The sequence below is a fragment of the Homalodisca vitripennis genome, unplaced genomic scaffold (genome assembly GCF_021130785.1).
Source record: "Homalodisca vitripennis isolate AUS2020 unplaced genomic scaffold, UT_GWSS_2.1 ScUCBcl_949;HRSCAF=3940, whole genome shotgun sequence".
NCBI classification, from domain to species: domain Eukaryota; kingdom Metazoa; phylum Arthropoda; class Insecta; order Hemiptera; family Cicadellidae; genus Homalodisca; species Homalodisca vitripennis.
Genome location: NW_025777064.1, coordinates 1 through 55,000, shown reverse-complemented (window position 1 = coordinate 55,000; position 55,000 = coordinate 1). Strand labels below are relative to the sequence as shown.

Genomic DNA, 55,000 nt, shown 5'->3' with positions numbered 1-55,000 from the left:
AGCTAAGACTTAAAACCACTCCCTGACGGCTCACGACCTTGGCGGCAAGAACAAGCTAACAGATTCAGTCCTGCCATTATTCAGCTCCAAAAATACTACGGATTGGCAATTAGACGCAACACAAACTCTGTTGAAGACATGAAAAAAAGCCATTTGGGCAGAGTTTTTCCATTGTGATGTCTTCTTAATGAAAAGGCCTCAACATGGACTATGTCCAGATGATGAAGAAACCTGGTGTAAGTACCGCAAAGCCGTAAAATCCAATGAAAACTATGATCAATGGCAGCCCCATTTTCACTTGCCTGAAAACCTAATGACATTTTATTAAACCTATTTTTCAAGGATTCTAGCCAATCCAACTCTACTGGGCAAATGTACTAAGGGAAAAACTCAAAATCCCAATGAGTCCCTCAACAATGTCATTTGGACCTACATACCTAAAAGAACAATTTGTGGAGATTAAAACTTTGAAATTTGGCATATATGAAAGCTGTTACAGCTTTTAATGATGGCTACATTGGCAAATGCAAAGTATTTCAAGAAATAGGAGTGTCACCAGGGCAGCATTTTATTACAGCAAATGAAAAAGCTTGACCGGCGGCGAATTTGGAAGGCAGAGAAAGCTCAAGAAGATATAGAGAAAAAAAAAAATTAGACAGAAGAAAAACTTACTAAAAAGAAGTCTGGAGGATGAATATGAGGAGCAGGAAGGAGATCAGCCAGCCTATGCACCTGGAATGTACTGAAAAAGGTAATAAAGCAGTATTTTTTCCGTTTTTTGTGTTTTTTTTCCGAAAGTTGCGGTTTTCAATACAAAGTACATGTTTCTCAAAAAACTACAAATGGTAGGAATATGGAAATTTTTTTTGTATGTTTTGTTAGCACTGTTTTATACATATGTGGAAAACCACTAAAAAAACATCACATTTCACTGAGTTCAATATTTATATACATACATATACACATATTTATATAGGTTTTTGACAAGCGTTAAAACAAAAATATATTAACTTTTAGGGTATATGCCAAAAAAAAAATTTTTTTTTGGTTCCACGTGTTCCCCTAGAAGCCCTCTTTAAATGAAAAAAAGAATTATGAAGATACCTCAAGTAGTTTCTTGAGATAAGTGTACCTATGTTAACATTACGAAGATAGGGCGAAGTGCTCCCCTTAAGCAATACCAAGATAACAATCAGTTTCCTTTAAAATTAAATCATAGTGGCTCAGCTCAGGGTACAATATACTTATGTATATACTTTAAAATTTATAAGATGTAAGTAATAGGAAACAATAATTGTTTTAATGTAAAACACACATTTTGCCTCAAAAAGCGAGAAAAGCTAAATAAATATTATAAAGACATGCTCTATGTTTGTCATGTAAAAAATGAAATTGACAATTTACCCCAAGAAATACTTAATTCCCTAGTAGAAAAATTACTTAGTCTTTGGGTTAAGCTCAACTGTATTATATTAACCTTTTATGAAGAACAATAAATTAAAAACTGTTGTATTAACTCAGACGTAATATAAGTGAAAAATAACACAAAAATCAAAATAAAAAATCAAAATCTTTTTTATTGCAGCGACATTGTATATACATTGTATTGGCAAACGTTCAATACGGGGTTTCTAAAATTCCAGGCATTCATACACACAATACACATTCATGCTTAACAATTTTACAATCACCGCCTCTTTCATTCTTCGCCAATGCAGGCCCACTTAGCACAGCAGAGTCAGTCTTCTAATTGGCCGGTCTCTCCCAGTCAAATGCCAAAAACTCACCCGCATTATAGAATTCCTGAGACACCAAGAAGCGTTTGAGAGGCGAGTCTTTAACCCCTTAGGCGTTGGGGCATGTTTAGTTGAATTGGGCAGTCTGTTGAGGAACTGCACATCCGCTTGCGAGGCGTTCATAAACCACAGTTCACATAAATGTTTATAAAATACAAAAGTACATTTGGTATATAATAACAGCATTTCATTATTATAATTATAGTAGAATCATGTTATATTTTATGAAACGTTCAATTTTATAGTAATGTTATCCAATATAATATATATCTAAGAACTATGTTCTCATCAAAGATGTATTTGAATACTTTACTGCAGGAGTACTTTATGCATTTTGGTTCTCATAAATGTACAAACATTTGATTCCTAGCCTACTTTTCGTACCTGGCTATGTTTTAAGTGAAATTATTTTCACATTGATAATTAAAACTGATAACTGTTGGGAAGGTCATGAAGCACAAGTTTTTTCTATAATTTGATTGCACATTATTCCTGTAATTAAAAAGTAAACCGTTTTTCTAGAACTTTCAATGAAGTTCACAAACAAAATATGCAAACAGGTGATCTCAGAAACATTTACTTTCCATAAATTTGAGTTGAGAATCCCAAGGCTGGATTTGTTGAAATCTTTGACATAAATTTAAAATTATATCTTGCTGATTTTTGTCTTCAAACTCTATTTTAAACCATGGAATTTCCATTTCATTATCAATAAAAATGCTGATGCTGACTTTAGTTAACAAATGAAGGCCGATTGTCCATGTTTCATGATAAGAGTAAGTAGGCTGGTCTACTCTTGCTAGTCACTATGCCTGGCCATGATAAAACATTTCTTATCTAGCTAGGTCAATACATCAATAATTTAAACCACATAAGAGAGATATGGACTAAAAAATATTGAATTACAATTGTAATCTTTCTTTCATAACACTCAAAATAAACTCAATCTTTAACTATAATTGTAAATAAACATACTCAAATTTTAAACAAAATCTCTTTTTTTATCATCAGTATAAACAAGAGGGCTGAATTTATGGGAGAGTGTAATTGATTAGAGTTAGGGCACTGGTACACACATATTAATCAAACTTGTGTTTTATGTAGAGCAATCTGCAATACTTTGCTACCACTAGACATACATATACTAGCCATATACATGTAGACTAGCCAGATTTAGATGTAGACCATATGGAAACATTTTTGAGAGTGGCAATATTTTAGGGGGAAATAAATAATCTGCACAAAAAACTACTTTATATTGTTTTCAGAGTAATGTAATTTCATGACAACAGATTTTTAGAAGCAGTTTAAAAAACAACAGGTTATGAGATTATTAGTAACAATATTTTTCTGCATGTTACAAAGAGGGCGGCAGTTTGCAAGAAGTTTGCTGCTCACCAGCTACCTATTGCTTTATAATCTGTGACATCCTGATATCTGTATGGAGTGGGTGCAGTATTATATCTTTGTGATTCATTGAAGCTACTCAGGAAAGGACATCCGCGCATCAAGTAGAAGCACACAGACATGGCCAATATGATATTAACCCTTTGAATGCCACAAGGCAAAAAATTTAGTACAAAAGAAATGCACTAGCAACTATATTGCAAGTCATATGCGAAAAATGCCAGGGAATAATAAGAAGTATTACCGGGCTTCCGGAAAAAGAATATATTTTTATTATTTTTCATACTATTTTTATGAAACAGGTATCAAAATATTTGTAAAAAGTTGTATTACAATAAAATGTTACAAAACAAATGAAACAACATAAAATAATATTAGTTTTGGCATGTCAAAACCAAAAAATGTATAAAGCAATTTTTATTTTTTAGTTTTTATTTTTTTTGACAAATTAATAAGAAACAATTTTACTATGGGAAGAATTTTTTTAATATTCTTTATAACATTGTTAATGTGAAAAAAAATAATGGTTAACTTTTTTATATAATTACTATAGTTACATAACAATGCTTGAAATTTATGTACATAATGAAAAAATCATTTTTCAGTACCGGTAACACAACATTAAAACAAAAATAATTAATGCATTACTTACATTTATCCTTTGGTTCTAAAGTATATCTAATATATGGTCTTCATATTTTCCCAAAAAATATGTACACACACACACGCGCGCGCGCACACACACACACACGCGCGCGCGCGCACGCACGTACGCACGGGAGATATCAATTTAACAAAATCATTTTAGAGATCCTAACCTCAAAACGATGTAAACACAACCATGTAACCGAACGTATTATTTTAGATATTACGCATACTATAAGTAGCGAGTTGTTTACGCGCCAACGATGTTACGCGCCCGGTTAATCACCGCCCGCTGTTGTTGCTTCTATTATTCTGTGTTTTTTTTTATCTTCACTAATATAAAGTACTATGTGAACTATTATTTATCTATTGCAGGATAGTTAAGAAATAAAACAATATTGGTTGTGAACAGAATTCATGAAAAATAAAGCGTTAAAAATTACGATAACAGACGGCGACGACGGATCGTCGCCTGGCACTTTTCGCACAGTAAGTCGGCGACGATAGATCGTCGCCGTGGCACTTTTCGCAAGGGTTTTTTGGCGACGATGTATCGTCGCCGTGGCACGCAAAGGGTTAAGATATCGATTTATATTGTTTACATCGGTCACTGATAATACTGTTGAATAGGATGTCGAGCTGGAATTTACATCGTCTTTAATGAAGTGTAATGATATTTTTCAATTCCCGTTATTCTATTCCTAGTACTTTTGTGATTGTGTTTAGGGAAAAATATGTATTAAAGGTCCACATTTTTATGAAATTAATTGAATAAAACATATTCTGCATCATAGTTCTTTCTCTTGGTTGTGTTTTATTTGAAAATAATCTTTATATGTAGATTGTATAATAGTTTGAACAAATATGGCGGACAGATATGCATAGAGGCTGAAAAAAAGGAAAGAAATTCAACATTTTAACTGGGATGATTGTTATCAATAAAGCGCATAACTGGGCTTGGGAATAGGCTTGTAAGCCTACATACCCATAATATTCTCATTGTAAGAAGCATATTTTGGTTCTTAGTGCAATATTCTTATAAGTTTAAGGCTTCTAACTTAATGAAACTGTCTATTCTCTTACCAGTAGTTCTTATGACAAAATATTGATAAAGACAAACTTTGTTTGTTTTTGTTTCTATAAGCTGCTATTTGTACTGTCTGTAATATCTTATTACCATCTTTCTACTAACCATAGTTTTTTATTTCTGTAAATGAACAATCAGAGTGTACAGTGGCAATATTTAGTTTTATTTATCTGGAACATTCAAGCTGTGGGGGAGCCATAATTTTCTGATTATCTGCATGATGTGATAATTCAAGAAATCTTTGCAATGGACCGTTTCCCATGTCTTAGGTTGAAAAAGCTTTTAGGTTATCAATGGCCGATAAAAATATTGCGGGAATGTCACATTGCTATATCCAATAAACAAACAACAAATGAAACAAATAGTCATTGTCATAGTCATAGCCATCAAAATTTATTCACATGTTCGTTAAGAACAATAATTTTGACATGCACAATATTAGTAGAAACATTGTTATTTATCTATCTATATATATATATATATATATATATATATATATATATATATATATATATACGTTAAATAGTATAAATGGCAATAGCCTTATTTAATTTCAATAAACATTGAATCGCAAAAAGTACTCCCGGCGGAGCAAGTACTTTTTGGGATTCAATGTTTATTGAAATTATATATATATATATATATTATAGAATAGCTTATACAGTTAAAAAGTTATTAATAAATGAAAAAAGTATTATTATCTAATTCTTCTGTAACACTGAAGAGACTTTGTTTACTTTTACTATTATAAACAATATAAAACTGTTTTAAATCAAGGTTTATAAAGTATTTTAGAAATCCTTGAGCTGAACCAAAATATACATGCTGTATAAAAATATATAAAAAACATTTATAATTTTGCTGTGGCACAGGGTGGTCTGCAAGCCGGTCTCTTAGTTTTCTTTTTCAGCTTTTTGCCGTCGAAACATTGAAGTGACTGTGGAAGAGCATTGTGGAGTTTGTGTACAATGTAGGATGGTTTTCTTTTCATACAGTGCTGTGTGATGAAGGGTTAGGACGTATTGTAATGCATGTCTGGTGTTGTGTGTATGTACACTACTTCCTGTTGGTTGGTTCATCTTGTTAATATGTAGAACAGCATTTATTATACAGAGTGCAATGACTGTTAGTATCCTGAGAGATTTAAACGATTCTCCGCAGCTGACCATTAGACCAAGATCTGCCAGCACCGTTATGGCTCTCTTTTGAAGGACAAGAATTCACTTTAGGTTATCTTCCATTTGTTCCTCCCCGGACTACTAGCCATATCTAAGATGAGTTATACTCTACAAGTGATTAATAGACTGTCTTCGCTGCATTTAGATAATTTAATTCTTCTCATAACGTGAATCCCAGTACTTATTTTATTGATCCATGTGACACACCTATTGTTACTGGTAGTGAATTTGATTGATGGGTTAGGAAAGTTTCGATTGCTTTTTTCTATTTCTACATTTTGTAAGCGGTTCTCTAAGTAGCTTTTTACCCATTCAATTACTTTTCCTCTCAATCCAAGAGATGCTAGTTTAGAAACTAGCAACACTGTTGATTTATGGTTAAGGCAGTAAAAGGCCTTGCTGTAGTGTAGAAGTAAGGCTGATACATATTTTAGGTATTTCAAATGGTCAATTACATAGTTTACAACATGGATCACCTTAAGTCTTGTAGGAGCTATGTTTTAAAATACTTTAGAAAGGCTGATAGCAATGATATTGGGCGATAGTTCTCAATTTTTACTGTGCTGCTTTTTTTGTGCTTTGGGTAAAACAAAAGCTCTAACAAAAATATATAAATAAACAATTGTACATGTGAAGAACACTTACATACTAATTAACAAAATAATTTTTGGGAGTAACTTTATAGAGATCTGGTTCATTAAAAGTAACAATAAACTAGTCTTAATTCTGGTATTTGGAATGATTAAATGTTAGAGATTAAGCAGACAGTTTGCAAATATATGAAATACTTTTTAATATTTCTTTCTTTGTCACTCTCTAGAGTTCCTGGGAAGCAACATAATTCCCTCCTCCTGTTTAAAGCTGGACACTCAATGGTAATATGCAGTACACACCATGTCTGTGCTGGTTTTATTTTGTGCCTGATAGTTTCAGGGGGAGCTGACCTTGGCTGACAATATTCCAGATGATGTGATGGTTGTAAGAACCTCAGCAATGGGCCCATATCCTATGTCGCTGCTGGCTGCAAGTTCACCTATGAATAAAAAGTATTTCGAGTTCTGCATCTGGTTCAATTTGTAGAATCTGCTTAGAAGGTGAGATGTAATAAATCAGCTATGCCAGTTTGCAATTACTCAATATTTTAGTCCTACAATCTATACACTGTTATTAATTATTGTAGTACATAAATTTGTCAATAATATCAATTTGATACTAACTTGTATTTTATTCAACAGTTTTTGAGCTTCAATTTTAATAGATTACATCTTTTATGTTTATAAATTCATAAGTTTACTATGCAAAATAGATGCATGTAAAACAAATAACGTGAAAATTGGTCAATATCACAGTAGTTATGTCATTTAAAATAGTCTGAAACAAATAAGTTTTCTGGGTAAAATCTGATATAATATGTTTTCATCATTATTTCTATAACTTCCTCCCATACCAACTGAAAACTAAACAACGATTAGGCAAAAATTTGTAATATGTAAACACAATTACTTATCGTCTCTGTTGTATGCATTATTAAGTTCCATATAACATATTATAATTAGATAGAAAAAAAACCTTTTTTTGTATCTATTAAAATTCACTAAAAAGTAAACTATTGGGGTAGATATACATTCTACACACACACACACACACACACGCACACGTGATGTATGTACAGTTATATCCACGCATGTTATCTATATTTTAAAACACTTATATAGATAATCAATAAATAATTGAGTAACTAAATAACAGTTTAACAAAATATGTTGGAATTTATTTCAGAAATACAATAATGAGCTCTGTAATCTAATGACAAAACTGTAATATGTTTATGCATATATTTATATAGATACTAGTGTTTTTATTAGTTATAAATGCATAATAAGTTAATGAAATTTAATTGTTTATAATAATTAGTTTTATATATATATATATATATATATATATATATATATATATATATATATATATATATATATATATAGGTATAAAAGAAAACAAAAACATGTTCCTTCTTCAACTTGAAATGATTAATATTTCGTTACTTTTCAGTAACATTATCAAAAGCATGTATACAATATTATATATATATATATATAATTATGTATGAGGGAACAATGGAAAATAATAATTTGATAGTACGGTGCACCTTGTCTACACAGATGATAAACTTTGTCTAAGGTCTACAAACAAGAAAAACTCCATCTAGGGTTTAACACAAGCTGTCTTTACTGATTATTTTGGGCTATTCCAAATGTATGCAATAATAGATAATTTCACCCCCTTTCCAGTTTAGGACTGGCTTCTGGTTAGTCTATTTTCGGCGCCAATCACTTATTTCTAATATCCAACATCAGTGTAACAACCATTAATTTTTGTACAATCATTTCATCCAACAATGTCAGTTCTAGAAAATGTTTTCTTTATTTCTCCCCTGGGCTACATTGATGGTTTTAATGTCTACTTCGGGTTTTTCTGTATCCTGCTTTTTCATCTTTAAAGTTTGCATTGCCATTGCTAATCTGGGTATCAAAAAACCCCCTCTCTCCTCGGTGTCTACAAGTGTGCATTCCGTTTTTCAGATCAATGAACTGCCTAGCTTGTGTTTGAAATGGCCACTTTCGCTGTTAAACGGCCATACATAAGCTCTAATCCTCGGCCCGCTCCACATTTCATTAATCATCCCAGTCAGCAACCCTCATGAAGACATTTGCACAGGTGAAAAACTTCCATTTGCACTTTAGCGTGTTTGGAAGTTAACATCACAGGTTACACATTAATGTTCAAGTGTTTTGTAAAACGTGCCAATCTCATAAAATAACTTTAGTTACTATACTGAATAATGGCGTATGAATATGATTAATATGCTTCACAGTACTACACTCTTTTTCTTCACTGTACACTCTTTACACAAAAATTAGATTTTTCTTAGTACAATGTGTAAGCCAATCAATTTATGAGGCCCAAGACCCTTATTCTAAAATTTCTAAAAAGACAAAACTCTTCTTCTTTACAACTCTGTTTATAAATGAGATGTGTTTTTAATTTCAATAGTAATACTGAATGTTTACTTGGCTGTATAGCTGCATTATGCATTAAATTGAGTGGGTAACATAGCACTAAGATAGCAAATCTTAGATTAGCTCTTTTATCTGGTTTCGGAGGTAAACAAATTAGCTATGTCAGGGATGCTACAGGTCAGGGAAGTCAGGGAAAAAAATACAGGACTGGAAATCAGGGAAAAGTCAGGGAATTTCGACGTTGGTCAGGGGAAAATATAAAATCCCTTTACACAAATAAACTCTGTAATTTCTATGTGCTACTAATTACTTATGGTGCAGTGTTCTTAAGTATTTTACTTCTGTGTTGTAAAAGATCATTTAAGTCACTTTTTGTACGTATTAAACTGTGTTCACTTTATTTTTTTACTTTTTTATATTTGCCACCCTGTTAGCCTCAACACCACTTTTTTCCACCCATTAATTGCCAAAAACCCTGGGGATTGCGTCGAAAAAAGTCAGGGAAAAATGAAAAATTTGGTCTGGAAATCAGGGAAAAGTCAGGGAATTTCATTATTGGACTCCTGTAGCAACCCTGTATGTGGTACTTGTGATGCCACACTTTATATTTTAGAGTTTTCACAGGTTCAATTGGTATGATGATGGATACTAGCCTAGATTAGTTTCGGAAATTGTAATAAAATTTAAACTCTCTCTTTGATTGACCGAAACAGAACATTATATTTGAAAAAGATAACAATGTAAAAATTATGTCACAACTTAATTATCCAAAAAATTTAGAAATTTAAAGCTGTAGGAAGAGAAAGAGAGAGAGGGGAGCAATAAGAACAATAATAATGCGTACAAAATTACTGACATGACTGCACCAAATAATGGCAATTACCTTTCTCACCCAGTAGTTTACTCCCATCAGGATGGAACAGTTTAAGTTGACTACCCTCAAAGTGCTATCGTCCCAGACACTAGATAAGCATATCTCAGCAAATTCTTGTGTGTTTCTACAACTTAACTGTGCACCTGTGCACATGGAAAATTTGCAAGCTTACTGATGACATAACTGGATAATATAGTTCATAAGCTGTACTAAATTATATTCCTGCATTACTTAACATAATACAACTGAATGCATTATATTTGCAGTGTATTATTACAAATAGACCACTATAGTAATACTATGTTCAATTAAAATAAAATATATTATTGACAATTGAATATTGTAAAGTTGGCCGATTGAGACCATATACAATGTTACCAGTCGGCCTTACAACTGTATGTTGAGGGTCATCACAGCTGCACTAACCTCTAAGGAATTGTAGAGTTCCTCAAGTTCAACAACACAAAATTAATCAGGAAGTCAATGTTTATGTTGCTGTTTCTGGCAATTAAACTACAGTAGACTGATAAATACAGTACTTCTTATCAGGCTTTGATAGCTCAGTCATCACTGTCAAGGTCTTCAGAGTTTGAGGTACTGTTATAACACTATGGCATTAATATGTTTACAAGTCAAATAAGTCCTGTTTTAATGTTATTTTCAGAGAAAATCGTTACTATTTAATGTGCTTTATTTAAATGATAACCAAATTGGTTATTGTACCATATTAATTCATTTAGTTATATTTTAGTACGAGTAATACAAGTTTGGTACAGGATTTTCGAAACAATTTATATTACCAAAAAATATCATGTGGTGGTTGAGAAAAAGATTAGACACCTGATATTTTATCTAATAGAATAGAATAGAATAATGTTTATTGTCATTTTACAAAATGCATTGACAAAGTCATAAATACACCTAAGTGGCATAGTCAAAAGAGATATTACTCTAATATATAAAAATATTGTACATATATTTTAGGTTTGATGTTAAATAAAACATAATTCCAGTATACAGATGAAAGCTTTAAACCACTAGATGAACAAATTGGAATATGCAATTGGACAATCTAGAAATATATATCATTAATACTAAAAAACTCTGAAAGTTCATAAAATGGGTTCTGTATTAACCAGTTATATAGCTTAGTTTTAAAAATATTTACAGAATACTTATTAACTAGACCTATTAATTTGTTGTAAATCTTTTGGGAAATTAAAATATGACTTTGTTGAGTTTTGCTTACCCTACAATGTTGCATTACAATATTATTTTTATTTCTGGTATTATGGCTATGTAGATCTCTGCTAAAAGTTTGAGATTGAATATATTTCATAATGTATAATACTGAGTCAAATATATATAGGTTAATAACAGTTTGCAATTCTAGTTTTATGAAAAGTGGTTTGCAATGGTCCAGTGGTTGTGCTTGTGCTATTACCCTAAACTGCTTTTTTTTGTAAGATAAGAATTTCATTGATTTTAGTGCTATTACCCCATATTACTAAACCATACCTTAATTGAAAAAATGCATAGTAAACACATTTTACATAGCTTTCAGGCACATATTTCATTATTCGTCTTAGTAAAAAAAATACACAGGATAATCTCTTGGAAATATATTCAATATGAGGATTCCATGTTAAATTTTTATCAATAAAAATACCTAGAAATTTTACACAAGAAGAGAAATAATTTATTATATCATATTGAGGAGTTCGTCTTAAGGTGAATAAAATATTTTGGGTTTTTAATTCATTTAATAAAATGCCATTTGACCTGAACCACAATGAAGCTTCTTCAACTGTTTCATTCACAAGGTCTTTTAATGCTGCAAAGTCTGTATGACTATTTAAGAAGGTTGTGTCATCTGCATATAACAGAGATTTGGCCTTAACAGCAGTAGGAAGATCATTTATGTGTAGTAGGAATAAAAGGGGGCCCAAGACTGAACCCTGGGGCACTCCACTCTCAACCACTAACTCATTGGACCAGCTTCCATTAATAAGAACTTTTTGTCTCCGATTTTTTAAATATTCTTGAAAAAAACTTAGCAGAAATACCAGTAATGCCATATAGTAGTAAGTTCTGCTCTTCATTTCTGTAAACTATGTACTTATAACAAAATTCAGAAATATTAGGTGAAAAGTTTCATAAAAAGTCTGTTTTACAAGCTTTGTGATGATTCAGCAACTGAACTGTCTATTGAAAATAAATTTATAACAACACCTGATAAATATAATACCATAAAAGAAAGTCTACTACAAAGCACAGTAGGAGAAAATCGGAAAGAGTTTGGACTATACAGTGTTATGGAAACAAACTCATAGCATTTTTATTTTATTTTTAGACATTTTTCAAATTTTTTTGGTAAATTTATTAAAAGGTTTCTTGTTATTAGGATAGCATCAACTAAATATCTCTAATCTCAAATCTTTAAAAACAGTGTAAATATTTACTGGATGTTATACTGCCGGGTAGCAACTAGTCCACCTTATTTAGTAGGCCACATGTTTGAATTTACATTTCTAAATTGAGTACCTTTTGTTGTTACAATGGTTATAAATTTTGTTAAGTGAATTCTTGTATGAAATGGTTTTTACCAACCTTTTACTTATTGATATAATTATCAACCCTACTCCGCTTATATTAATTCTCGCTGTACTGATAAAGAACGCATGACTTGCTGCACCTGCAACTCCCACCAGTTTTGCTATTGTTTTTATTAATTATTAATCCGTTAGTAATAATATAAATAAATACTTTTATATCAACTATAAAATGAACCAGATTGTTATTGAATAATATCCACTCATTTTTTTTATGATTATATGCAAAGAAGCACAGGTATTTACAGAACATAGTAGAGCACTGTTTGCAGGCCCAGTTGCTTCTTATTCCTGTGCAAGAATTGTTATCAACACAAATATTTCACTGTAGTAAAGCAGAATACTCGGCCCAGCCATGTTTTCCACAGAACTAACTAATATAAAAAACAATAAAAATTTTATTACATAGAAGAAGAATACAATAGTGGCCTCCTTACAGCAGAATAATAGTACAGTAATATTGTAATACAGTACAGTAATATTGTAATACAGTACAGTAATATTTAGAATATTGCCGTTATAGGGCAAGATTTGTCAAAAGGAGATAATAATGCAGTGTGAATCGATCCGAGTTATGGGGTCCACGGTGCCACTGTGTCATCGATTTAAGTCTTGCGTGCAGGAGAGGTTTTTTCTGGATTAGCAGTATTATTATTCATATGAAATTGATTTTTATATTAGGCATTGACTGTAAATAATTGATCATTTTAAAAATGTTATCCTGAATACTTTTGACTTTGAATTAAGCCCTGACTTTGCTAACATAAAAATGAAAAATTATTTAGAAATATATTGTAATCCTACCAATATTATAAATGTGGAAGTTACATAAACTTTGTATGTTTATTTTGCTTGAACCCGTAAACTATTCAACCAATTGTACTGAAATTGTACGTGGTCTTTAGTATGGTCCCTGGGATAGACTTATTCGTATTACGAAAATCCCTCTGGAGTGGTATTTAAAGTAGCGAAATATCCCATCTTGATCTCTGCACTTGTGAAATATTATTTGAAATAGCCTGTAAAATGTAATCAACTGTTCTCCGGTTTAGGGCAGCACAACCATATTTTGATTTAATTTAGCAATTATTTTAAATTTGTTTAAAATTATATTGTGTGTAAATTCTCTAAGAAGTAACCATTAGTTTTCAACCGTTTTTAGATTTCAGCAATTAGGTAATTAAGAAAGACTTCTTCTTTTGATAAGTCAAATGGCTTTTTTCTTCAGTTAAATTGCTAGGAATATTTATTGATGATAATTTATCATGGTACACCCAAATTGAATACATTTCCAAAAGATTATCTAGTTTTACTTAGATACATGTAATGAACTGTGTACCTGAGAACTATGTAAAATCTGAGTACCATGCCTTTTTTCAATTTATTATCAGGTATGGCCTAGTCATATGGGCAATAGCACTAAATGTAACAAATCTTCATCCTAATAGTGTATATAGTATATATATAGAAATGGTGTCACATACAGATACAAAACAAATAAAGAAACAAAGAAACAAAAAAAAAACAAAATTTAAAAACAAATGTATAACGTTTGTAAACAGCAACAACAATATTGTCAATAAATTACTATTATATTAATAACTTTTAATAATCTAAGAGAAAATATCTGTCGAATTTAAAAATTCTTTTATATTGTAAAAAAGCCTATTCATCAGATACTGATGCAGTTTCTTCTTCATCACTTTTATTGATTCTTCTTCATTTACTTCGTCTGGAAGACTGTTGAAGAATTTAGCCCCCACATATGATGGTTTTTTTCTCAAAATATGTCCTGTGGTGTTTGGGTAAAGTAAAGTTGTTACGACGCCTTGTGTTACAGTGATGAAGGTCCCTGTTCCGTTTAATCTTCCTTCCAAACTACGTTAAGAACTGTTTCTTGTATGTATAAACTTACAACGGTCAGTATTTTCCATTCTTTAAATACTTGTCTACAGCTATCAAGGGGTTTTAAACAAGCCATAATTCTTAGAGCTCTTTTTTGCAATAATAAGACCCATTCACGATTCTTTGCTGAGGAAGCACCCCAAACAAGAATTCTGTATCTAAGATGGGTTTCAAAAAGAGCCTGATATTCAATCTTGACAGTACCAGATGAGCTGATAGCCTTAGTTCTTCTAATTGCAAAAAGAGCTCTACTCAGTTTGTTGCACAGATCATCAATATATGTTGACCATGTTAAGTTATCATCGAAATTTACCCCCAGATGTTGAACTGTTGTGGTTGACTGTAGATCCGGAATGTAGGAGACTTTTTCTTTTTTGTTGCCAAAAGTTATTTGCATTGTTTTGATTTCATTAAAAACAAGATCATTTTTTTGACAATATTTCAGAGCTAAGTTATGGCTGATGTGTGAATCTATTTCCAAGGACTGGACTGATTTATTAGTTTTGAGAATTACAGTGTCATCAGCATACATAACTGAATGGCTATATATATATGGATATATATTATTTTTAATATAATTTTTTGTAAAACAGTTCTTTTTACATTGGAGAGTATTTTGCAAAATATTGTATTAGAACATTGTTTTGACTCTATCTTTTTCACGAAAAGTAAGGTAATTTTAACTTGTTGAAGTATTTTTAATGTAAACATTTTAAGTTATTTAACTAATTTAACATCTTAATTGTATTTAATTATTGTTATCTCTTTATTTCTCTTCAAATTGTATGAAACTTGTTATTTTTTAATTTTATTTAATTTTTAGTATGCTGTTTGCTAAACATATATAACTTGTTAAATTTTCTGTGAGCTGTATAATATTTAATTTCTTATGTTAAATTTTTACACAACTGTTAAAATGGGCCTACTCAAAATTCTAATATACTATGTTGTAACCCAAACTAGCCTTAATACTGGTTTTCGAAAAACATTGAATTGTGAATATAACTATACTTTAGGTAGCAATTTTGATGTTGTCACTGAATGTAGTTGCCTTACAACAACAAAGAGATTTGATTTGATTTAAAAAGAAATAGAAAACTCCAAATTTGTAAGTCTTTTGAAGTTGATCCATTGGAAGGAATAGAGAGATCTATGCACCTGGATGAGACAACCGAAGATTCATGAGGTGATCTCAAAACAAATGAGGGGAGATAGTGAGAGACAGTCATCAAGACCATGATGTGATACCACTGTAACAGTAACAGAAATCTTATCACAGCTATACCAAGAAAAATGATGATAGTACAAAAATAACAAAATATGCTCCTGTATACCTTAATTTACCTTTTCACGCTCAAACAAATGTTTAAAATCATTGAATGCAGTTGATTATTAATGGCCTAGAGGTCTTGCTGAACAGATTTTGAAAGTTTATAGTGAAAAATTAAAAATTAATGATGTTCTGGTTGATCTTGGTGTTAGGGACATTCAGCAGGTATTGACATTGCCCATAGTGCATAGAAACCCCTTTACTCAATTGGAAAACTGGATTTCTGGTCAAGACTAACACAGCAAAAAAATCTACACACAGCATAATATAGGAAAATCTTTCTGTATAAACTAAATGAGATGGTAATTGAAATTGAACCTGGAATCGCCTGTCATTGAAATAACCAAATTAATTATCATTACAGTGTAAAACAAGCTAAAATTATAAATATAGGTAACAAATACAGACTATAGCAAACTCCTACAATCATTAAAGAAGTCCTGAAAATATATTCCAATAGTTAGACGTAATTTTAACTATTCAGAAGTTACACATTGTGTCAGTCATGGACTCTTAGAAGGTGGCAGAATATTGAAAAGGTTTAATGAATTGTATATGTGTGGTATTGTACCCATTCTTGTGTACTTTCTTGTGTAACGTCGTTTTCTTCTACTAATCTTCACTTTATCCGACTACAGCTGCAATGTCGAGCCAAGATATTGACGCTCGCGCTGTTGAGTCGACATCAACGTGAAGGGAAGTCAATTTTAAAGTTTTAATAATTATTAAGTTCGTATTCAAAATTCCCAGAAAAACATTGGCACTATTAGGCCCACCCTTATGATATGATTTAGTTAATAATCACTCTATTTGGCAGCAACGTGGCAATATATTATTTTATTTTTTACATCTAGAAGTGGTGCTTTTATGTTTATTTGTCAGAATTAAACATATAAGTAAACTTTGCAAATCGAGTAATTATTACTCGTACTACGACCTCAGCGGTATCCAACCCTATGTGTTTCGTCCATTCGGTACACATCTGTTGTGATGAACTTCTATAGTGAACTTGATATTGAGATGTATGGAATTTAAACAGTCTTTACCATGAAGCCAACCTACATAGTAAACCCACAACTTGTGGCTTGGACATTGGTGACCCCATTGTTGTCTTCTTATGTTGCTTATATAAGTCACCATTAAAAGAAAAATTTGATATGAGGCCAATATGTTATTTAGTATTTAGTAGTGTATATTAGTATATATCTACCAATTTTATTATTTCCTGAGGTTTTTTTCTTAAGTATTTAAACTGTTTTTATGATAACAAGAAAATTATTTAATTACTATAAATCAATCTTTCCCAGGGAATCAGATAACAACTTAGACATACATTAAAATTTGGATACATCAAATGTAGGTGAGCCAATAGGTCTTATTAGAATAGCTCATGTGTGCATTTTAAACAACCCTTACAGTAATAGTGGTTTTGGCTCATAGTTAATTAATCTCTCTTCATTAGGTCTTTTATATCTGTGTTAAATCTGATTGCTCTATTTACTAATAAGATGATGCCCTTAGTAGGCTTTCTAACTGGCTTGTGAGGAGACTTTCTAACTCTTTTGTATTTTTTTCTTATAAGTTTTAATTCCGATAACTTCTGCTGCATTCTGTTTAGAATTATACTAGAATCATATTCTTGTATAGCACACAAGATATTTGCAAGTTCTTGTAAAATGTCTGACTAATAATACCATTGATCATGACAGGTGACTGTATTGAGGAACTGATATCACCATGTGACTGCATGGGTTCGATGAGTGTCGTCCACATCTGCTGCCTGGAGAAAATGGCTCTCCACTTCCAACCTGGACCGCTGTGAGGTCTGCAAGTTCCAGTTCAAAATCAAACGTACACCTCGACCCATCATTCAGGTATGTCCACTTGATTGATTGCCCAGCTGAAGTACACTAGAGAAACGATTACCTGAACCTGATGGGACAAACCCTATTTCTAATAAGGTTGACCACCATTAAAAACTCTCTCTGGTTATTATTACAATTTTTAGAATGAGCAGTGTCATAATACACACAAGTACACTCTACAATGTTGTATATTTATAGCTTTAAATGTAACGGAAAGCAAGCTAATACCTAATGTTCATATAAATAAACTGTCTGACAACACAATAATGTGTAAAGCAATTGTTAACAGTAATAGTTTAATAACTTTCTCTTTTAAAAAAGGATGTCAATAACAACTGGATAACGAAAAATATAATTCTTATGATGTACTTTGTAGGCTATAATTAACTCAGAACATCAAGGCAATGCAGTTTTTCAAGAGTTTTTTTATAAGGCTTGTAATCTTGATTGACAAAAACAAAATACTTTCTCCTTTACAGTTTGGATTTTACAAAGGTAAATCATCAATTTATTCTTTCGTTCAAGCGCTATACAAGCTCTGGACTCAAAATTACTAGTTGTAGGTTTGTTTATCGATTTCTGAAAGATATTCAATTTTCTGAATCACAAAATCCTGTTAAGAAAGCTTGAAAGGATAGACATAAGAGGATATTCTTAGATTATTAGATCTTTACAAGTAGAAAAATCTGTTTAAAAAACATAGTACGTTCATGAGATTGGATGTTTGAGATGAGCTAAATCGTTTAACTCTATTATAGGCCTTTCTCAGTGATCCATGTTCAATCCCATTTTATTCATTAACAACCTACATTCAACAATTACCAACAGCAGTACTTGTGATTTCCTGTTTTCAGATGGTTCTACAGTTTTGATTTCTCCTAATATTCGTTAAAAGAAATAGAGGCTAAAAAAAATTATGTGAAAAGATAAACATCTTACAATCTCTGATTGTGCTGAAAATATAATCCTGCTCACAAAAGATTTGTAATTTCTTGCAGGAATCATTTGGTTGCAAACCACGACAAAATATTTATGTTACAATATGAGATAACAATTCAGGACAAGCCAGACTTCTTATCTCTACTTGTTGTAAACATTTTGGCAAGCCTATCTGCCAATGTAAAACATTTACGGGTTTAAATCAACAAACATCTGAAGTTTACCTTAATGATTTTGTCTGTAAAAGGATTTGGTCACTAACATTTGTTTTGTAACAATTATAAATTTCTAATAGGACTATCTAAATTTCTGGACGCTAATATTCTTGTAGGGTCCTAAATGTGAGCTCTAGAATTGATATTTAAATGTTTTAAAATATATAAATAAAATTTTAAAAATCTAAGAGTGGTTTTAAAAAAAAATTCTATAATCTTCCCGCAAATCAGTCTTTAGACAAAATAAGATGTAAACTTTCCCTCAATGTACATCCTAAAATATTTATATTTGTTCTCAGGAAGGTAAGTCTTTTTCATAGAAGTAGTGTAGGTTTAGTTTTTGTAACTATCTTAAAGTATGTTATCCTTTAGTGACTACATGTATTGTGACACAACTATGCAACCTATATTGCTTAAACCCTTTTCAATCCATGTATGCACATGTTAGATTCCAAGTATAGGATACGCTAAATTAACACATTGACTGCAGTGGACACACACTGATAGTATCCCCACTGTTCTAAAAGCGGTACAAGACTAATGTCGCAGTGTTTATACCAGTTAAACTAGGTATAAAATAACGCAAATGTATGTGATTACTTACATTTAATTTTATCCAGTTCTGGCTGTTGCAGTAGTAAGTAACTGGATATGCTGTTACGGTTATATTTGCACTTGTACTCTTGTCCTTAACACAGAGTACCTAATACTGTACCTTTTTTCTGTATGATATTTTTTTAAGTAACTCCAGCGTGTAATCCAGTATTTTACTGCATATTTCATATAAATATGGAGTTTCTTTTCTTTCACTGACCATCACCCTGTCTACCCAATCATGGCAAATAGAAAATTGCAAATGATTCTCTAGTTTAAGCATTGATTAATTGACTGCAGGATTAGCATTAATGGGGAATTTGTAAAGGTTAGCTGAAAATAAATTTTCAGACCTATAATTAACAGGGTTTAAACACCTAAACCATCAGTGAAATTAAATTTATGCAGTTCTGGATCACTTACAGAATTTTGTTTAGATTCATTTTGGCAAGGCCTAATCTTGTCATTTTGTAGACATATTGCTTCATCATTTAAATATTAATCTTCATTGTCAGATAAATGTTCACTCTCTCTCCTTTCTTTGCTATAACTGAAGACTGAAATGTCTATTTATTACTGACGGCATCAACAAAACTCTCAATATCACGGTCAATCAATCAAATTTTATATCTCATTTGATAGAGAACAGTATATTGAGACTGGCCATTCTGTTAATACTTAAAATTACCTTATAACAATAACTGCCAATAATATTGAACCATTGCTATTTTTAGCTTATAATATAATTTAATAGAAACTTGAATATAATTTAAAAATATAAATGGTACCATGGTGGTAAATTAAAATAAATGTTTTCAACATCAGAGATTAGAGTTTTAGTCATTGTCTGAAAAAATTCATTTATACAATAATAGGTTTTGTACATTAATCTTTGTTTAATTGTCTTAAGACAAGCTTGGTTCATTTCAAGATTGTTGATAAGTTTCAAAGTTTAAGTACATTGTATAGTAATTTTGACAACATCTCTTCTTGTATTATAAGTGTCCATCAGTTTTGTTGAAAACCAATTATCATTCTTAAAAAAAAATTACAAATTTCTATTATATACTGTCACGGCAAGGTTAAATATTTGCAGACTTAAAAGAGGTTTGTCAAGTAACAGATTGTCAGTGCTTTCATCTCTTACATGTAATTCCGACAACATGTTTGCAAATTAATGTAAAAAGCAGTCAGACATTGTTGAAATTAATTACAACTAAACAACTTACAGCTGATGTAGTGTTGTACTTCTGGATATCCAAGTAAAAGTGAATGCCCACATATTCTATCAGAAAGTTAAGCACTATATCAACCTGGGGGTCCCAAAAGGCTACATCGGGAGTTACAGAAGGGTAGTGGAATAAACAAAGCTACATTTTTGTTCATGAAAACTTACTGGTGTATCCTTGAGTCCGGGATGTTTGGTTTCCAGATGACGTAATATTTTCAATGGTTTCATTCATTCAGCACACAATACTTCACCACACACCACACACAGCGGCTTAATTCCAAGGGAAGTAAACCCAAATTTCAAATAACACTTGTATCTCCTGCATTTCTTTAGTTTGATTAGCCTCATTACTCACGCAAGCACTTCTTTTTAAAAATGTACCATTTCACCTTCACTTTAGTGCGTGCGGGGATAGCCTACATTATGAAAATCAGCTGATCCACTAAACCATCCATTCAGATCCCCTGCCCAAACTTCCTTCTTCCTTCTTGAACCTCTCTTTGATCATTTTCCAGAAGAGTAGAGTCCTCATCAAAGTGGAAATGAAACCCCAGCGATTCCTTGCTCTCCAGCATTTCCTTATATCTGAAAGAACCTGTCAGGGCCTTGGGTTCATTAGCGTACTTTGTAATCTTTGAAAGATCAATGTTTTAAAGTCATGGAGATCGAGAGAGCATTTTGGGCTATGATTTTAAAGTTGGTTTGTGTAAAGAGCAATGTCTTTAAACTTTCTGAAGTACAAGAATCAAGAAGTTTTTCGGATCAAGAAGTTTTTTGAATCAAGAAGATTTTACCCTGTGCTACAGTTTTTAGGTGATATTCAGATTTTTAAAGGATTGTAATTCGCTTCTAGATGAAAGTTCTTCGGCTACATATTGCTGTTACTCAAGAATTCATGATCAGTTGTCTGCTGTAATCCGAAAGGAAAACACTGCATTTATTTAATAATTACGCTTCCCAAGGGACTGCATGAGCAGCAGAGCGAATTATTTGCAAAACAATTAAAATTCGGTTTTCCATAAACTTGCAAAGCTATAGTTTTTTTCCTTGATAATTTTAAGATAGACTATGAGTATAATGGTGTTACCTCTTTAGTTTTGGTAATTTTATGATAGGCTATGGATATAATGGGGTACACATGTAAGTAAACACACCATTTGTACCCCATACACATATTTTAATTATAAAAAAACAGATACTAGCCGCTAATCAGACTTTTAGTTCTGAAAATGATAGACTTACAATCAACAGCAAATTTAAGTTACATTTTTGTCCGTAATTAGTACTTTATGTCATTAATCCTGTTAGCTCGATATTGATTTTTGCAGTTTAGCATATTATATTTTGGAATCTTAGTATCATAACTTAAATTTCCTTTTCACGTCAGGAGAGAGAAAATAATTTGGGAAAGGAGGTTTGCTAGACAGCTACAATATAACTTTTAAGAGTTACAGTATTTAATAAACTGATTAAAACTGCATTTGTTCATTTTAAAGTTACTACAGTATTTACAATTTTAAAGAGCTACAGCAGTTAAACTCTATAAAGGAGATACAGTATTTAAACTCTTTATATAAATCAAACTGAAAAGTAATGCACTTTTAGTTTAAGATCTACTGTATGTAAAATGTACAACTGACAACAATAAAGAAATTTTTCATTCATTTATTCACTTAAGTTTACTGTTGCAGCTATGAATAGTGATTTTTGAGTAGATATATTATTGAATAATGGTTTGCTTCTTTCAGTTTTGATATGGTAATTCTGATGACAAAATGTTTTTGGAACTACTATCACAGTCGGAAATAACAGCTGAGGGTGGTGTAAAGTCACAGTCCACCTTGTTAGAAAGAGTAATCGTGTTTGTGACAAATTAGCTGAAAATTAAGTATGAGTAATGTGATAGCAGACATGTACGAATTGTAGCATTGCATAATGCCTTGTGTAAACGACCTTGTACAGTACGACTTGTATGTTATCTCAGTTTTCCGTGTATGACTAGTATTTATCTGTGACTGTTAAGCACCTCGTCTGTGTTGACTACATCTGTCGACAACAGCTGTTGAATGACGCAACCCAACCCATAACAATACGCTTCTATTACTATCATAATATCACCAGCTTTCCATCTCTCACCCTCAAGTTGTTACCTTAACCTTAACACTGACATGAACTTTTTCATTAATTACCTGAGAGGATTTTTTTAATACTTGAAAACATTATGTTACATTTCCTTTAAAAATATGTTGCAAAAATATGTTTTTTAACGTACTTCTATTATATTAACATTTAATGAGAGAGATTTTCTCTTGGAAGTGATTAATATTTCACCCTTTGTCTATCCTTAAACATCTAACAATATTAAAAAAAAACATTCTACATAGTTTTTATGTTTAACGGGAACATATTTTGTATTTAGCAATATAATAAAGTTTCAATCCAAAACCACATTGACTAAATATTCAGTTTTATAAGGATCTGTTCTGGATTCTCTTTAGAACTTTTACAACCTGAAAAGATTGCCGTACTGTTTTTTTTTTTTATTTATGCACGAAAAACAATTTTTGTTATGTACGCAAATTATATTTTATGGTGTATAGTGAAACAATTAAAACTTGCCAACCTCCCATATAGTAATTTACAATTCAAATGATCAGTTCTTCAAATTAAACTTATTACGTTATAAAAACTAATAGAGTTTTACTAATCCCTTTATTCTTTGTTTGAAGTTTATTTTTGACCATGGAAGAATTGTGAAGGAAACAGGATTTTTCCGGACATTTGCCATTGTTCAGTGAAACAAAAAATCAGTAACACTATATTTCGAGATCTGCAATCTGATCTCTTCTTCAGGCAAATAACTAACTTAACACATAATTACAAAATAGTTTAAAATAAACAAATCATACCAGAGGCTGTGACACGCCTCCAATCACAACCACCATGTTGTGTGTCAACTTCACTAACTCTAAAAACATGCACTTAATAAAAAAACTAAACACAACAATAATTATTAAAACAGAACTACAGAATACAGGTTACAATACGTCTGCATTCGTTGACCAACCACCTACAACTGACCTGAGGCCAATAACCTCTCACAGGAAAATAAAAAAATGCACACCATTGTTGGTCCGAAGACTGTCATATGAATTGTGATGAAGCCAACATAATACATCGGGAGCCACATTTCTAAAGGAAATTAATAGAGGCAATGTACATTAAATTGGCAAACCAACCATCTGTCGAGATTAGGCCACTGTAGTTGCCAGCTCTACAAAATGAACTAAAAAGAAAACCAAAATTATCAAACAGATTAGTTATTTGTAATAAACCAATGCGGATTCAAAGTATGGTTTTAAGAAGTTCATCTAGCATGAACCAATAATAAAAAAAGGACCCATTCCTTTCCCCCCTTCCTCAAAAATTCTAAAATTTTGTAAAAAATGAAGTAGCGGTACCGCTTTTTCATATCAAACAACTATCTCTTCTGCATGGTACTTTCCCCTCAAGCATGAAAATTTCCAAAGTTATCCCTCTTCTCAAAAAAATCCAGTGAACACCACATAGAAAATTTTAGGCCAATATCTTTGATTCCAACTGAGTCCAAAATTTTTGAGAAAATTGTACTCTCTAGACTTTTCAAGCATCTTCAAATAAACAACCTTTTGACAGAGAAACAGCATGGTTTTATGAAGGGACGATCCACCATGACTACAATAGTAGATCTGTTTGAGCACATTGTTGACAATATCGAGGCTGGAAATAATATAGTGGGAGTGCAACTTGACTTGAGTAAGGCATTTGATTGTCTAAGCCATGACTTGATTATAAGAAAACTTTTTCATCTAGGAATCCAAAGAACAGCACTTTCATGGTTCTCAGCATTTCTTGAAGGAAGACACCAGGTTGTAGAAGTGACTCAGACCATAAAAAGAGTTACTACAATTTCAAGATCTGTGGTCCTGTCAATGGACCGTGGTGTACCGCAAGGATCTGTGTTGGGGCCTGTACTTTTTATATTATTTACTAATGATTTTCCTAAGGTTTTACATTCATTCAGTAATTTAGTCATGTATGCTGACGATTCTATGCTATTAACTGCCAATAGCTCAGTGGAAAATCTAGAAATAAATTCATAGATTGCTGTTAACATTGCTATGGACTACTGTAGAAACAATAACCTGGTTTTCAATTAATCAAAGACGAAACAAATTTCATTTGGGAACAAGAAGGATGACATTTCAGATCTACCAAATCTTCAATCTGTCAGCTCAACTAATTATCTTGGAATCATTGTTAATGACAAACTCCCTTGGCTAAATCATATTGATAACTTATGCCTTAAGCTTAGCTCAGCAATTTATGCCATAAAAAGGACGAAAGCTATAATCACGACAAAAGCCATAATAACAGCCTATCATGCTCTGTTTAAAAGCCATATGAGATATGGCTTAGTGGTTTGGAGTGGTTCAACTGAAAGAAATCTCCAACGAATCCTCATTCTTCAAAAAAAGGCTCTAAGAATCATGGCCGGCTTGGGATTTCGAGAGAGCTGTAGAGGGGTATTCAAAGAATGGAGGTTATCAACAGTAGTCAGCCTTTATATTGTAGAGTGTATTGTGATAGCTACAACTCATAATGTCCAACAGCACCAAGACATTCACTCTTACAGTACTAGGCATGCCAATAACTTTACTTTGCCAATCCACAAGTTAACTCTCTCTGAAACAAAACCAACCTATGCCAGCAAAATTCTTCAATAATCTCCCTGATGAACTGAAGAAAATGGAAGGAAGGAAGTTGAAGAAAAGCCTGCACTCCTGGTTACAAGAAAGACCCTTTTACTCAGTAAAAGAATTCTTGAATTGGAGAGCCGACTCGCAGAGAATGTGAAGACCTAGGCAGCTAATGACAAACAAACTTGGGAAAAATTTTAAGATGATATGTATTTGACACCATTTCCTTCTTGATGAGTGTGAAAAATTAAGAATTGTCTTCTTGTCTTGTCTATTAACCATGGAATATCCAAAGCTACTAAATGGATTTAAATAAAATTTATTTAAAAGTTTTCATACTTTCTACATTCCTTTTAATAAATAAACAATACATTTTAAACGGAACAATGGAAATTCATGTTATAACCATATAAATGTTTTTTTAATCCATAGATTGAATGTTAATTAAAGACACTATACCAATTAAGGACATAGGATACAGGTACTTATTATTTAGACATTTTACAGTGTGTGAATATGGTGTTACTTTACAGTGGCTGTTCAGCAGACAGAGTCGTGATGGACCACACGGGTTCTGTGGTGATGCTCTCTGTCTAATCCTGCTCACTCCCATTTGCCTAACCTCCGTGTACCTATGTGGCATGGGCTCCCTGGCTTACTTGCAGCGAGGGGCATGGGAAGGTGTTGGTCTTGCATTCCTCAGCCTCATAGTTCTCTTCACCTTCTTCCTCTGGGGTTTTACTACCGTCAGGTACGTTGGTAGTGCAGTAGTTGTAATATACAATACCATATGTTCCAATGATTGGAGGAATACAAAACTAATAAATCTTTAACTTTTAAAAAACAATTGTATCGAAGCAACATTGAAAATGCTTGAGATTGATACATGTTTTAACCACTGAACTGTCATTTCTGGATATGAATGGGTTTGTGAATGACTGGGGCACATGTTTCCAAAACTGCGTGATTACGTTACGCCTGTCAGCATTAAAATATTGAACTAAAGACTCTAGCAATATTTACCTGAACTAAAAGAAGTGGACTATTGTAATTTAGTGTCAGTGTACCATAAAATAACAAAGGAGAAATCACTGCCAACTTCTTCTCCCTCGGTTTATTGTAGAAATTCATACAGGACATTGTTTTTAGGCCTCAATATAAGTGTGTGCTATTGGCAGTATACAGAAATAAAATTAAAAACAATAGTGAAAACTGTTTATGTGATATTTTAAAATTAGAATTATTAACCCATTCAAGACATTGGACGGGCAGTTTCCGTCCTTCACTTCATGCGGCATAACGACTAAAGACCCGTCCGCTAGACACGACATCAACGTAGTTGAATATATTGCCGATAGATTGCAGAGGCATTCACATTTGCTGCATATTTTGTTCTCAATATTCTAGTTTATGTTTTTATTCTTCTTCTTTGCTGAAAATCATCTGATATTGTCTCAAATCATCTTGGCAAAACAGCTGTCTTTCGTTTGTAAACAGTCAAGATGGCGTCCATCTCCCGACCGGAATGATGTGTTCGTAAATTCTGATGATTTTGCGGCTTACGTTGCTAATGTTTTAGATGAAACTGGTGATGAGGAAAGTGACAGTGAACAAGATGACATGATACATGAAAATAATGAAATGTCTGATGGTACAAACGATGACAGCAGTGATAATGGATGTGACGATAACCCACCGGCTAGGCCTTGTGATTTTGCGTGGAGCGTTTGACCAAATACTGCTAGTGCAATGTGTTTTACCGGCAATCATGGAATAAATCCTATCATTTCGTGGCAGTGAGAAGAAAACTGCACTGAATCAGATGTGTTCAATCACTTCTGTGACGAAACCTTTTGGGGTCAGGTAACCCTTTGGTAGGCCTCCCGCTTGTGGAGAATCACCACTGCGCCTTCAAGGAAAGTTTTGGGGGCATTTTATTGAAAAGATATCTCCAACCACCAAAGCCAGGCCCTCAAGAAAATGTAAAGTTTGTGCCTCACAGGGAAAAAGAAGTGAAACAGTGTACCAATGTAAAAAGTGTCATGTTCCACTTCATCTGGAAACATGTTTTGAGGTGTTTTACACCCCAACCAACTTCTAAAGAAGTATAATAAAAATTTGTAAATATATGTATATGTAAAAAACTAACAGTTTGTGTTCATACAATAACAAGGAATAACTAGGGTAAATTTATAATATTCATAGCATGTTATACAGTAAGTGTTATGCAAAGTGCACCTCTTCTTACACGAAAGCATGGAAAATATCCAGTTCTGTAGTCCAAAAATTATAGTAATTTATTCAGTCACGAATGGGTTAAATTTGATCTTAAAATGTATTTGTCCACCAAACAGATATAAGTTGAAATTTTATGCTTATTCCACTAGTTGTATTAACATAAATAAGTTCCACTAGTTGCTTAATAATGTAGGTTACTATGATAACAGACATGTGATAATACTCAAGGATGTAATTTGGTTGATATGCACCCATCATATAACAATAATATGAAGTTAGGCACAAGTATTCATCAAACCAATTATCGTAATGTCTTAGGCATTTAGCTTGGGAAATTTCAACAAGCCAAACAATCTATGAGGTAGGTCCAGAAAGTAAGTTCCGTTTGGGAATAAAATTAAAGTCTGTAGAGATACAAAAAATTATTTATTGCACAAATTTCTACAACTCTTTAACAATTTTTCCACATAACCGCTGAAATTTTGCAGGTATTTGTTATAGCGCAGCACGAGTTTTTGTATACCTGCTTCATAGAAGTTTTCCGCCTGTGTCTTCAACCAGTTGGAAACATTTTCTGTCAGCTCTTCGTCATTGTTGAAGTGTTAACCACCAAGGAACGACTTGAGTTGTAAGAACAGATGAAAGTCGCTAGGAGCGAAGTCAGGGCTGTACAGAGGATAGTCAAACACGTACCAGCCAAATCCTTGTTGGAGGTGTTTCGTCACATTTGCGGTGTGTGGTCGTGCGTTGTCGTGAAGAAAAAAAAAACACCTTTGGACAGCAATCAGCGCTTATTTTGTATTGAATTTCAGTTTTTTCGGTAACAATTTCATAAATAAGTGATTTATTACAATTTTTTAATTTTTCATGATCGGGAAACAAGGTAAAATCAACCATGGGATAAAAAGTTACCAAGACCGGAGTAAATTAAAATGACCATAAATATAAAGTTATGGGCATATTTTCTTGATTGTGGCAACAAGGTAAACTCAACATTGACGTCGGAGTTATAATTCACTTGAACTAGAAGTGCTGATCTACAAAACTTAGTAAATTGCATGGGAAGCCACGGGCAACTGCTAGTTAGTCTAGTTAGTTATTTTTGGAAATTTCTTAAAAGCTTCTCAAGTGCTAATAACAGCACAACCATTTTTACTTCTAGCATGACTCCATATATATGGTTAATAACACAGTTATATTTATGTTAAAATCTTAATTTGAAACAGGATTTTTCCGGACATTTGCATTCGTTCAGTGATACAATAAATCAATAACACTACGTTTCGAGATCTGCAATCTTACCTCTTCTTTAAATAAATAACTATAACCTAACACATAATTACAAACTAGGTTGTTGCAGGCAGACTAAAGTCCCGACTGCCGAAGACAGTTGGCATTCCTCCTGGCCATAGCGTGAATGGCAATATCCAAGGGGGCAAGGTTGAGGTAATAGTCAAGGCAATCCTTTGGATGCCAGCCAAACCAGCTACAGCCATCTTGGCCTCCATTTTTGGCCACCAGGCAACAGCTCCAAACATTAGTGCAGGTGTGACCACGGAGTCATAAAGCCATTACAAAAGCCTCGGCCTGAGTTCCCATAACTGACCTATCACATGTCTGCATTGCATTAAAGATTAATTCCCTCTGGCAATAATCCTTTCCAGATGGAGTCCCAAGTTTAGGACCCTATCAAAGATCAGGCTCAGGTACTTAACCTCGAACTTTAACTCAATGGAAGGGCCTCTCAGTAAGAATGGACCAATACCCTCCAACTGACGCCTCCTAGTAAATGCAAACAAAGAAGCCTCAATGGTGTTGACACTAAGGCCCATCCAATCACACACCAGTTCTCCACCATTTTCAAAGCAGCATTGGTCAGTTCCGTGACTTGTGACTCACAAGAATCACAATGTTATCTGCGTACTCCTGTGCAAAGACACGAGTAGGTCATTCTCAGCTAGGTTTCACAGGAGAGGAGAAAGGACGCCACCCTAGGGAAAGCCCCTCATAGTCCTTGTACTGACACTTACTCCCATAAAAGTGGTAGTAACCACCCTGTCTGTGATTAAGGCTTATCCAGTTATTTGACCATCAATACCAGGTTCTGAGACCACAATGACAATCGCCTGAATGCCTATATTGTCTAAAGCTCCTTCGATGTTCAGAAAGACACCTATGGCTACTTCTTTTGCTGTCAGCATCTTCTCATTCTTGCATACTAGTTGATGGAGTGCTGAGTCGCATGATCTTCCTGGAGTTTAGGCATGCTGATTTGGATGAAGAGGTGGCTCCAAGAGAGATCCCTCCCAAACAACTTAGCAACCATTTTCTTTATGGTTTTGAGAAGAAAGGAGGACAGACATGTTGGCCTAAAGGACTTAGGTCGATCCAGTCTATTCCTCCCCTGCTTCAGTATAAATACTACTCTGGATACCCTCCAGTACAGTAGAATGAACCTGAGGGCCACAGAGGTCCTGAACAATCTGCACAGCTGAGGAAGGAGAATATCCAACCCCCGCTGCAAGCCAACCGGTCTCACTATGTCTCCCCCAGGAGCTTTATATGGACTAAAAGGGTTAATTCCCCACTCCTTCCTTTCTGAAGGTTATCACAACGACACGCCAAACTCCATTGTGAGTGAGTGGCAAGCCTCGTAAGTCTTTCTACAGCTGAGTGATTGATCCTTGTCATATATACGATACAGTCCGGAAAGTGTGTTCCCATCATAATGCTTAGAACTCCCTCCGGTTCACTAATATATATATATATATATATATATATATACGTATAACAAGCCAGACTAATGAATGCAGTTTACAGGAAGGTCATAGTATTCATAGAAATATACTGTACATTTTTGTAAAAAATGGAGCTAAGTGTTATGTCTCAAATTTAAAAAAAATTCTAGTTAAATTTTACTATATAAGATTAAGGCTTATGTAACAGAGTTTAATGATTAAAGAGGGGGTAAAGCTATGTTTTAACACGGAGTTTGACAGAAAAGAACAAAAACCAAATCTCTCTTTTAATATCTCTATATTTATGTTAATAGGAAGTTAAGTATTCTTCTCAACCTATCCTAAAAAAAATCTCCTGTTGATACGTGAGTTTTACAAGTTAAAAAATTGTTAAAATAAATATTTGTAAATCTTAAGATATGTGATATTTATATAATAAACATACCATTGGTTTGTTATTTATTAAATTAGTAACATTATAGTATATGACTTTTAATACATACAAAGGTATGCAAAAAACAAATAACTCACCAGCTCAAGTTAAACTAAAGTTAAACATCACTGTTGTTTTCGCAGAATGATAAGAAGATAACAATATACAACCAGGTCACACTTGGAATAAATATGGCATTCATTGCCATTGCACTATGTGTATGTTATTTGAAATCAATGCAATATTTTGAAACCAGCTTTTGCTTCTATGTTTTCCTCTCTGGAGTATTTGCTCTAATTGAAATTGCTGATACCACTTGATTAAATCCTAATATAAATTTTAGATGGGAACATATATTATTTTATAATAGGTCATATATACTTTAGCATATAACTAATCAATACAAAATGCCATTTGACAAAATTATTCCTTTCGACAGCAGATTGTGGCATGTTGCTTGCCTGGGTTATAAGATGAGCCACAATCATGATTTATAAATTCAATAATTACTGAGAAGATTTAGAAGAAAATTATTTTTTTTAAATAGTGGTTATGAGGAATGATTTTTAACTGGTAATGCACATGCATAAACCTGTTTATGGAAAATAGGGTTAATTCTGGAAAATTGAAGACTTTGTATATGCTGTTCTAAAAGTACTCAAACAATAACTTAAATTTTTACAAAACAAAGGAAATTATATGTGGCCTACTTAGGTCTTTTTCCTCTTTAGACAAGTATGCCCTCTGGTTGTTAATTCTGTTTAAGTTACTGATATATTATGCAATAGAACGATCAAAAAGAGGAGGGACATTGGCTCATTAATGGGCATACAGAGAAGTTGATAAAAATTTACTATGATTGTCTGACACATATTAACTTCCAAAACAAATATATTGTTTATACAGTGTGTGGATCAACCTTTCAAAATATTTTGGCTATCATTTAGTGCTGGCCTATTCGCCAATCCAGTTTTTCTATTATTGATCCTTATAAAGGCTATTCGCAATAGTCAATATAGTTTACATAATTGGGACCACTCAGAATATTGGCCTACTCATTATAATGAACTGTTCAATTAAAACCAAAGACTGTTACCGAATACGAAAAAGATCACACTTGAAACATGTGGACTCATTGCAGATTGAATTATTTGATTGCATGCAGTCTAAGGTATAAATTATTTATGTCTCAGCAAGGTTAAATATACTAACTGGAGGACATACAGATATTCCCTTGCAGAAAAGTCATTAGTGATTGATCCCTATCAAAAAATTCCAATGAAACTGGAAAAGTTAGCTCAAATGGTAGAAAATTTAATAAAGACTAGTAGACCCGTGTTGCTCCGCAGCGTTACTCAATATTGTAATTAGTGGGGTATGGGGGGCGCTATCGTAATTGTTAAAGGAGAAAATAGTATATAAGGGATAACATACTTAGTCAAGAAATCCGTTCTCATATTTTTAATGCCGCATGAAAAATCATATATCATACAACATTTTAATTAGTTGACATGTACTTCCAACCTCGTTAACAAAACAGATTATCTAGTTTCACAATACTTCTTTCCAAACGACATTGGATGTGAGCTGACCTTGAGGTTTAATTTCTACCGTAACGTTTTTGATCGATTTCTCATGCGATAGGGCCACATACAACTGACCATGACTGAACATTGGTTCAGTAAAGTAAACTATGACTTGGTCAATTGTTTTGTCCGTATAATAAGTATTTACAATTATGTAAGTTCTGGATGAACCTGGAAGGAGGTCTGAAACCCGTTTATTGATCTCATTGCAGTGCTCATTCTTAGGTGCCAGAATTGCATTGCTTGAAATGTAGGAAGCATCAAGAGAGAATGATGAATTTTGACCATATATGTCACTGACAATCGCTGAGTCTGAAATCAAGGACAAAGGCAACCCCACTAAACCGTCATCATTGGAAGGATATTGACCATTACTGATTTTGAGCAGGAAATTAGCAAATTCACATTCATCGGCGTTAACCCTCATATTTTTGGTAAGTTTAAGAACTTTGAAAAGAGACCATAGAGTTTAAAATTTAATTGAGTTTTTTCTGTATAGTAGCAACTCTAAATGCTTGAGGTACAACTGGCAATACTTGCCGGAAATCTCCTCCTAAGATGATGATTTTCCCACAAAATGGTACATCATTATCCATTATATCTTTCAATAGTCGATTAATAAACATTAAAGCATGTTTGCGGGCATTTTGTGCCACATCCCAGATGATCAACTTTGCAGAACGAATTAAGGTGGCTTCTTTACTATTCACTTTTAAACTGGATACAGAATGTTCATCTAAATTTAGTGGTAATTTGAATTGGCTGTGTACTTTTTTTTAAATCTTTCATACAATTCCCTTCTTGTATGCAAACACGGGAAGGATTGAGATGACCACAGCGTCCATGTACTATATGAGCTTTTACTAATTCATAGAGTTCTTTATTTGAAGGGTTGGGAATTTCAGCAAATACAACTTTGTCAATGTCTTCTAAACTTAAAATTATCTTCCAATGTTAAAAGCAGGTGAATGTGGAGCAGTCCACATTTTTGAAATTCCGCAGTGTACAAAAACACTTTTAATTTTCCAAAGATTTCTACTTTACAAATTAGTCGTATCAATTCTTCCTCACATCTTTAGCATGAAAAATTCATACCACAATGTCTGGCCTATTATTTGGTGTCTCCCAAGAATGAATACTATCAGTTATTTCAGACCATTTAAGATTTCAAGTAAATGTTATGAAGATGTGTGGCTTTCCAAACTTTCTCACTAATGCCATAGCATCTTGGTAATTCTGTATCATATTTCTTGGACTCACAATAAAAGATGAAGGCAGAACTACAATCCTACCTACTCTCAATTTTTCATGCTCAGTCCTCACATGTAAAGCATCCGTTAAGCCTATACGCAATGTGTGTTTCTATACGCAATTTAGTTTGTTCCCTGTACTTCAGTCTATCTCCTTCAGTAGGGCAGTAATAGTCCACAAAAAGTTGCCGAGTAAGTTTTCCAGCATTTATTACTGGACTGTAGAAAAAGTCACCTGCAGGACTATTTTCTCAATACTGCAATTCAATAGAAAACATATTCTCACATAGTAAAAGTCTTTCATATTTTAGTTTGACACACCTTGAATTCCCATATCTATGTGCCAACCATTTTCACCACATGGCCAAATAATAGCGTATCACAAAGGATCATAATGCTTACTCTTACTAAATAATCTATCTTTTATAAAACACCTGCTCTTTCATAAACAGTTATATGTCTATGAGAAGGAGGTGCTCCATCAGCTGTTTCAAACATTGTAGCAATCCAGAAGTAGTAGGTTCATTATAACGCCACTGATCTGCAGGAGAATAATCAATCTTTAACTGCTTTTTTCACCTTATCATAAGTGTTGAAGCACTTACCGCTTTAGAAGGAAAACTTTTTTAGGTAACGAAACAAGTGAAAGTCACTTACACCATGTTCGGGCTGTACAGGGGGAAGGGAGAAGGGGTCTATCTGTTCACAACCAATCGATCTGATGAGATTTTGGGTTTAGATAGTAGAGTGGTGTCTGGCATTGTCATGAAACTAGAGGACTCTAGATGTCAATAGGACACATCGTTTATTCTGTATTGCACGTCAAAGATTAGGCAGAGTATCGCAATAAGTGGTTGCATTTATTGTTCTTGATGTAGGACCAAAATCTCAAGAGAACAATCCATTCTTCTCATTTTCTGTTTCTTAGTAAGTAGCCAAAGTGAGCACAATCTGCGAAGTTTCAAATTTTCAGAGATAATTTAGTGCAATGTTGTTTTACTTACGGTCGGAAATTCCAATGATAATCATTAAATGTTAAATCTCTGATCTTCACAAATCTTTTCATCAATGATACATAACAAATCTTCCATGATCACTGATGGCCGGCATGATTGTTGTCCATCATGGATATTTTCCTGTCCATCCTTGAAAGCTCACACCCATTTCCGCACTTTGCTGTTATTCATAATATTAGGGGTATACACTTAACTTACCTTTCAATGAATATCAGCGGCTGGAACAACCCTTGCTGTAAAAAACCGGATAACTGATCGTATTTCGCAGTTGGCAGGTTGATCAATTGTTTTCAAAACATTAAATTCGCACAGAAAACAGCACTCTACATTGATTTCACTGCAAATGGCATAATTTCGTATCGAAGCATGCTAGGAGTTGGCTCATTGCGATGTTCGCCCATCGCTGGAATAGTTACCATGAATGAACCTTACTTTCCAGATGAGCCTTAAAAGCAACTGGTGTCATTTTGAGAGTCTGTGAATTAACCCATCTAACATAAGTATATAACAAATCTTCACCAGAAAAAGGAAACTTCAGTTACCTCAACCTTTTTTTTATTTTGAAGGAGAAGCCGATTCCCTTTTAAGTCTTACTCTGTCCGTCCTCATGGGCCACTAGCCTGTGCGATGACCAAAGAGAATAAAGGGGAGAGTTGATACAGTACAAGGTCGATGGTACTGATAAAAAGTGCAACGGTCACAGACAGGATTTGAACCAACGCTATCTCTAACTCAGACTCAAAGTCCAACGACTCAGACCGCTCGGCCATCGGCACTCCCAAGCACCTGTTCTGTAAGGTCCTAGAATAATATATTCCAACATGGCTAAGAATCTAGGACTTATTATATTCAATAAGCTAACATGGAATCCACAAATGGAAAATATTATATCCAAAGCAACAATAGCTCTTGGTGGTTGTAAAAAACTCTTTGGATATAAATTGGGACTAAATTTGAAAATGATATTTTGGATCTGGAAGCTATAACAAAACAAATGGTTACATATAAAGGTTTTGTGTGGTGGAAAATAGAAAAAACACATCAGGGAAGAGGCTACAGTGTCTTCAGAAGCTAGCAAGTGTTAGTATTACTGGATCAATGAGCTGCTGTCCAACTGTGGCACTTGAACCATTACTAGGATACACTCTATTGGGACAGGAGATTATAGAGGCAGTCACATTAAGTGCAATGAAGATTTGTACCAAAGGTGTTCTGTAGTTTTGTAGTAATGGTTTATTCCTGGACTCAGGGGCAGAGTTTGATGTATACGGGCCAGATGCCAGATTGGCAGTGGCCTTAGGAAAATGTGCCATGGTGCTCCAAGCAGAAGTCATGGCAATTGAAGAAATAACAAAGAAGGCTCACATAGGGTAAACCTAAAGGTGCAGATTATTTTAATACTATATCAGACAGTCATGAAACTCTAATAGTGCTTTACGTCTCTGCTTTTTGACTCAGAGGTGCTATGGGAGTGCAAGAATGTTCTGATGGAACTAGCAAAGAGGAATAAAGTTTGTCCTGGGTTGGGTGCCGGGTTATCAAAGCATTTTAGGGAATGAAACAGGAGACACTCTGGGCAAGATCGGCTCTGAAAGCCTTTTGGTAGGGTCCAAACCAGGCTGTGGATTAGCCATCTCCTACAGTAAGGCTCTTTTAAATGCCTGAGAAAAGAGGATCTGATTCGAGACATAGAGAAGGTCTCAGTACTCAGAACATCAGAAATGTTTATCTCTTCATATGCTTACGGTTGGACTACTCTCTTAGATCTGAGCAAGTACTCTAATAGGGCATAGCTGTCCTCGGAAATATCTAATGAATGATTGCTTAACCCAAACTGATGAATGCAGATCTTGTTGAGACATACGAAATGAAATGAAATATTTCTTTATTTGAGGCAAAATTAGGGCCTTTCTTACATTTAACCTCATATACAAACTAGAACAAAATATTTTTATTTTTAAATAAAAATAAAACTAAATATTGTATTGTAAACATTTTCAATATGAACAAAAAGTACAACTTTATTTAAGAATATAAAATAAGAAATGTATAACGATAAAAAGGTATATAAACATATAATCACATACTCACACGCAAAATAATAACATGTACTTGTATATAATGAATATAAGAAACAACTCACACATCTCACACTCTCTACTCATGCCAGTGCAACCACAGCGAAGAGACCTATGCCGACCCCGTCCCAACCATCCACCCCAGATAGTGCTCTCTCAGCGACGCCACGAACCGAGGACAACTCTCCAAGGATGTTATAATACGAGGAAGGGAATTCCACAGACGACATGCCGTTACTACAAAAGACTTGTCATATACAGTAGTTCTGTGCAACGGCATGCAGAGCACAGACGAACCAGAGCAAATTCTATCCACACCACTTTGAGAGACGAATTGGAAATCGTTTAAGAAATAATTTGGAAAGCCAGAATTTAAAATTGAATGGACCAATGTTAAGATTTTTATTGATCTGAGGTCATTCAACTTCAAAATCTTTGAATTAATATAATAGGGTGTTATATGCTCATCTCTCCTGAGATCAAATGCATATCTCATACAATAATTTTGGGTTCTCTGGAGTTTTTCACCCGAAGCCACAGTCATGTCGTTCATCACACTGCATTATGAGTATTTTAACCAACAACAGTTTTATGTGAAGAGGCAAAAACCTCTGCAGTTTTTTCAGTGAATGCATTGATGCAAAAACTTTCTTACAGGTCTCTGTCACTGCATCAGTCCAGCTAAGAGTACAGTTTATTGTCAGCCCTAAGTTCCTAACTTTATCGTAATAAGGTAGTACAGTTCAGAATCAGAATCATTTTTATTGCCATTTTTCTTTACAGAATTGACAAAGTCAGTCATAAAAACAATACATATTACAATAATGTACAGTTAAAAAACAAAAAAACAACACAGTAAAATATACTGGCCTACAAAAGTATGGACATTTCATATGATGGGATAAACGCTAAGCATTAATAGCTACCTCTGAATTCAGAAACTCGTTTACAGAATAGAAGGCCTGAGTGATGAGCCATTTGGAAATTTTTGATTTAAAAGTTTGTAAATCTAACACCCTCAACATTTCGGGAAGCTTGTTAAAGAGCTTGATTTGCAAATATTTGACTCTTGCTGTATTTGGTTAATCTCATTGTAGGCAAAACTAAGTCATTAGCATGTCGTGTGTGATAATTATGTATATTGTTAAAACTTGTAAAATCTTCTACGTTTTCTCGTACATGAATTAAATTTTGAAAAATAAAAATGCATGGAAGAGTCATTATATTATTGTTAATAAAATATGATTTACAGCTATCCCTATAACCTAGACAAAACATAATTCTTATAGCTCTTTTCTGCCACAGGAAAACTCTTTCTGCACCTACACTATTACCCCATAAAATGTTAGCATACAACAAATGAGAATGAAAAAAAACTAAAGTAAGCAATTTTAAGTAACTTATTACTAACACAGCTCTTTAGTTTACGTAGTAAAAAACAAACTCTTGACAACTTTGAAATTACATTATTTGTATGCTCATGCCAGATAAGCTTAGAATCTAAAGTTATCCCTAAGAGCTTCACCGGTTTCAATATAGAGTCTTGCATTTCAATACTTCTTAGAGAGAATAGTATGTTTTCAGTTTTATTATCATTCATTTTTAAGAGATTAGACTCAAACCACATAGAAGCTGTATTGATTACTCTATTAGTGTTACTAAGAACATCATGTACACAGTTGCCCTTTACTATTATAGATGTATCATCCGCGTACAATACGGTATTACAGTTCAAATTGATTGGTAAGTCATTGACATACAAAATAAATAAGAGGGGGCCAAGGACAGAGCCCTGAGGGACCCCAGCAAGGACTTCTTTTACAGACGAATCTTGACCACCAACACTGACCATATGTAGTCTACCACACAAATAAGTTCTGAAGAACTGTAAGGTATCATTACATATTCCATAATACTGCAATTTATTTAATAAAATATCATGAGAGATACTGTCGAAAGCCTTGCTGAGGTCCAACAGGGTCAATCCCAAGTACTCATGATCCTCAAAACTTGTCAATATCTGAGACACAACATTGTCTAATGCCTTAACTGTTGAGTAGCCCGGCCTAAACCCAAATTGGCTATTTGATAAGATTTGATTTACATCTAGGAAATCCATGAGCTGATTTTTAACACAAGTCTCTAATATTTTAGAAAAAACCGAAACAATCGTTATTGTTCTATAATTATCTACACAGGATCTATCGCCCTTTTTAAACAAGGGGATACTTTTTGAAAGTTTTAAAACAATTTGGAAAACGTGAGGAAGACAAACTAAGATTAATTACATAAGTCAAGGGCTTGATTATAAGAGGAGCAATGAATTTCACTATTTTATTGGATAAGCCATATATATCCTCACACTTAGATGGCTTTAAAGATTTAACTATGGCACATATTTGTTTCTCGTCTATTTCTTTAAAAATAAAACTGACCTGTGAACTTTTAGCATTAGCAAGGTAAACACTGTGTCTTAAACTATTATTATTGTTGGTCTGATACTTACTAAGTATTTCCTTACCAATATTAATGTAGTGGTCGTTAAATTTATCTGGAGCTATCTGTGGCAGATTATCATCAGTACTAAAATGATTTCCTGCTTCCAATTTTATAACCTTCCAGGCAGCTAAGCACTTATTATTGGCTTCATTGATAAATGTATCATTACACCTTATTTTGGCTTCTTTAATTCTTTCTCTGTACATTTTCTTTTGCAAGTTATAGCAGTTCCTTAAAGCTACATTGTCCCTATAAGCTGGTATTTTCAACATATCCCCCAAGGTATTAACAATATTTCTCATGTTATGGAGAGACTCATCAAACCATTTGGAGTTACCAGTTTTCTTTTTATTTTGTAAATTAACAGACTTTTGAATCATTGGACAAAAGTAATTGTATAAACACATAAGATTATTTATAAAGTATTCAAAAGCAGCATTAGTGTCTGTAATTTCAAACAGACTATACCAATCAAACTGAGATAATTGTTCAGCAAATGAGTTTACATTATTTTCCTTTACTCTTCGAAAGGAGATCTGTTTCACCATAGGGGTTACAGATGGGACACAGAAATTAAACAGAATCATCTCATGGTCCGAAATCTGGTAATTCCACAGACAGCACCTAAAACAGTTTTTATCTAGATTTGTAACAATATTATCAATAATATTATTATACCTAGTTGGAGTGTCATTGACATGATATAAATTAAAAGATTTAAGTAAGTTAATGAGCATAACTGTATTAACATCATTAACTTTTGAAAAATCTATATTAAAATCTGCTCCCAGAACAATCTTACTCTTGGGTTTCCTATTACAAATAAAATGTAGTAAATATTCAAGATAAGTAAAAAATATGTTACTATTACTATCTGGTGTTCTATACAAGGAGATAAATATTACATTAAAAGTATTTACATATATACAAGCAGCTTCCAGAAGTCTGGGGCAGGTTAGATGTGAGACGTCAATTATTTCAAATTTAATATAATCTTTAATTAAAATAGAGGCCCCTCCATAGGGCTCGCTTCTACAATACGCTGAAGCTAATTGGAAACCACTGGGCACATATAACTTTACTTCATCCTCAAGGAGCCAATGTTCATTAATTAGAACAACATCACAAGTGGCTTCATCCAAGACCACTGCTAATTCGTTTACTTTATTTCTTATGGATTGAACATTAAGATGTAGCACATTCACCCACATATCCTTACCAGACCTCTGGAAACCAAGATCTAAATCACCTCTACAAAATTTAACACTATTTGAATAGAGGCTCGTCTCTATGGTGGTGCAGCCAGATCTGATAGTGGACAGTTTTCCAAAGAGGCCCGCTCTTCCATTACCCCATCTATGAGAAGCTCAGAAGTCGAAGTGAAGGCTGTAGCACACGTATCACCATCAGCGTTGGAGTTAGTCATATCCTGTGGTGCTCTCTCACCAGTGTTGTTAGAACATGCTTCCTGTGATGAAGGCAACTGTGAAAACAGTCCCCCGGATGCCGACTGTACCATAGATCTTAGACACTTCTATCTCCTTGGTCTCCTCCAGTGCCTCACAAATTAGTTTAGCAAGCCAGTACTTGCCTCTTGCATTTAAGTGCATGCCGTGGCGAGTATGTAAATATCTATCTGCTCCACTAGCCCTAACCAGAGAAACATTAGGAAACTCTTGACTAATAGTTTCTAGGTTTTTATTGAATTTTCTAATCTCTTTATTAACACATGACCAATTTTTTAAGTCATGCCTAGTGGGCAAATCTACTAAAACTATTCTAAAACCGCTGTATTTGTCCAATGTTTCACTAATTGCATCGATTGCCCTTTGAGCTTCATTGCGGAAAACGTCATTAGATCCACATGCAATGGCAAGCACATCATTAGGACCCAGTTCTTCACCATCAATGTTATCAAAATTCAAAATCTGCTCAGCCAAACCACCAGGCCTAACAAAACCAACAGCATCCAACGATTTAGAGTGTTTATTTAGGTGAAATGTTAAATCACGGCCATGGCTGTCAGCACATAATAGCAGTTTTTGTTTTGTTTGGCTACTTCTTCTTGTATTAATGTGGCATCTTTCCCCTTTTTGAGCAGACGAGTCTTTTCTATGGGTTTTTCTCCAGGTGTGAGTTTGTGAACCTACGTTTGAAGTATTGACAGTGTTAGGTATGATGATACAATCACTTACATCAGACTTGTCACCTTCGAAATCACTTTGGAGCACTTCAAAGGAATTTTTTTGAAGTGAAATCTGGACTTGACAATGCCTGAATTGCTTTAAATGCTCGCTGTTGCCTCCGACCAGAGATTGTGTAAACTTCCTGCCATTCAGTATCAACAGAAGGTGGTTTTTGATTGTTTATTATAGGTAAGAGGGGGAAAGCAATTAAAGCAGGCAAATTTTTTCGGACTTGAAGGATTCTGCTGTTTTTGTTGACTTGAACTTTTTTCTTGTAGGGTTTTAATTATACTCTCTAGGGTGCGTATTGTGTCAAGCATTTTTGTTGTTTTCTTCCTTATAGATCACACAACGTCTACAATTCCCAGACTGAAAACAGCCCTCCTTTAAATTGCCCCTGGCCTCCTCTTCAGCATATATAATAAAGTTTTCATTTGCTTCTTTTTCGCTTTTTAGTTTCTGCTCCAAAGATTTTATTTCATTTAATAGTTGCTTTTCTTTCTCATGAAACAGATTTTTCATTGATTCAATGTTCTCTTCATAATCTTTTAACTTGTCTTCAAGTTCTAGTACATAAATAGAAGTTTTATTTTTTTCTTGATGGAGTTCTTGTTTTAATTCTTCATTCTCCTGTAAAATTGACTTATTTATCTCTTCGGCTAGTGAGGAACCATTTAACTGTTCAAAGTTTTCTTGGCTATTTTCAGAAGATAGTATATTTCTGCCTTCAGTAGAGTTCAAATTACATCTTGAACATGTCCACTGTCCCAACAAGTCTTCCTTTTCCATAATCTTTATATCAGGTAGAGTTAGCTCAGCACATTTAAAATGGACCCATTTATGGCAAGATCCTGTACATAAAATTCCAGCTGACCTTACATTGTTCTCGCATATTCCACAAGGATATTTGGCCATAGTATTATTTGTAACAATTTCCACAACTGATTACCAATTTTACAATGACTTAATTCATAAATAATAAACAGGCAACCAATTAATTAAGTACACAAATTACAAATAATCAGCCTTTAGAACATGCAATGTGTGTCTAGTTTTAATCAGTATATTAATTTCCAATGAAAGTCAATATGTGCCTGAAAAGTTCAAATGTAAACAAAACAATGTAAACAAAGCAGACACTGTCAGAGCAGAAGACACAGAGAGTAGAGATAAAGTCAGGTGGCCAACAGCTGACTTGACCTTGACCTGTTACTACAGGTTTGATGTGGCAATTGGTTTTTCAGGTTAACTTCTGCTTGATTGAGAATGACTGTCTGTTACTGTACTACAGGAGTCAAATGCAGTGTACAACTTCCTGTCAATATTAACATTCAGTTGATAAATTTTCTGTAAGTCTCTAACAAATCTTTATAAATAACAGACCCAGTTCATGTGTTGAGTGCTCCAATAACTTTTGAAGCCGTGAGTTCACTCAAACCTATCAAAATCACAGGTACACTTCCACTAAAAATAACATGTGCTTTCACCTCCTATAATAGTAAATGGCATATATATTAATTTAAATCTTAAAGTGGTTTATTAAATTTCAAACTGTATATCCCAGTTTGGTCTTTATATTTGAAGCAAACATTTTAATACACTGTATAATGTCAATTCACTGACTGTAAATATAAAATTATAAATAAACTGTCACCTGTTTATCTAATCTGTTAGTAGATTCAAAACCACAAACTCTAAAAAGTAGATTCAAAACTCCATTCCATTCACAGTAACGTTACGTATAGATGTAAAATCGATCAAAGATCGAGAGCGGTAATGAGATATCACAATTGGTTTAGTTTTGTCATGGTTTAGTTTACGTCCGTGTTTACTAGTCCAGTCCAGTACATTTTTTATGTCAGAGTTGATCGTGGTAATGCCATCATCGATTTGGTGTATGTTAACATGGAGATATATCTGGACTCAACACTCAGCCAGTCGGATGTTATGTCACCTACTTGTACACACTGCCTTCTGCCAGACAGATAAGACCTCAGCCATTGCAGGACATTTTCTGAAAAACCAATTATATTTAGCCAATAGTAGTCTGTAGTTTACACAATCAAAAGCCTTTGAGAAAAACTTTGAAGAGAGTCAGTATTGTGCTTAGTTTTTGGTCCATTGTGAATCGTATATATCGTCAGTGACTTTCAGTAAACCAGTTTCAGTACTATGTCTTGTTCGAAATCCGGATTGTAAATGATTTAGAATGTTATTTCGTGTTAAATAATCAGTAATCTGGCAGTGCACAATTTTTTCAAGGCCTTTGGATAGAGCAGGCAGAATATTAATTGGTCTGAATGAAGTCTTGGCAAAATGTTGGAACTGAGGTCTTGTTCAATGGGCGGACAATAGCAGACTTCCAAAGTGAAGGGAAAATACCCTGTCTCAGTGACATGTTGAAAATGTATGTGATTATTGGGAGGGTTGCAAAAAGAATGTTTTTTATTAATTGAATTTTTATGCCATCAGACCCTTCAGCATTACTGCCAATACGGTGAATGGCTTTCAAAACGTCTGATTGTATTACAGGTTTGAAAGTAAATTTTTCATATTCGTGCCGATTGATAGGCATATTTAGAAGTTCTTTAGCATAATCCGTAACTTGGTTTGTATTGACAGTCTGACAACATGAAACAAAACAGTCATTAAGATCATTCAAGGGTAATTGGATCAGAGGAGAAGCGCGGTCTTTGCCCAAACCAAGTTTCCTAACATTTCGCCACAAATCGCTAGATGAGTTTCTTTTCAAACAGTTTACGCGTGTATCTCAACCTGGAATTTAGTAGAAGTTGTTTAACTCTATTTCTAATTTGTCGATATTGAACTATTAAAACGGGGTCACTAGCTCGACGAGCTCTCCTATACAGGGAATCACGTTGAGCCATCAAGCTAAGAACTTCACACGTGATCCAAGGCACTGGACGCCGCTTTGTTATGCCTTTGGTAACAACTGGTGCATGTTTATCGTATAGCCCCAGAATGGTGGTGTTAAAACCTTCAACCATGTCATCGACAGATTGCAATGTCTGTAGATTCTGCCATGGGGTCGAACACACATCATACATAAAAGAGGCTTCGTCCATATTTTTAAAATCTCTGTATTTAATAAATTTTACTTTTGGCTTTGGAACTTTGACCTTGATAACACAGTACACAAGATCGTGACGTGAAACTGCTGGAATTGGAAGCTGCCCTAGATGCGTCACGTCAGAGGGGTCAGTAACAACTAGAAGGTCCAGAAGGGTGGCTGACTCGGCAGTGTGATGTGTCGGGCCTAGTGGCAGTATAGTCATGTTAGTAGAGTCGAACATTGTTATCAGTTGCCTAGTATTATAATCTTGTCTGTATTTTTTGTAAGTTTGTGTTAAAGTCGCCCATGATCAAGACTCGACTGTAGCCAGGCAAGTGGAGTAAGAGAGCATTTTCAAAGTCTATCAGATGACCTATTCTGGGAGGCCGATAGCACACACCGATCAATAGGACATCCAACACAGATGGACACCAATTTCAATAAACATGAACTCAGGCTTGGCCAAGTATTCAGAGGGAGATGCGGACAAAAGCCTACACCTCAGACCCTCTCTGACATAAACCGCAACACACCGCCACCAATCTTAAGAATTCTGTCATTTCTTAGCAGCACATAGCCAGAGAGGGCCACCTTACCTGAAAAAAACACTCGGCTTAAGCCATGATTCTGATACGCCAATAATGTCAAATGTTTGAGGCCGAAAAATTTATATTATTATTTATATTAATACGAATCAGTGGATTACATATGGCTGTACTATCCTACTATTTGCAAAACCAGGGACAATTCCTAGGGGTTTATCTCTTAAGCCAAAAGGATATTAAAAAAGAGAAGAACACAATCTAATTGGGTTTTGCAGAAGCCTCAGATTTTAGAGTTAAATATAAGGGAAGCGCAAAGGTCCTTTTTTGGGACTGATTGAAGGGTCTTAGATTGTTCCCTTATAAAAAAATGACCAAACTGTAATGGGTTGTGGTACCACATCACTCACACTGTCACTCAAAAAACCTTTTAAAATTGAAGTAAATTTGCATTTCAAATATATTACTTCACAGTTTTACTCTAAAACTATGTAATATTTTATCAGCTCAACTAAGATCTGTTGAACTTCAATGCACTAGTGTGGTCTGTTGAATAATTTAGACCTTATAATTTTGATTTGTACCATTAATATATCTGCTACCTGGCAATATAATTACTTTCAGTATTGCACTAACTTTCACCTTACTCATAGATTCCAGTGGCAGAGCATGAACCGGTGGCGCATGAGCAACCAGACGGTACACCTGGTGGACCATGCTAAGGCGCGGCGGCGGCGTCAGCTCGGCACAACACAATGTAATGCCCATCGTACCCCTGCTCTGCCTTCCCACATATAGCCTCAGTCTCTAAGGAACAATGCTCAATCTACCATGGTGCATGGCAGTGTCTTGTAGTACCCTCTATAGACAAACCAGTCATTCGGTTGTAAAAATGTATAAGATATTTGTTGATCTGTCAGGAGTTATAGTAGTTATAGATATCTGTGTCCCAGAACCATAGTATCATCTAACTGTATTTTTGTGCTCTTATTAAAATAACTTAATTATCTCTGTAGGTTTTCATGTAATTTCAGTTAGATAGTGGTGAATACGTTTTTAGCTTTCATTTCTTGACTGATAAAAGCTAAAAGCATAACAGCTCTTGTTTATAACGGTAAAATGTTTTATAATTATGAGATTTTAAGTGTTTAACTTTCTTTAAGATTGTTCCAGATTGAGCCATTTTATAGTTGGTGTCTAAACTGCCATAGCTTGTTTTGTACACTAAAATATACAAGCTAGGAGAGATATCGGAAAAAGTTTGATATTTTTATTCATTATGAGTTGTGTTTTACAATTTTATCCTTGTGTTTTCTCTCTGTGATTTAAAATCGCTTGCTCAAGGTTTCTGGTTTGTTGTAAATATGATCTTTTATTATTTATTATACTTAAAACTAAGCATTATGTGTATCTATAGAAATTTATGAATTACATAAAATATTATCTCTGTGCATTCTTTTAAATTATGTTGTTTAAATAAGCATTTCAATTAAGTTTGCTTTATTTTGCACCATACATTTTAGTTTGTTAATTATTTCAACATGTAAGCAAGTTGAGAGCATCAGGCTGTGTTAGTGCTATATAAGCTCTGTGTAAAGTTGTTCAACAACTAAAAACATATTTTTAGACTAAACATAGAAAATTTGATGTGAAGTGGAATTAATTTAATAAATATATTTTATGAGTGAAAATACCTTTCCATGAACTATCCAGATTTGAAACTTAATCTCAATATTTTAACAACTTCTTTAGTTAACTTTTAAACATGTTCAAATAGTCCAGTTCAAAATATGAAAAAGTTACCCTTTTGAAACTTATTGTTGTTTAAACTTGGTGAATTGTTTTAACAGTTTTTAAATTCACACACAGTGGCTTTTATTTAATTGTATAACCAACAGAAATGTATTCATAATTTAAAATAATTGCAATATATAATCCAACATTGGACTGATTTTTATTTACTAAAGGATTACTAAAATGTTTTTATAAGAAGTTCAAACAATTAAATCAATCAATTTTTAAATAAATAAAGAAATATAATTCTAGCTATTCCTAGATTAACTATAAATTCATAAATATTAACTATAAATCACAAACACCATTGTCTTCCTATTAAAGAATATACAACAAAATGGTCTGCTTTCAATAAAGTAGTACAGAACGATACATTGCACTTGAGAATTTATTGTATAGTTCCTTTAGTAAATCTTTCATAAAAAAATAACATTATATATTGATTTTTAGGAAATACTTTAAAAAATATGTTTCTATTTGAAAACAAACATGTATTTTATTATTTAGTAAGCTTAATAAACATTTAATAGTTGTCTGTGAGTTGTCAAGTATAATCAAGCTGTAGTACATGGCTGAATAATGTATAATATTCATATTGTAACCTATGTTTTTGGGTGTCCTAATGTAGTTTGTATGTTTATATTGTTCCCACAGTGCCTTTATACATGGACAATCAATATGTCTTTGTGAAGTAAGTAACTGCATACACTTCTTACCAGATTAAACAATGATTTTAAACTCTTAAAACTTTGTTATTATGGGAGAAACGGATCATTCTTGCCATGGATTTAACAAAGTAAAGTTAAGAAGCATTCTGGTCATGTAGTAATGCTTTTTGTCAGACATACATTTAATTATTGTGTTGTGGTAAATAGGATTTTACGGAATAATCCGTGAATTAAACCATTTTCATTGTTGTTAACGCTAATGGCTCTATAGCTAACATAAGTAATATAATGTTTCAATAAAATTAGAAACTTTGTCTTTCTGGATTAGACTGGTTATTGCTAGAACATATGGTTAACGAAGAATGGTTCAGTGTTTTGTGTGCAAGAGTGTTTGTTAATTTTTAATATAACATTATCGAATTGGCATATTTTTGTGATATTTCCAACGTAGGTTAAATCAGTAAAAGCTAATTGCTATTATACTAAGGCAGCCTACACGAAAATAGTCAGATGAAGACTGATGTGTATGAATCCCCCCTCTAAAGCCTGCACCCAACACTGTTGCTGGTTTTAATGTATAGAAAATTATTAATCCTTCTAAACATCTGTTTCAATAAACAAACATCAATAGCTGTACCATAATCAAATATACGTACATAACCATTTGTTTTCATTTATCTGTTTTGCAGACATCATTTAAATCAAGTAAGCGGTATCTGAACGTTGCCACGTCATATTGGTAACAAGTGGTAGTCGTCAGCGATATGACAACCCCGCCTTAAATTTCATCAGACTATTTTTGTGGAGGTTTCAAAATTCATAGAACTACAGTATTTTTTTAGAGCTTTTGAGCTCTAATGTATGTTTAATTATTGATTTTCTGTGTCTAATTTAGCTATATAGGCGGGCAACGTTAATCCAAATATTCGTTTGCTCGATACATTCGGATTATTAAAATATTCCGAGGAAACATTAATAAATTATCACAAACACACTTACATTAAATTTACTTTGCCCAGTGACAAATGCAGGCTTTTATGTCGTGTGTTAATTTGAAATCTTTAGCAGCTTGTGTCAGTGAACACGGAAAATTTGAACTTTTCTTATGGTCTCTTTACAATCTTTACTATGGTTAATGTTAAAATAGGATGGTTCATTCAAGCTTTAAACTGGGAAATATAATATGTTTATGTTTATCGTTTACAATTTGGAATCATTGAGCTATAATTCTTAAAAGCATACTAAGCAAAATTATAATGGAATGTTATAATAGAATGCCTGTTAATGTAGTTAACCGAATATTGTATTTACAACTTCACAGGCCATTGCTATACTGACCGAGTAAGGCAAGTCACATGTTTTATAGGAGTCTCCCCCACCATACTATTTGCAGTGCCTGTTTGATTTCCACGAATTTAGCAATGCGTGCCTTGTCTTTTATCTCTCAGAATCAGTATGCCATCATCTACCCTCCAACGCATAACTTCCTCCACCTCGCTACAATTTTTTTGAGTTATTCTATATACTATACTGTTTATTAAAGGTTGTCTGAAAGTATCTGATATTCGTCGAGACGATTGCTCTTTATCTAAGGCAGCTACTGTTATCAGATTCAGCATGCTCTATCTTTGTTCTGTTGCTTGCATGGAGGATAGCTCAAAAAAATTGCTTAATAGTGCATTAGTTGTAGATGTGAACATACCAAAAATCATTGTTGTGGAAATTCTGAGAATTTGAGTTTGAAACAATAGGTTGTTAAATTTGTTCCAAGTTAGCTCAATGAAAATCAAAGGAAACATTAGCTTGAGTGACGTAAGATTTGTACGGAATTATGACCACTGAACGTGATCTCTATCTGTTCCCGAAATCAAAATCTCCATTTGCAGAAACCAGATTTTAAACAGTTAAAAGGGTCAATCTGACTAACAGTTGAGCTAATGGTAATTCTGAAAACGGACATTGCAGTTTGCTTCTCAAAGTGGAAGTGGATTGTTTAATAAATGCATCATGTCTAATGGAGAGTAATTTGAAGGACACTAATATTTTGATGTAATCCTAGTTTTTTACTAATGTAAAAATATCAGATATTTCCAGACATCCTTTGAAGTATATAGTAAGATAGTCCTTTAAACATGCAATTAAACATTAATATCAATACACCATAAAATTAAAGTTATTTGTCAGCCTCTGTTTTAAGAACACTTGTGTAGTTTTAGTTTGTGAATCTAACTTTTTTACTTGTTTCTTGAAGTGTGATTTATTTTAAATTCCACTGTACTAAAAAAATAACCTCTTGCCATTCACAACTAAATAACAAAAACAATTACAGTTCCTTAGTTGATGAGTAATTGCTCCTGCAGCAAATGTGGAAAATTCACTTAAATCTTATTAATTTTGTGTCTGAACAAGAGAACATTATTAGCACTAAAAGAGTTAAAAACCCATGTGCTACACAAATTTTTACTAAGACGTTAGCAACTGGAACATGGTTTCATTCTGTAAAATGCTTCAGTCATATCCAATTAAGCAATATGAAGGTGACACAATTTTTATTGCACTTCTGACACAATAACATTTAAGACTGTTATTTCTCAGCACAGCTATCGCCAAAGCAATAAGGACACAAATTGATTACGTCTGCCTCTTAACCCTGTAGCTGCCGGTTATTACCACTGGTACCAACATCGTCCTTTCTAAAATGCCATCGGTATTGTATGGTAATCTCACATTTATTCAAACGTAATTCAGAAGTTTCACATCAAAATCTGTATAGCAACTCTCAGATGCATACATTATAGCCTACGTGTATTTAAGTTATTCCACTGTATACCACCTGAGTTTGTGTTTACGAGTTCCGTATTTGAACAACTGTGATGCCACGTAGTATGAGACAAGGTCAAATGTTGCTGCCATGGTTTGAGGTTATTAAGCCAAATATTATATACTTGTCTTACTGTTGCTTTAAATATTTAATGCAGCTATTTCAAGTTCTATAGTTGTAAAAGTCATAGTTTTTACTGTTGTCATTATATTTACAAGTGTTCCTACAACTCATTTTTGTAGCAATGTACAATGAAAAAATATGTTCTCATTTGTGTAAAAGAGTTCTATGCCTTTAATTTATTACTAATCCCAAAAGTATATTAAATGTATTGCATTTTTGGTATCTAGAATATTTGATTTCTTAGTAACCATTATGGAATAAAAAACAACATTATTCTTAAACTTTAACAAACTTTTGGCATGAGATAAACAGCATTAGCTAAAAAGACTGTACATAAAACTATGTTATTATCAAATGACATATTTTTAATACATTTTTTAAATTTAGCTTGCAATAGTGGACAAAATTCCTTGGAATTTTATAAAAACTTACCAGCTAATCCAGGATTCAAATGCTGATCTATTTGATATGGTACTGTGTAATTTTAATTATTTTCTCATGAACCGATTTTAAGAAATTTTCTTACAATTCTATGCAAAAACAACCTTAATTATAACTATTCATTATTTAAAAATCAAATATTTCAGTAATAATAGTTACTTACTTAGTAACAAATACGTTTGTTTTGACACAATTGGTAATTCTGTAAGAATGTAGAAATAAAGCTTATTGTCTATAAAATTTTATTTTTGTGAGGAATTTTATTTCGAGGAATGGGGTGTGGGGATAATCAGACCCACATAACTGACAACAAACTTAAAGTGAAATGCCTCACAAAAATAAAAACAATTGTGGACAAATGTTTCATTTTTAAATGAATTAATAATTAAAATCCCATACGATCGAAGCATCTACAATTATTATAATATTAATAATTGCAAATGGCTAAACATATTTGTTATGGAAAAAAGTTATTTTGAGCCATTGAAAAAGTATTTGTTGTATTTATATGTTTATTTAGGCATAAATAGTAAACACTCTAAAAGTAATTAAGTTAATAGGGGTTAGATCCATGATATAAAAAAAACAATGATGTAACTAAAATATTGGCAGAGTTCAATGTTAACAGTTAAAATTTGGATCCAAAAAAATTACCTGCAGAACTGATACCTGTAATGTAATTCCATGAAATATTATTTTATATTAAAAATTATATATCCAAAGTAAAGTAAGCAAAAAATTTATTAGAATTTGAAAAAGACTTTCACGCTACAAATAATTTGAGTCATTTAAAGTAATATAAACTAGTATACTCATTTTATTCCTGTAAGTTTATAATTTCTTGTTTTTAAAAGATTTCTTATAATAAGAGTCAAAATTTAGACTTCTGATTTATTCAGTACTGTAATTAGATTCTGTACTCAGATGCTACGTACTAAAACTAACATTAACAAGAAAATTCTGATCAGTTTTATATTGTTTACAGCTATTTTAAATTAGATTCGGAAGGAACAAATTATCTATCTCATAAATTCTTTTACAGTAACAATAAAACCAAAACCCTTAGCTGTTGAAGAAATTTAGGAGTTTACTACGTAGAATTTCCATTTTTGGAAACAAAAAACATGGAGCGGGGGAGAAACTCTAAATTTTCAAAGTGTAAATTCATGCCATGTAGTAAAAATGACTAAACGTGCAATTTGTGTTCAGTCTCATGATGAAATAAAAGGAGTTTTAGTTTATGGAAACTTATGGTCTTGAAACAATGAATTTTTCATCCTTTTTTTTGTTAAAAAAAGTAATTGTGTAACAAATATAATTTTATGAGGTATTAATTAATTTTCATCTATATTACTGTTCACTTTGCGTATTTATTTTTACATTGTAAGCTGTATTGGTGCCTTGTAGACTACAAATCTGACAAAATAATTTTAATCCATATACGGACCATAGATGTGCTCCGAACGTCCCTACATAAAGTGAACGAAAAGCACGACAACATCCTTTGCTATCTGCCGATGGCCACTTCATGTTGGAAGAATCTTATTTTGTCATAATAAGTAACAGTTTTAATTGAGGACTTACCTACTAAGTTAACCATGTTATTATATATATATATATATATATATAATATATATATATATATATATATAATCATATATACATGTGTAGTATGTGTTATAGTTTTCTTAAAAATTGATCTTTTACAAAATAACTTGACATCGATTCTTGTACATAAATACATTGTACTTTGATGGATACATATTTCTTTCAATTTAATTCATTTAAATTAATTAGCAAAAATAATGACAGGTGAAGTATCATAATTCAGCTTGATACTGAGTTTCTGTAGTTATCTGTTGGTTAAGAAATTTACGTTTGTCTGAATTTGGTCAGTTAATACTTTGCAACAATCATTTATGTTAACGTTTTTATTTCATTGACAAACAATACTTTGGAATAACTTTTGATAATTTGCCTTCAAAAGCATAAAGGTAAAAGGTTGCTTTTGGTTCTTAAAACTAGTGTTGTAAAATTGTGCTTAAAATTAATTTTGGTTTAAACATATCTCAATGATATTCATTTCTCATTGTTTTATAAAACATTGTTATTAAATCTCCTGGAAAATAATAATTTTAATATTTGAATATTTGATCAAATTAATACTTGTGGAGATAAATACCAATAAAACCCAACAGTAAAAAAATCATCTTTGTCAAGAGATACTTTCTTTATTTTATCTGGTCAAGTTTATTTAATGCTAAAAAAATAATAAGTAGAATAATTAGTTTTAAGCATTTCACCATTTGAGATACAATAATATCATAAACTTTTTGAAGGGACCTTTTTGGGTAAGAAGCAAAATAACAAAAAATTTACTTTAAAACTCCAAGAAGCTCTACAATTCTCTTACACAGCTCATAATTTTAATTCCATGGTAAATGGAATTTTGAAATATATGTTGCCACTACTTATTACGTTCTTTTGGTTGTAAATTCAGTATATGATCATGTAACACTGTAATGAACTTTCAGATTCTAAATACATATAAAACATTACTGACAGGTTTTGTATTGTAGTTAGTTCTTCCATACTTATTATATTGCTGTAAATATGTTGTGTGCTTGATGTCCTTATTTTCTGTTTTAACAATTTATATTCCTTGTCTTGAGTTAGGGCCTGTTCACATGAGCGCGACGTGTCGCGCGACTTGTGCCGCGCGACACGTCGCGCGACTAAAAGACAACATATAACTATGGCAGCATACAACATGGTGCCGCGCCGCTGAACCTGCCGCTAGTTGTGTCGCGCGACTCGTAGTATACGCGTCAACCGCGCGACTTTAGCGCGGCTTCAGTTGCTTGTTTTTGTATTGTAGCGTACACACGCCGAGTCCAGTAGTGATATTGGTGAGTGAATATGGAGATGGAGCAAGACCCATTTGACACCGATCGTTTTATTGATGAAATTGAAAAAGAGAAGAGCATTGTGGGATCTTGAAAGTCCAGATTACAAGAACAGGGTTTTAAAGAGATCTGCGTGGGAGGAAGTTGTAGATATCTTTTCTAAAACTGAAAGCACAGTTGAAGAGAAAAAGCAGTTGGGTAAGTGCTAGTTTTATATTTAGAGCAATACAGTAATTTGATAATTGTTTCATTATATAGTCTTTGGATTAACTATACCAAATACAATGTGTTTAGAAAAGCTAGAGGTATAGAAATGAAAGAATATTAAAAACAAGTAACTTACAAAGCATCAGCAGGTAGCTTGAGGTTTAGGTATAGCTATATATCTATTCTTTCACTATTTCATAGCAAAAACAATATTTTTTTAACATTTTATTTTGAAAAAAAAAAAAATGAAAAATAAAACTTCATTTGTTGTGTTTGTATGTTTCAACAATCATTGCTATAGTTTTTGTTATAGTGAACCATATTTAGGTAGGTCTATCCCTAGATCTGCGCAATCGACCCTCGCAAAAAAATTCATGTTCGAACATAGTCTTACATATAAAAAAAACATGTAAGCTCAAACATGAATTTTTGGCGGAGGTCGGTTGCGGAGATCTAGTGGGAGGGGGGGGGTGAGGGGTTTAAGAATAATTTGGCTACACCTCTAATGACGTTATGTGGGACAATAACTGCAAACAGTTTAAATAAATTATTTTATTCAAAAGATGCATAATCTGATAATATAACATTGAAACAAGTATATTCTAAATGTCGATTGTACAAGACGAATAACAGTATTAAATAAATGTAGAAAGGTCTTGTTTCACTTTGCAGGATTACAAATACAACAGAAAAGTGTCATTAACTTATTGAAGAAACTTCAAAAGCATGTACATAAAACTTATTTTTGCATTGTTATCTGAATATCTCTGTCAAGTTGATATTTTACAGAATAATGAGGGGTTTAATGATATATACATTCAAATACTTAAAACTATGGTTTGCTTCAGATATCGATTGTCTATTTTACTTATGCCATTCTGTCCTGCCATGGCAGTTTACCCTCTTCGACAAAATACCGAGCAAATTTGTCTCTGACCTGTTTTGCATACATGTTAGACCTTGGTAA

General features: G+C 33.1%; 1 protein-coding gene across 1 annotated transcript; it reads left to right on the top strand.

The window, feature by feature from the left end:
* Positions 1-17,553: 17,553 nt before the first annotated feature.
* LOC124371114 (E3 ubiquitin-protein ligase MARCHF3-like) lies at positions 17,554-46,764 on the top strand. The gene is given in 4 exon segments (XM_046829428.1): positions 17,554-17,637; positions 17,639-17,725; positions 25,968-26,185; positions 45,727-46,764. Coding segments are annotated over 4 exon segments (534 nt in total). The 3' UTR covers positions 45,872-46,764.
* Positions 46,765-55,000: the final 8,236 nt, after the last annotated feature.